Source organism: Pocillopora damicornis, chromosome 1 (genome assembly GCF_964200805.1).
Source record: "Pocillopora damicornis chromosome 1, jaPocDami1.2, whole genome shotgun sequence".
Classification (NCBI taxonomy): domain Eukaryota; kingdom Metazoa; phylum Cnidaria; class Anthozoa; order Scleractinia; family Pocilloporidae; genus Pocillopora; species Pocillopora damicornis.
The window spans coordinates 36,319,708-36,390,719 of record NC_142670.1 but is presented as its reverse complement, the minus strand read 5'-3'; the positions used below and the strand labels follow the sequence as shown (position 1 = coordinate 36,390,719).

Below are 71,012 nucleotides of genomic sequence, written 5' to 3'. Positions count from 1 at the left end.
AGTCTCCTGATCAGGCTTTATGAAGCATAATTTGCATGCGTTAAAGTCACTGATCAGATCTAGTGGTCCGGCGTCCACTACTTAGGGCTCGTCCGGTGTTACAGACAGAGACTGGGCTTTGCTGGTATTGCCACTATGACTTTGCCTAGTTGTGAAAATAATATTTGAGCGTCAATCACCAGAGGTACTTGAGGCTTGTCTGGAGTGCCTGGGATGGATTGCCGTAAGGCGATCATCTTCTGCAGCAAAGAAGCCGTCCATATTGGTGGATACGCTCAATGCCAAGGAACGACGCCAAAAAATTACTTCTCGACCTGTGAATACTTCCCGTCTGCCACCGAGAGCGCCCCACTTCTATATGTCACTGGTTGACCATGCTGCATCAGTAAAAAGCCAAACCCATCCTTGGACGCATCGTCTTGTCCCCCTGTTTGGTCGCTCTTACTAAATTAATTGAGTACTGGTGCTTTAGAGACAGCGTCTTTGAATTCTTTGAAGGCATCTTTCTGGTAATGAGTCCATTTCCACTCAGCATTCTTGCGTAACAGGCGGCCTAGTGGCTCTTACATTCTTGAAAGGTTTTATGGGAATTTAAAAAGGTACCTCACTAGCGCTTATAATCTCTTCACTGCTGATTGTGTTCGTCTTACTTAGCAGTAATTAATCCACATCTCTAAGACTTTATCGATCCTGCCTTTCTCCTCCTTAAAGGGTAAAGGGTAAACCAGGATGGATATGGAGGGCTTCTGACCCGATACATGTGATGAAAGACGTTACTCGATAATCTTCCAGCTTCAAGTGTAAATGGAGGATAAATTTCGTGTTTCCAGTTATTTATTTCAATTTTTTTCTTGATCTCCACGAAGTTCTAGCCTCGGAAGAACTTGAACACTAGAAGTGAAGATTGGCTGCGATGTTTGTGGCTTGGAACTGATGCATTGCTGCCGCTATCTGCTCACGTTTGTCTACATTCTGTCGCTGTGTCTAGGACCAAGGTCAGCTTAAATTCGACTAAAACACAAGTTCAAAGCTGCTACATGTCTTGCTGAGAATTTCCAAAGTCACCATGTAGCAGTAGCGGCCCGAATTAGAAAAAACAAGTTAAACAGGACTTTGAACTGGTTTGATGACCTGCCAGCTCAAAAACACATAAGGTCACTAGGTCACGATATCTCGCACTACAGTCTTACCATTGTAAGACCCTCTTACAATTTTGGAGGGAAAACGACATAACATGCATAGTTTCAAGTAAGTCGAGGTTTTTTACTCTACGTTGGATGTTTTTCCGTGATGGTATATCAAAAACCTTTTTCAGATTTTCTTTAATTGAGGAATTGTAGCTTTCGACCGATATCCTCTCCTGATTATAAACAATTATATTGTAAATGAAGAGAATGTGACTAGTAGGTATACTACTCGACAGCTTGGCATAGTTAGTATTCTAACATAAATAACTTATACCTTGTTTACTATAGATTGTCGTTTACTATATATTGTCGTTTTATCGCACAATTCAACCTTGCAACCCGCATTCAAAAGCGATAATCATCCTCTGGAGTAAATGCACAGTGAATAGGACTCTTAGAGAGCCTTATCTAGAGACTTGAATTAATGATATCGTGCCTTAGTTTTCTTGTTGTCTCTCCAGGCTCATTCGTTGGAAATAAGCACATTTCCTGCGTTTTACGTCGTAGTATTACAGGTTTCACCGGTGAGTACTTTTGACCAAAATCGGTCTGGAGATAAATTTCTCACGCAATAAGTTGTAACTCGGTTGCTAGGATAAATTAATAGCCTGCGTACTTAGAATGTGACCATAATTTATAAGCTTGGCGACAAATTTCAATCATTGTTATACCTTAAATGTTTCAACTGTCCCTCAAATTATCTGTTTATGTCCTCTTTTCTTCCTTTCACAAATTCAGTTGGCCTGGAGTAAAACTACTGAAAATACTCTTTACTTATTTACTTACAGCTCTCGCAGGTTGATATTGTTATTGAATATTTCTTTTGGCAAGTCCTCCAACTGGTTGCTCCTCAATTCCCTTTCAGCAAAATACGACAGTTAGTGTTTGTAACAAGTATTCAGCTGACTTATCAATCTAAACGCATTATCATTATCATCAATATTTTGACCACCTAGAGTTGTTTTGGGTAGGCACCGAACAAATCCATTTCTAAATCTCGCCCTTCGTTTGCTGATGTCTATAACAACATTCATCTATGATCTCTTCAATTACATCCTTCCTAGGAGGAATCCCGATAAACTTAATTGATTCCCTTTTTACCATTTGCGACTAATTAGTGCTAGGACTGCTAAGGAAAAGGCTAATTTTTCATGGTCACGGAAGAATAAAAGAGCCGCAAATAGTATGAAATTTTACAACACTATAACTACAGCCATCTTTGAAAATAGGCTTCTGAGCTCTGAAGCTGATAAAGTTTCACAGAAATATGAATTTGTAATTAAGTGCCGCTCCCGCTAAGAGCGGTCCTCCCGGCTTCCCGTCAAAAAAAAAAAGTTTTCTTTTATTTTTTACCCATGAAAAGGGTTTAGGGCACATGTTTCAAAAATGGTTGTTCTCCAATTCTCTTTTTTTGCGTCGCCACAAGCCAAAAATGATTTTTGGCTAGACCACCCCTGTGGACAGCGATCGAAAGTGTAAATTTCAAAGATTTTGTCCAGCGCGCAGCAACTGCAACAATGCAGCTCACGGGATTCTATCTTGCTAAAAGTTACAAGGTGTATTCATTTAGTTCACAGACAAAATATGGAAACTTCAGCTGAAATATTTTTCATACCAGCGTGATCAGAGGGGACCCTTCTCTTCGAACTTAATTTGCATATCAAAAACTCACTACTTTGTACGAAAGAATTCTCAAAATGCAGGCGTTAATCGGGCTGAAAAAGCATATCAGTGCATAGTTTATACACCAATGAGGTCACAAATTGCCCCAAACCCGCGGGTGTATCTCTAGCTTCCATCCACCAACTTCTTAAAAACAACCCAAATCCATGTGTTTGCTCAATTGCGCTCGTGTCAAAGATCATTTGCATGATTCTTAGAATTGACCAAGATCTCCTTTTGACCGTTCAAACTTCGTTCGTTTATCTTCTACGTTGAGGATTTCAGGTTTTCACAGCAACTGAAAGGAGATTAGATGTCGAGTTGTCCTAAATCGTTGCGTAAACGGGATCGGTCGTAACGCTTGCGTGCTTGCGTGACTTACAAAGTAGACAAAGGTGATCGGAAGGCGTCTTCTCGATAATTTACGTTGAAATATCAGGTCATGAACTACGCACAGTATGGAGAAGATCAAAATTAAAGAGTAAAACTTGGTACTCTGGCCATAAAAGACATATCGCTTTGCTTAAAAGGACACAAAAACAAGTTTAAATAGATTGCAGTGTTTATATTTACAAAACAACTCGCATACACTCCGAAACAATTCTTGGAGTTTCTCCCGAGATTTAGTATACGGAACCCGATGAACTAACCTTCCTTTCTGCAAATTTGTTTCCGTCATTAGTGATGTTACGCATTTATTGACCACAACGGCTTTGAGCGACAAACTCGACATTTTCCTGCGACCATCAAAATCAACTGGACAAACCCAACTTGATGTGTTGCGTGACGTGATTGTGCAAACTTTTCTCTTTGTCATACGACCTGTTTCGCAGGTTCTAAAAGTTGGAACCAAAATTAGTTAATGTAACGAATTAGAATCGAAAGTTATTCAAATGGACTGAAGAATTTTATTTTTTAAGGAAAATTTTATCGTTTAAATGTTTACTTGATTCATGGAAAGCAAAGATTGGAGTGGCTTTGGGTATTTCAGCCCTGATTTCTAAACACCAGAACACCTGAGAGGACACTGGAAATGTAGTAAAAGTATTTTTTAGCATCCAGAGCAAAAAGAAGAATGTGAGGCAGCGAAAGAAGACTGAGTTTTAAACGCCATTTGTCGTAAAAGCTGCCACCAGCTTGTTCTTAAACTCACTAAAATTTACCTGGAAGGTATTAACTTTCTTTTGCCGCGAAACTCGTGGATTTTAAAACTTTGAAACGACGTACGATGAATCATAAAACTGGAGTTTGAGTCCATTGGTAAGCAATGCCAGCTGGTCTCATGAGCAGATCAAGCTCTGACGAAATTTGACAGTTTTGAAGTTTTAAGCGGATGCAAAAATCGAGACAAAAACTCGTCATGACACAATTTGTCCTTTGATTTTGTCAAGAGAATTCTGGTTTTGTCTGCTATTGCAGATAGCCCAGATAGGCACTTACGAACCAATTTTTAGTTAAATAATAGCCTTCACTCTCGAGAAACAGCAAATATATTACCCATGTGATCCGACTATAGCTTTAATTCCGAAAACTTCAAAAATATCTCCAGTCAGTCTGGCTTTCTTTATTGCCTCACATTTTCCCTTGTGCTGTGGCTGTTAACAAGTACTTTCACCGCATTTCCGATGTTTCTTGAAGTGTTCGGATGTTTAGAACATACCAATAATTGTTACATTTTTTCCATATTGTGGTCAAAATAACCGGAACCAAACAAAATTAACTTGTAATCGAGGATTTCGCTGGTTAACCTTCAAAGAACTTGTTACGTCGTCCCGGTGTCACAGCGGATTTGGACCTCCCGTGGATTTGGACCCCCCGGTACAAATCCGCTAGCGGATATGGACCCCCCTTCGCAGATTTGGATCCCCCCTACCGAACTTTCCTTTTAAGCATCGTTTGTGTCATATTTGGTAACTAATTCTATTTGCAAGCTTTTTGTCGGTGTTCTTTTCAATTACAACACAACATTCCTCAATAAAGGTAAAGAAAAACAGCCATTTCGTTCCAATCCTGCCGCATTTATTATAGTGAGTCTTACAGTATACGCAAGAATTAGATGCGAACAAACTACTGCATTTTAACGATTGAAATTGTAACAATAAATCTTTGCTTCTTCTAATGCGAATCAACATTGATACGAAACGTCATAACAATGGTGGTGACTATTGCGTCCAGTCACAAAAATAACTCAGTCTGATTTTCTAATTAAATAACATTAAGCGGATTTGGACCGGTGGGTCCATATCCGCCAGCGGATACTACATTTACTACACTTCTAGTGTCCTCTAAGGTGTTCTGGTGTTTAGAACATACCACTAACTGTTTTATTTTTTCAAAATCAGGGATGAAATACCCAAAGCCACTCCAATCTTTGCTTTCCGTGAATCAAGTAAACATTTAAACGATAAAATTCTCATTAAAATGTAAAATTCTTCAGTCCATTTGAATAACTTTCGATTCTAATTCGTTACATTAACTAATTTTGGTTCCAACTTTTAGAACCGGCGAAACAGGTCGTATGACAAAGAGAAAAGTTTGCACAATCACGTCACGCAATACATCAAGCTGGGTTTGTCCAGTTGATTTTGATGGTCGCAGGAAAATGTCGAGTTTGTCGCTCAAAACCGTTGTGGTCAATAAATGCGTAACATCACTAATGACGGAAACAAATTTGCAGAAAGGAAGGTTAGTTCATCGGGTTCCGTATACTAAATCTCGGGAGAAACTCCAAGAATTGTTTCGGAGTGTATGCGAGTTGTTTTGTAAATATAAACACTGCAATCTATTTAAACTTGTTTTTGTGTCCTTTTAAGCAAAGCGATATGTCTTTTATGGCCAGAGTACCAAGTTTTATTCTTTAATTTTGATCTTCTCCATACTGTGCGTAGTTCATGACCTGATATTTCAACGTAAATTATCGAGAAGACGCCTTCCGATCACCTTTGTCTACTTTGTAAGTCACGCAAGCGCGCAAGCGTTACGACCGATCCCGTTTACGCAACGATTTAGGACAACTCGACATCTAATCTCCTTTCAGTTGCTGTGAAAACCTGAAATCCTCAACGTAGAAGATAAACGAACGAAGTTTGAACGGTCAAAAGGAGATCTTGGTCAATTCTAAGAATCATGCAAATGATCTTTGACACGAGCGCAATTGAGCAAACACATGGATTTGGGTTGTTTTTAAGAAGTTGGTGGATGGAAGCTAGAGATACACCCGCGGGTTTGGGGCAATTTGTGACCTCATTGGTGTATAAACTATGCACTGATATGCTTTTTCAGCCCGATTAACGCCTGCATTTTGAGAATTCTTTCGTACAAAGTAGTGAGTTTTTGATATGCAAATTAAGTTCGAAGAGAAGGGTCCCCTCTGATCACGCTGGTATGAAAAATATTTCAGCTGAAGTTTCCATATTTTGTCTGTGAACTAAATGAATACACCTTGTAACTTTTAGCAAGATAGAATCCCGTGAGCTGCATTGTTGCAGTTGCTGCGCGCTGGACAAAATCTTTGAAATTTACACTTTCGATCGCTGTCCACAGGGGTGGTCTAGCCAAAAATCATTTTTGGCTTGTGGCGACACAAAAAAAGAGAATTGGAGAACAACCATTTTTGAAACATGTGCCCTAAACCCTTTTCATGGGTAAAAAATAAAAGAAAACTTTTTTTTTTTTGACGGGAAGCCGGGAGGACCGCTCTTAGGGAGAGTGGCACTTAAGACCGATAAGGAACAATCGTTACTGCGGTTTAAGTTGTCTCCAGCATTAGTACCATTATCGCAAAGACAGAACTTTGGCTTACAGAGGATCTTACTTGAAGGGTTAATAATCTTTTGGGACGCATGAAACAGCTCTATAAAAATGTAAAGAACATTTCTGGACTCAAACTGAGTACTTCCACTTCGTTCTAAAGCATTTTCGTATTTTGCCTAATGGTCGTATTGAGACTTGGTTCATAATCCACCTACAGCTCGTAAGCGTAAAGCGGTAAACTCCTATAGTTGATTATTTGATAGCAGTACGCAGAGAATGTTCTTTAACTCTTTTTCTTTCCCTGACGTTGCATTTTATCTTTTCTTGCCTTATGAAATCCCATCAAATCGAATATTGATCGCATCTCAATGACAGGAAGCTGGTGAATATTCTGAGCAATAAAGATACCTAGCAACAGTGGTAATGATAACAATGATATTCATAATAGCAGTTATGATAATACTTTCGAGTACAATCATATTTTATTCTTATCGAAGTCACTCATTCTGCCGGTTGTGGTAAATATTGGGGGTGTTAAGGTACCGTGTTCAATGTCGAGAACTCTCAGCTAATTTGTCGTTGTAGGACAAATCCGCCTCGTTTACAAATCATGGTGTTGTCTAACGTACAGACTTGTCCGCATACACTCTTGGAAACGTGGAGGGAATATCATCGACTGGCCAGCCACATTGTAGTTTGACAGCATTACAGAACTCCTGTTTAATCAAATTGGAGCCCATTTCTCGGAGAGGAAGTACTGTCTGCCACACCGATGACCCTTTTTCAGCTGCCAGGTCAAGCACTAGCTTAATCTTTGGTTGTGCCCTTACCCTGATATCTTTGAGTTTTCCTGGTTTTCGGGAACTGATTACGTTGTGTGCCGACTTACTAAGAGACTCGTCGGGTAGCTGGTGTGTTAAAGATGTTTGAGGTGCTTAACGAGGTGCGTTATCACTTTGACTGATGAAGCGTACTCCCGCCTTGGATTTGCAAGGCACAGGCGCCTCTCATGCAAATAGGAGCGCTGGATGTCCGTATCTAGCTGATTACACTTGCGTTTCGTTATCCCAGTAATTAGTCATCATTGGTCAACCGGCACTGCTTTGCTGTGGACGCCACCTGTAGACACGTGATCATAGGCTGGACGTTAAGAATAAAAAGAGCCATAGCGACCAGATCTCCCTGTGTGACCCCTTCTGCTCAGTGACAAGATCGTTTTACCGCCAGTGATAAGTTAATAATTGTCTCCAAGTCTTAGCCAGGAAGGTACCTATAACGTTTACTTTTGTGTTGTTGGTTTTTTTTTTTTGGTTTTTGTAATCAGTCCTTTGAGTATTGCCACACTTTGATTTCGAGTGGCCTTGTCAACCTGTACTCTTCATGTTTTTCGGATCTTGACCCTTGGCTCTTGTTGTCTCTCCTCCTTTCTTGTACATTCATCGAAAATAAGTACTTTTAATGGGCTTTAATTCATACGCTATGTAGTACATGTTTCACCGGTGATTACTTTTGTCCTTTAGAGTCTTAAAAAACCATTCACTATGAGATAACTTTTCGACTTATTTTTGATGCTGGGATAAATTAGTAACCTGCGTACTTAAAATGTGACCGAACGTTGCTTTGATTTGTCTCGCAGTGGCTAAAAACTTTGTGATGTTGTTTCATTGATTGTCTTTTCCAGTCAGTGTTTATCTTTGGCGTAACTAACAAACTCAGCTCAAACTCAAAGGTCTTTCCAAGCTATATATATCCAGCAGGTATGTACTGTGATTTAATACTGATCTTTATTTTAAAAAAATTAATAAAATAAAGCAATATTTGGCTAGAAATTGAATCCATGTTTAAAATAACTACGGTTGAAAAATCGATTAAAAGCTGATGAAATCTAAAATTTCGGAGTCGACTTCCTTCTCTCTGTTGTCTGGACGTCAAAATCAGCTTTCTTTGCATCGCAAGCGACTCTTCTCGTTAATCTTGACCCCTCGAGTAGATGAAGGCGCATCTTATTAGGAAAAAACAGGTTTTTGCCCTACTTTGCATATTGCTTTTCGCTAAAACTATCATTTTCGCGAGACGACTGTGTTATCTGAAGTCAAGCATTCTTTGCCAATTTCGCCGGTTGTGGTAAATATTAGGGGTGTAAATGTTCCATGTTCAGTGTCGAGAACTGTCCTTGATTACTGTCGCTTCCTCTCATTCTCATACTTACCATAGATGTTTTGTGGCTCTAGGCTCTTCCAGGACATGGTATTTTATTGGAAAAACCCTGACGTCAACGAATGCCCATCGTTGGTGCTCGCAGAATCCATGTGCAAGAATGACCAGCCTTGTGCTTTGTTAGCTCCTCTGTTACGTTGTTCTCAGCTGATGTCTTGAAGGACGGGTTCGCCTTTAACATCGTTGCATACCGCACTTAAGAGTCCAGGGTCCAAGTCTCTCAGCTCATTATGTCGTTGTACGAAATCATGGCGTGGTCTAACGTAAAGACTTTCCCGCATACACAAGTGGACATGAGGAGGGAATATCATGGACTGGCCAGTCATATTGTAGTTTGAAAGCATTACGGAACTCCCGTTTAATCTGGCTGATTACAATTGCGTTCCGTTATTGCAACAATAAGTAGTAGAGATATTGCATTCTCCAGTGGCTTTAGTAGATCCTGGTTCTGAGGAGGTAAGTCGACGGATATTTTGAGCCGAAGGTGAAAGCAGCACAGCATGACTGTGCCTTTTTTCTGAGCGAACTTTGCCAATTAAACTACCTCGCTCACCCAATCAGACACCTCACTGATGTAATCCTCCTGATACTCCCGTGAGCTTATCGCCGCGACCAGATGTATCTTCGCTTTCACTCATGTTAATGACCGTTTCCTTAAATACTTCTTTCACACTCTCTTACTTGTTCGGGTTTGCGATAATCCAGCGCTCTTTACCGTTTGAGAAGTAGCCAAAGTCTGGAACCAGGGTACTCAACATGTCTCACTATCTCTTCATCTCTGTAGTAGAGCCTGTCCCACCTGCATCATCGGCGAACGAGCACTGCTTTGCTGTGGACGTTACCTGTAGACTCGTGATAAGAGGTTGGATGCTTAAAGCACAAAAAGCCATAGCTATCCGATCTCCCTGTGTGGTACTTTCTGCTCAATTACAGGATCTCTTTACCGCTAATGATAAGTTAATAACTGTCTCTACGTCTTAGTCACGAAAGTACTTACAATGTTTACCTCTGTTTTTATGATTTTGTAATCGTTCCTTTAAGCATCAACAACGTGCATATAAAAGCTGAGTTAGCATTCTTTTAAAGTGGTTTTCCCATTGATTTCGAGTGGTCTTGTCAACCCTGACCTCTTGAAGTTCTGTAGATGGTTACCGATAAAGGACAAGAGTGGAAAATTTTAAAAAAATGACACAAAACGTCTTAATATTTATATCAAAAATTATAGACAGCGTGTTAAATTGAGCAGGTGCGAACTAGAACGCCATGTCCAGGTTTATAATGCCAGGTATAGTCATGATTTAAAATAAAAACTGCGTTTAAAATAATTTGCTTCGGACTTCAAAAGAGATGATTAAAAGAAAACCGGCATGTTCGTCTCCTGATTAGGCTTCGTGAAGCAAAATTTGCATGCCTTACAGTTACTGATATGTACTCTGTGGCTATGAACTCTTAAGCGGTAGATGGGTGGGGTTGGTGGTCTATAGTCAGCATAGTCCTGCAAGTAACTCGACGGCTTTGACAACCGTCCAGATCTAATGGTCTGGTCTCCATTGCTTGGAGCTTGTCAGGTGTTACAGAAAGTGACTGGCCAGTTCTTGGTTTTGCCGCTGTGGCTTTGTCTAGTTGTTAGGTCATATTGTAGCGTCTGCTAACGGAGGTGCTTGAGGCTCGTCTAGAGCGGCTCGGATGGATGACTGCTGGAAGATCATCTTTTGTATCAGGAAAGCCATCCAAGGTTGTGTTTTTTAGCCTCTGTAGAGTTGGCGCACAAATTTCGCTCTCTGAGTTTCATTGAGTTAGTGATCCGGAACGGAAAGGAAATGGTTGGTATGAATGCGATCGACCACTTGTTCTGCTCGGGTAAGCTCCCAGTCCTTCATGAAAGCTCTCGATAGATAGCCGGCCGGCAGCATCCTTTTCCTACGCTTGTAGCTTATCTCGTCGTCATACTGCTGAAGTGGTAACAAGGCACTCCAGCTTCTTGGGTGCTAATGCTAAGGGCTTCTGCATAATAAAGACCAGGGCTTTTTGATCAGTCCGCAGGATGACTTTCTTAACGAACACATATTGGTGGTTATGCTCCGTGCCAAGGCCGGGAACAAAAATTACTTGTCGATCTTAGAGTACTTCCTCTTTGCCAACGGGAGTGTCACTGGTTCACCATGCCGCATTAGTAAAAAGTCAAGTCTATTCTTGGACGTATCTCCTTGGCCCTCTGTTGGGTCACCCTTTCTGAAGTACTTGAGTTCTGCCGCTTTTTTTAACAGCGTCTTTGATCTCTTCGAAGGCATCTCTCTGGTCATGAGTCCAGATCCACTTACATTCTTACATGTCAGTCCGCTCTACTAAGACTGAAATTTGTTTAGCGCTCGAAAATTGTGTTCGTCCTGCCAAACAGTAATTATTTCACATCTGGAAGACTGTATCGATCCTACCTTTCTCTTCCTTGGAGGTAAAGGTTAAACCAAAGTGTATATATCGAGGGCTTCTGACGCGATGTATGTGGTGGGAGACTCTACTTGATAGATGTCCAGCTTCGAGAGTAAATCGAGGGTAAATTCCATGTTTGACAGGTTTGATGGCCTACTAGCCTAAAAACACATGGTTCTACAAGGTCACGATATCTTGCACCACAGTCCTATCATTACAGATTGTCTTTTTATCGCAGAATTGAAACTTGCAACCCGCATTCAAAAGTGATGGTCACATCCTCTGGACCAAAATCAATGCACAATGAATTAGACTCTTAGAGAGCCTTTATGAGCGACTCGAATAAATGGTATCGTGCCTGAGTTTTCTTTTCATCCATCGAAATCAAGGACGATTGAACGACAGAACGAGACGCACTTCCCTTTGGGTAGTAAAAATAGGCCTCTAAGGGCTATTCCCCCACTTCCCCCTTTTCCCAACTTAACGCTCCAAAGGGAATAAGGCTGAGAAGTGCTTGAATGGATGACTGTATAAATTATTAACGATTAATTTAATTATATTGGGGTGAATAATCACCAAGTAATTAAAAACTACATCCTCCCTGCATGTAAGATGGATTCCGAGCTCAGCTTTTTATAGCGGGGGCTGACGGGTCTATCAAGACTAATGTATCAAGCAATAATACAAATCTGTCACTTTAGCGACACAGTCTAATTATTATAAAGCCTTGAATGCCACTAATTGTCCCTGAAATTATCTGTTTACGTTCTATTGTCTTCCTTTTAAAATGTCAATAGGATTAAAACTAAGAAGAATAGTCCTTGCTTTTTACTTTACATATATTTTAGTTTAATATTGGGGACGTATGAAACAGGTCTATAAAAAGTCAGAAGACAAACTATGTGCCTCCACTTATGAAAGTTAAGTGCAGGAACTGTGTATGCTAGAAATTTCTTATTTTTTAATGTTCTAATCCCCTAACAAAGTCATATTCTACAAGAACCGATGTCTTCTTTTCCGTTTTTTTACATATAGAAACCTAAGGTAGCACTGCGAATTATAATATGGCTCAAAACTAATTGAAACTTGTTGGTTTTTAAATTTTTAAGCACTGAGAACAACTAAGTGCTCTACACATTTTGTTGTAAAGGTGGAAAAGTGAGATAACATCTCTTCGCCACAAGGTTCAACTTGAATGTTAGAATAAATTTGTGACTTGCATACGTTAAATTCGACCTTGCTTCATTGATGGTCTATTGTTTATTTTTCTTTACCAAAGAAACGTATACTTTATAGAAGATTTAAAATCAAGCGCAACAAGAAGAAACTTCCTCCTCTAGAGGCATTCTTTACAAAAAGGAGAAAGAGTCCGAACTTACAGGTAGTACAGCTTGGTATTGTTATTGAATATGCTTGATGGTAATTCCTTCAACTGGTTGTTGCCTATAAGCCTGCCAAAAATTGAAAGAGGGTGGTGTTACGATATATTCGACAATTACGTTGAATTGAAGGGTGTATCCAGTAATGCTGTATTTCCTTGCATGCTTTGATATGATATCTATCTTACCCTGTGCGAGATGGATTTTAGGCATTCTTTACAAAAAGAAGAAATGGTCCTAACTTACAGGGCGGACAGCTTGGTATTGTTACTGAATATGCCTGATGGTAATTCCTTCAACTGGTTGTTTCTAATATCCCTGCCAAGAATTGATAGAGGGTGGTGTTCATTACCATGTATTCGATAATAACATTAAATCAAAGGGTGCATCCGGTAATGCTGTACTTTCGTGTGAGCTTTGATAGAGGGGCTCAAACAAGTCTATGTAATCATTTCTTTTCTATCAGCCATGAATATAGCCTATCTTGTGCTTAACCAGAACTGTAAGTGAGCTCGATCCATTTTCACGTTAAGCATATTTTCTTTATTTTTGGAGACTGTGCCTTAATTCTCAGATTTGGGAGCTCTATGTAAAACCCAGAGCCTGAAGGAGGGGGAGGGGGCATTGGTTAAATACCCATTAACACTAAAAAAGCAGGGATTGGGGGGGGGGGGATTTCGCAATCTCTAGCGGGGAGGCTCCCCAAATTAAGAAGAATTTATCGGGTAATTATTATTGTGCGGGTGAAAGTGGTGCTTCGAAGGATTGTGTTCGGAACCAATTCCAACGTTTCGATAAGTCCAGTGGAGGTTATCCTAAGGGTCGAGTAAAGAAATATTGACAGTCGACAACAATCCTTCGCAGGACTACCCCCATCCGGACGATCAGGCCACAAGATCACACGTCAGTCCGTGTCACTGACACAGTAACTGAAGTAATGAGTTCAGGTACACTTCAGGTGTTCATGTAAAGGTTGGGCGAAGCTAGTCATGATTTTTGGGAGCTAGAAAGACTCAACATTACAACTGTAGATTACTCGGTGAGGAGTCCTTTAGTTCACTGTTACTCAAATTCCTATCAAGAATCATTACAAACATGTCTGACACAAATAATAAATAGTCTTGGCTTACAGCCACCCCAGCTGGGTATAATTACTGAAGATTCCTTGGGGCAAGTCTCTCAGCTTGTTGTTTCTTAAGTGCCTATCAAGATAACGTTACACGTGTAAAGTACATGCTGGGTACAACCGTTACGATAAGAATGACACCTGAACGTCTAATCTCTTTCTTGTCAAAACTATAAGGAAATTTATAAAGAAAACAACTAATAAATGACTAATATCGTATCTTGAATCATAGGTTACTCTCGTCAGCCTAATGATCCATCACCGCCTGACATTTTGCCACTTTCTGAAGAGTAGGGATATTATTCTTAGTTTCACTGTATCTATTTTGATCTCTGGCTAGAGAGAATGTCTTTCCCCAAAACACAATACATTGATCTGGCCAGGGCTTAAATCCGAACCTGTCAATCTGGAGTCAAACACTCTCACCAGTTGGCCACTGAACTTTGCAGTGTTAAGAGTAGCGCTAGCAATTGGCTCATGCGGTGCTTCTTATTATTGGCGTTCTTTTACTTCCTTTGGTTTTATGGTTCAAATTTCATTGATCGAATAGTTTATTCCTTATCTTTAGCCTTAGTATAATAATGTTTTGTATCCCAGGCATCAAGATAGTTACATTGATTTCTGGTCAGCTATTACACCAGTTAAAGTGAAAAAGTAGCGCAAACTAAATGTTGTCACAACGGCAACAGATAAACCAAACTGAACTGATAAGTTTATTGTTTTCACTTTTATTTCAGTGACTTATTATAGAACGTTTTCAGCTCTGTGTGCTGCAACCGTTGTTGAAATCGAGAGTTAAGACTTAAAATGAGTTTAGATTCTTCGTTAGCGTGGCTTGACAGCTAATTACACTCTTTGATCAACCCGATAAAGCAAATCCTTCATTTCCCACTTTGTTATTAAACTACACGCTGTGTTTATAACTGTTTAATTACACTCACAATTTTGACATAGCAGGCGGAAATTTCCATGCAATTGAATTAAAGCTTTTTCCACTGCAATTCACACTAACGATAGTTTGGTGGAAGACGTCACACTCGCAAGAGCCTGGGCACTCTAAAATGAGGCAAGAAATGATTGGCCGTTAAAATTCGTCAACAAAGGCTTCAAATTTGTAAGACTTAAGTCAGTTGTTTGGGCATCGAAGAATATTTCACTTTGATAGAACATTACTGTAAAATCACAATTACCAAGATTAAACGAACACTTCAGAGTTACGATGTAAATTAACTGATCATGAGTCAAAGATGAAAACCGGATTGAAAACACGAACTTCAGGTACACTTTATGCAGGCGCCAAAATCGACAAACTGGTAAAGTAACTTCACTTGGAATAGAAACAATTTTAAGCATACAAATGTGAATTTCCTTTGGTTATCATCATAAAGCCTTTCCCTTCACTAGATAACTATCATACCAATAATTAACATTCAAACCTAAAAACAACATACAAATTAAATTAAAGGGATATAGAAAGATCACTTTTGAAAGGTCAATTAAGATTCAACCGCCAAAGTAGCTTAAACGTTTTAGGGGTGGTTAGAATTTTGAGCAAATGAAAAAGTACAGGTTTAGACAATCCAATTACACAAAGTACTGATATACTTCAACAAAACAATAATACCTCACCTTCAATTCTGAGGCTGATGTTTCTTCTTAATACCTCTCCATCTCTTCTTACCTCGCAGCTGTAATTCACGTTGTCCTCTGAAGTTACTTGAAGCTGAAATGTTATGCTGGTACTATTTTGAACAGTGACACCATCTTTTCTCCATACAATGTATGGAGCTGGCGCACCTTTCACTGGGCACCACAGTTTAAAGGTTCTGTTCAAAAATACATACTGCGTATTTGCAGCTTGATCCAACGTAGGATTGACTATATTAGATTTCAAAGAAAAAAGGGAAGTAATTGTTGGAATTATTATGGTGTATGTATGCAGAAAACCTTAGAAATAGTTTGGGAGGATAATTCGTATACATGCACATCAAAAAATATTCTAACTCTGACACAATTCAGTGTTCAGGCCAAAGTAACATACGGATTCTATTTGTATCCTTCCCCTTCCTTTGTCTCCGCCTGTCTCTCTGTGGATTTAAGGATACGGTAGACATTCGAGTGCCAACTTTTTATTTTTTTATGTTTTAATTTTTTTTTCATGTCAAACTAAGCATTATTGATTTCACTATAATTTCCAAGAACATTTTGGTGAGATATTGAAATGCGGACGAAAATCTGTTATCCGTCTGCGTTTAAAACTAGCATATGAATGGAGAAAGATTAAAAGGAAAAGAGTCCATAGGTGAAAGTAAAAAAGAAGCCTGGCTTTCAGCAAAAGAAGTAAAGAAATTCGTTGCGGAATGGCGAAATAATCTCACAAAGTGGATAAGGCCTTGTAGTTTTGGAAATTTTCGCTGCTCGCAGTCGATCAGCAACCATTCATTTTTGCCGCGGCGTCCTTAGGCGGCTTTTTAAGTTGAAAGAAAAAAAAATTGAAATCAAAATTGCCGTTCAGCAGAATTGAACTTAAGGTCTGTCACGGGTTACTGTTAAGTAGTTACCGCAAATCCTGTTTTTGCTAGGAATCTCCTGAGACTCTGCAGGACGCTTCTATGATTTTATTAGGGGTTGGCATTTTAAGTTTTTCCGAATTTTGACATAACTTGACATGTTTTCACCCAAAGACGTGAATTACCGGGAAAACCTTAGATGCATAAAACAATCTACGTCGTTTGCACGTGAAGGTGCATTTTTTTGAAGAGTCAACAGGGCATGTAAACTTTACTTATTGCCTTGTAATTTCGTCTGAGGACTCCCAATTAGTAATAGATAAATATCTATATGCATATATATAGGTATGTATTGATTTATTGAAAGAAACATCATGCCTGTTTCATTGATGGATCTGGCGGTATAAAATACGTCGAAGTCATTTTGTCGTGTACTTGTTTTGACAGGGCGTCAAATTCACATCTAGAGCATAACTCACAGATACTATGGTTATAAACTGAAAGGAATCGAGTTGATTTTGCAGTGGAAAAATATTTTAGACATATTAGAAACTATATTGTGGTAAAGCACGTAGCATATTCATCAACAGGATCGACATCTGTACTGACTTTGTACATGTAGTTATCTCGCAATAAAAAAGGAAGGCTCGCCACCTTTAGATAAAAAGAGCTCATAATAGAATAACTAGGTTCTTCATTGTTCTAAAACTTACCTTAAATTCTAAAACCGTTACTATTCGTTCTTTTTGGTAAGAGAACGGCTATTGCCCTTTAAACAACAGATGTTTCAATATCTATATATATATATATATGTACTAGTTATATTTTGCATAATTTATGGTGCGAATGTCGCGAGAAACTATTCAAAAGTGTTTTTTAATCTTTAGATGAAGAAAAGCCACAGAAATGTTTGCGATTTTGTGGTTTAACCGGTCTCGTTCTTATCAAAGTAAATCTGTTCAATATCATCATATATTGAAGATAGAAGGAGAAATTGCGCTTTTATCACTCTACTGCAAAAATTGCAGTACATCATCAAAGAACTGACAGGAAAAAAGATCTGTATGCGTTGCACGCTTTCTATATCACGTAAAAGAATAATTAATTCAGCCATTTTTTCAATCTCTCATCAGGACAGATTTTTGAAAAAGTCTTCTGGAAAGACTCCACAAAATCGAAGAGTTGTAAATTTTTTTTTTAAAGATTATGCCCGATACTCTGTGAATATAACTGTTCATCGTTCACAAACTGACATCTTCGTGTCTTTTTCCTCAAGTGCCATTTGACTTTCAAATTAACGTTTGAATAACTTACAAGGAATATGTTTCCCTTTCAGTAAAATTCGAATCTCCATTGTAAAATACCATTACAAAACATACACTCTTGTTTATTATTTCGAGGATAATACTACTATTTGTGTTTGTCGAAGAATTTAGACTCTTTTCTATGTCGATCAACTAGTCGATTAATTTGTTTAACTTTTTTCGTGTCCTTTGTTTCTCAAAAAAGGCACCTAACGATAACATAAAAATCGCAAAAATAGAGAAAACAAACTAAAATGATCGAATTATAGAACTTCAGAAGCTAGAATGGTTTAGGATAAATATTGTGGTAACAAACATAACAAAAATGATGTCATCGAAAGGATCGCCATCTGTCAACATCTAGGAAGCTTATGTCCTATCAACCAAAAAATTCTCTCTACTTTCAAATCTAACTTTTGTACTGTATAGCAAGCGAGAGAGATGAATTAAACTATTATGAAATAAGAACAGAAAGAAACGAAACTCTTATGTTTAGTACCTGAATGTTGATTGTCCCTTTACTCTGAAAGAATCTGATCGCATTTATCCGCATAAGCAGAAGACAATTAATTCACACAGAGGTAAAGGGTTTTACAGCTGTTTTAACTGTTGCTATTTAATAAATTGAGAGTTTTAAATAGACAAAAAATTTCCATCACGTAATTTCTTAAGTCCACGTCTACCTCAAAAGAGGAACTGAAATAAGGTTTATTTGTTTTTGTTTTTGTTTTTTTTCTTCTTCTCCCTTTTCTCTTTGAGCAGTTTTAAAAACTAATTTATATAATGTTGTGATGAACTGAATAAACTGACTAAATTATATGACTAACGTGACTATTCATCGGCAACCAACGCTTTTATTATTTCATAACAGTATTTGACTTTCAAATCCAAATTATGCCAAATTTTTTACCCTAAATACATTTGTTTTTATTTTCATGAACACTGACTTACTTTTTTGAACCGAGAATCCAAAACTACGGATCTCATCTCAAAAGCATTTTCATTTTCTTCTTTTATCAACTTCTCGAAAACGAAACTTATTTCCACGATATAATGTCCCTGGATTGAAAATGACCCGTCAGTGGAAAGATAAATATGTTATTTACCGACTCATATCAAACTCATGGGGTACAAATAGTCTTAACATGAATGTAGTGACCACGCCCACTTCAACACCCCACTCAAATCGAGTGTAATTTTCGAATGTTTTACCATCGTGCGGATTCTCTACGGACAAAGCACTCAATGTACCTCTGAAATATTAAACTATAATATTGTGGCTTTCTATTTCGCTAATTTTCTAACTTGAAGGTAAAGTTTTTCCCTCGTCATTTTTACCTTTTCTCCGAGCGGTTGCGTGAAATTAACAAGGCGTTTTTGATCAAAACACGAGCGAAGGGTCTCGGGCGATATCTCTTTTACGCAGGCGCAAATTAAAAATGTACCGCCAGAATCAAAATGAGGAACAAATTTCCTTTGTTTTGATATGTAAAGTGTCGAACAAAAAGCAGATTTACCTTCGTCAAATGGCGTTTCAAAACAGCTGTATCTTCCTCCTTTTGATTTTTCCTGTTTTGTAAGCGTGAAAGCAGTAGGAGAGGGATCGGGAAACTCAGAAAGCGCTTCGGGAATTAATCTGCCATCGTTTACTTACAAGATAAACAAGTAAGATTTGTGAAGTTCATTGAAGTATGAAGTCTAAATAAATGCCTTTTTAAAGCTTGTTTGCTGGATTTTTCGTAAACTTCCCTGATTAATTTTTCGTTTCAGCTTACTAGTCTATACTATTTCAAAGCAATGTCAAGACGAAGACGGAGAACCATGAGTCGGTCCTTTCAACAATCGTAAACAAAGTGTTTGAGCAATCAGGTATACGAGGTGTAATAATCAATAGCCGCATATCAGAAGTGTTCAGAAAGAAAGTATTCTGCCTTCAGAAAGCTGTCAACAAAGCTAATAATCGTGGCGGAAAGCAATTAAACGGGCCCTCGGTATCGATTTAATATCATATCGATCTCAATATCATACAGTTTTGTATCTTTCTTCCGTGGATTCGCCTTTCTAAGGAGGGTGTATGTTGAGAATTCATTGCAAAATCGCTTTGTGTTTTTTAATTTCCCTCTTTGACCTGTCCGCCATTTTGAAAATTCGTAACGGAGAGCATGCGCATTACGTGGGGTTAGTGGTTGCGTACACCTGGAACCGAGAAAAACAAATGTTCGTCGCTTTGGGGAAAGAGTTTGATAATAATAATAACTTTATTCATGTGTCAATTATAAAAAATAGCAGTAATGAAACCACTAAGTAAGGACACAACAAAATAGTTTAAATAAAATAGTAAATAGCTAAAATATTGATATTCGAATAATTTACATGTAAGATATGTACAGATTCTATCTCTAAACTAGCTCACTCTCTCTACTACTCTCCAATAAATAGCTAAATATTAATGTAAGAATAATTTACATGTAAAATAAGTAAATCTCTCTCTAAAACCCGCTCACTCTCTCTACCCACACACTCACGATTGTAATTCATCCATTCGCAATATAAATAATTAATTAAATTATGTTTATAATTAAATGAGACTGAAAATTTGCGGTCAGCAGAATTAGGCCAGGGCACCTTGATTCCCCGACGATAAAAGACGGGGGGGGGGGGGAGAAAATCCGATTCTAACAAAAAAAAAAAAAAAAAACATATCTAAGAATCATGCGCTGCAAACCAAGCAGTCCACACAGCCACCATCACCCATAAGCATTTCCAAATCCAATCCTCTGACTGCCCTCTTAAAACCCGCTAGTGAATGCAAAGTCCTAATACGGGAAGGTAGCTTAGCCCATAGCACAGGTCCTAAATACCTAAGGGAATGCTTGCCATAATGAATAGAGTTAAATCTTGGAATAGCAAATTCTTTAACTCTTAAGTTATACACTATATGATTTGTTGAAAATAAATCTTGTATATAACTTGGTGCTAGCTTAAATTTTAGTTTATACATGATGGTCGCAATATCTTGCAATCTACGGTTCATTAAGGTGGGCAATTTAGCCCATTCTAGCAACTGCTTATAGTTAGTATTCCAGTCACAGAAAACTGCCCTAAGACCCCTCTCCTGGACACGCTCCACTTTTTTTGCATCACTTCCCCTACAAAAATGCCATATTGTACTGCAGTATGTCAAATAGGGCAAGACTGCAGCCTTATACAGTTGCAGCTTAGCAGTGGTTGGAATCAAGTTGCGTAACCTTGTCATTACTCCCACTCTCTGACTAACTTTTTTACAAAGCTCACTTATATGGTCATTAAAAGTCAATTGAGAATCGATGTTTACACCTAATAATTTAATGTTCCGATAGTGGGCGACTTTATTACCGTCTATGTCAATATTGATATTGGCATCTTTTTGCCCGCTAATGAGCATGCTACCGTATTTGGCAAAGTTTCCCTGTAAACAGTTCTCTTTGTACCAACTTGTTGCTGCAACTGCACTCTCCTGTAATCTTGTTTGGGTTAACTCGACATCTTTACTTGCTTCGAAAAACTGGTGATCATCTGCATACATGGAGATATTCGACTTCATTACATAAGTCAGATCATTCTGATAAAGATTCCACATCAAAGGCCCAAAGGAAGAGCCTTTAGGGCACCCTCTTTCCACCTTCCTCCATCCACTCGTTGTATTCCCTAGCTTCACTCTTGCTTGGCGATTTTCAAAATATGATGCCATGAGTTTGAGGCTGACATCATCAAAACTGTATGCTCTCAGTTTAGCTAGCATGAGTGGTGGGTACAGACAATCAAAGGCCTTACTCATGTCAGTTGACAACACACCAACACACTCCCCATTGTCCAATGAATGCCTCCAGCTCTCAGTCAGGTATAACAGGACAGTCTCGCAACTGTGCCTCTTTCTATATGCAGTCAGATGGTCACACAGGCGATCATTATAATGACCAGTGATTTGGAAAGAAAGGAGTTGCTCAAAGATTTTATTGATAACAATTTGCACAGTTACAGGACGATAGTTTTCTTTTTGCAGTTGATCATCTTTCTTGTGAACTGGGGCCCATTCTCCTTTCTTCCAGTCAGTTGGCCAATACCCCTGCTTAATGCAGATGTTAAACAGATTGGCAAGTGGTACAGCCAATTCACTAGCCCCAGATTTTAGTGCTTTTGGGGGGATTAGGTCCCAGCCCATAGCCTTGTCTAGCTTCAGCTTTTTAAGCCTGTCCTTCACTTCACAGGGTTTCACGCTTCGGAAAGAGAAGAGCTGACTATTATCGTGGTTAGCCGCCCTTATAGCCATCACACTGCTGTGATTGTCAAAATCACCCAGAGAGCACTTATTTGTATCCAGTTGGCCAATACCATCAGCAATTGTTGCAAAATACTCCCCAAAAGCCTCAGAGATGTCAACCTTATTGCTACTAGCTTAGCCATTAATATTAAGTTTAATGTCTAAGACTTGCCTACATTTTGACTTTGATGACAGGAAGGGCATGAATGTTTTATAAAAGTCTTGTGGTTTGTTCTTGAGATCCTCGGCTTTTGTTTTCCAATAGCTCTTTATTGCTTTCCTACGCAGTCTAGTCGCCTCATTTCGAAACTTTTTAAGATTAATCAAATCCTCTGGAGCATTTGTCCTCCTGTATCGCCTAGCGGCCCTGCGTCTTGCCCGTATTGCCTCCTTCCACTCTGAGTTCATATATGGCACATCCTGATCTCTAACACGCATTTGTTTTAATGGCATATGGTCATTGACAATCTCCGTCAGTAGTGTACTTATAAAACCAACCCGATCCTCCACACTATCAAAAACTTCCCCAACATGCCAAGGTGCCGAATTAAGATGTTCTTGAAATTTCTCCTCATCAAAGTTCTTAACTGAACGGAATTTGATAATTCTGGGCTTGACTTTAGCTGCTTTGTCTTGCATGAGAACATACACCAGTGGGTGGTCACTAAGACCCGGTTCATAAATCCCACTCTGGACAAATAACTGTGCTTCATTAGTCAAGATAACATCAATGAGGGTCTTGGTAGTCCTACCAGCCCTTGTTTGAATCCTTGTTGGCTCTGTAATCATACACTCAAGTCCATGGGTCTCCTCTATATCAATCAACAACTTGCCTTTAGGCCTATCAGGGCGGAGTCTATCAAGGTTTAAATCCCCTAATAACACGAATGCATGTCCCTGCAGTGAAGCCCAGTTACAAAAGTGATTAATCTCCTCTTCCAGTTGAAATTGATACGTGTTTACAAGAGATTTGGGAGGGCGATACAAGCCAGCCACAATAACACGTCTCCCTTTGAGTTCAACGTCCAAAACCAATGATTCGACAGTTTTGTAGCTAGCAGGAACTTTTAACCGTTTGCAGATCACGTTAGATGACGCATAAGCCAAGAGACCACCTCCTCCTTTCTTCCTGTCACTTCTGTAAAGCTGGTACCCTGATATAGTAAATTGTACATCGGGATAAGAAGAGTCAATTTTGGTTTCACCAATGAACATCACTTGAATTCTTAACTTTTGTATAATTTCCCTCATCTCTTCAAATTTATTCTGATAGCTGTTGATATTCAAATGTGCTATCAAGAAATTAGAGCTATACTTCGCTCGAGCAGCCATAAAACTTGCAAAATCACGGTCCTGAGAGTCAATCAGATCTGTATAATCCATGAAAGCTGGTTCATTCACGAATAAATCTTCAAGAGTGGTGTTACCAATTCCATGAAATGGTAAAAGGTTATGCGTGGAGATAGTTATGCACGCTGAGCAGACCCAAGTCTTGATTGGCAAATTCTGAATTCGTTTGTACTCGCTGGGTGTCACCTTCGCACACTTTATGTGACTTAGCCCTTTACAACAATCACAGAGTACAGCCCGATGATTTCTTGCCAGCGTTCTTGAACACACACTACACTTAGACTTTTCCGAGGGCCCGGGGTTCGGAGACACATCCCCGCTTATTGCCACACGAGTTATCTGAAATGTGGAGGTTGAATTTGGATACTGCTTGATCCTTCCCACGAGATACCTCGCGCCATGTGACTCGAACCGACCAACACGACGAAGGCAGATAACCGAGTTTAATTCCGCTCGAAAATTCGTACTGTTCGTCAGTTGTGTCATTGGAGCTTTTCCAACCCTTTCCGCCGTCATTTGTGATGAATAAGAAGTTCTTTGCATGATTAATATGGCATATAAGGCCAAAATTGTCGGAGGACGAAAAAGGGCCGCCATCTTGACTGACCAACCGCTGACCCAAAAATGGGGGGGATATGGGGAGGTTCTTAGAGTTTAAATCTCCGTTAGAGGGCAGGGTTTTCAAGTTTACCCCACAAGGACCTTCCTCAGCCGGTTGATAGTTTACCATCACTTTCTCTTTTTTTCTCAGTTCGTGAAGGGGGGGTATTTTACAATTTTCTGATCTGATCGGTTCTAGGAGCGGGCAGTCCTGCTTCTTCCCTTACCGCCCAATCTCCCACCCTCCTCTCACACACCCACACACCCACACAAGCTCACAGCGGGTGATATCCGTCAGGTGATGAGTTGTGTTATATGTAGATATCCATTTTTTGTCCGCGGGGGACAGCGTGTTTAAAGCCTTTCTCATAGATCACTACTACTAAGGTTGACCTTACAAATGACTTATGTAAATTTTTACTCCTCAAATCATTTTCGTTGTTTGCGTAAAATTGGTTTCCAAACAAATTTGTTATCACAAATATATCATTGATTGGGTTATAACTCTTGACACGCGGTCTAAACACCATGGGTATTTTTCACTCCTTTGCAAAATGACTTGGAAAGGTATTTATTGGCATTTTAATTAATAATCCTCATGTTCAGTCATTTAATGCCTGGATTCTCCTAATTTTTTCGGTGAACAAAATTTAAGCATAGTTATGAGTTCTTGTAAAGTAAACTTTTGGTAAGTTCTTTCAATTGGGGCTTCCACATTAGAAACCGAAAGAATTCAGGGAGCGAAAGCTGAATTAAATCCCCTCGTTTCTTGTAAAGTTATCTCTTCAGTTAACCATGGGAAGAGAGATAAGATGTAGAAGCACCATTACGAGCAAACGAACAAATTCTACCGACTAACCGTGACTTTCCATGTCATTTCGTGAATAGCATTACCTTTGAATAATCGTAAATAGAGGCGGACAATACTTTTCGATAGATCATTTGACTGGTTCTTAAGAAAATGTAGAGCAATCTTCGCTGTCTAAAGTAAGTGTGAAGTGTCAAAAGCAAGCCAAGTTCTCTTTGGGTTTGCATTACTGCGCTCTGTGATTGGTCCAGAAAACTTGCACCATCCTCTCAACCAATCAAATCTAAATTAAAAGCTAGTCGCGAATTGGTCAGTCGCGTTTGCCCGCGCTTCAGGCAATGTACTTTAACCCTTTAACTCCCTGAAGTGATTACCAAGTAACTTCCTCCTCTAGTATCCATATATTATACAGCAAACAGGTAATGAGAACACTCAGACTCATCAGGTACAATTTATTTCCTTGATTGAACACCTAACTCTCGTAATCAATTAACAAGGTAATGTGTAGTAGCTAGAGGGGAGAATTGACAATCAGATCTTGGGAGTTAAAGGGTTAATTGTCACCTTTATCAATCACTAACCGAGTTCTGGTTTCTACGCTGATTGCTCCAGAGTGGTCAACGAATTTTTAAGCGTTGCGCATGGAAAGTTTCCAAATACAAAATCGTGTCATAATCAACTGATGCCGAGAAAGAGGCATACTGTGATATCATTTACGAATAACCTCATAAATTAAACGGTTTACAGTTTTGTTACTTCTTTTTACTTTTCTTGCTCGACTTTGTTTCAGGCTTGCCAGATTTCTTAGATGCCTTTCTATACAGATAGTACAAAATCACTCGAGCCAGGAGCGGCCAAAATCCTATTTGCAGCAGTAACTTTGGATCGAACAGCGACTTCCTCTTAATGGACATGAGCTCGGTGGTAAAAATTAGTACAGAGTCAGCTATGTGTGAATAGAGCAAAAATAAGAAAATGTTAGGATTTGCTGTTAATTCAGTAACGTAGAATGATATTAATATCATGTTTGGCAGAAAGATTTCTTTATAACCCCATACTATTCTAAAACAAATCAAAGTTGTAGTCCTAAAGGCAAAATGTTGTTTCTGCCATTATTTTCTTTATACATAAACTATCTGCATAATGAAGAATGGGGCTGCACAGAAATCTTGCAAAGAGAACGAAAAGGAAAGGCTTCTTAACCATTCCCATTCTGTGTTATAACAAGAAATTTAAAAGAAATTTTTTCCCTATTTGGCTATTACCACATATCCAACAAATATTTCGCTCGTGCTTGGTCAATGACTTATGCCCAATAAAATAAGTTATAGCTTGCAACACAGGATTTACATATTGCATGTGCTCAGAATTAAAGACAAACAAAAAATGCTAAGTTCTAAATATTTCAAAAAACTTTAAACTTGGTTGAAATGTCATCATTATTTTATCAAATTGCCATTACAAAGAAAATATGAGCATTTTCCAACTTGTTGGAAATTTCTTATTCTAAGTAAAGAAAAATGTCAATTTGGGGATAATTAGTTGATCCAATGCTAAATTCTCTGAACTAACATCATAAGAATTGTATGGTTGACAGTAAGGAGAATTACAAATTTGATCTGGGAGTTAAAGGGTTAAGAAAACTTCCCAAATATTGCTTGTGTCATAAATTAAAACTTGCACTTGCACTCAGGCCATCTTCTGTATTTATAGGCCCCCTTAGTTCCTCCATGGTCATTGTTACAATCCACATTTACTTACCAGGAATAACATTCTGAATTCCATGAGCTCCGTACCCTAGGTGAGGAGGGATGATCAATTTTCTTTTTTCACTGCAAAAAAGAAAAAGCAGAATCATAGACTATTAAAAAATATCAGCCTAAGCACCGCTTCTGTAAACTCATTTGAGGGAGCGATCAACCAAAAGGGTTTTTGAACTTATTTGTGGAGAATGAACAATGCGAAAAGGATGACGAGAAAGGCAGTTAAGACAGTAAGGGGCTATGAAGTCAAAAGGGAGTTTTACTTTAAAAATTGCCATGCCAATTTTGTTGTCAGTTATGCCTGCAAATAGCTTGTTTCAAATGAATAGAACTTGGAAAATAGTATCCATCCATGGGCACAATTTTTTGCACCCCAGCTTGTCGCTTAGAAGTAAAATTTTAAGCAGGTATTTTTTTTTCACTTGAGGAAATCCTGCAAAGCCCCCCTTTAGAACGATTCCCTCTCTCAATGGTACTAATTTCTAATAACGAATGTCTGCTCATAACGAAAATCTCTGACCTCAGCCATTTTTTATTACATAGAAATTCTAAAACTTACCCTATGCACATTCCTTTTATACCCATCTCCCAACCTGTAAACAAATGAATTAATAAATAAAGAAATAAGTAAAAAAGTTATAAGGAGGAGACTACTTTTAAATTGGTGAACATTCTGTCACTGCACTTTACATGAAATGAAAAATTGGGAAATCTTAACATCTCTAAAAGGGCTTTAACTGGGAGCTTTTAAAAATGTATAACTAAACAGACAATAGAAAAACTAAAAAGTCCTTTCTTCCTGCAGTTTGAACACAGTAATTAGTCACTGTCCTTTTTAATTTCAATGAAGCTCACTTCATTAGATATCACAAAAGGTTTTTTATGTAATCAAATCCTCAAGCATAATTGACTGACAGAGGATAAAGAGGTGCCTTATTGAAAGGTGATTATTTTCTAGTTTTATTAGCTTTCAGTCTTTTCTTCTTTATAATTTTTATATCTTATTATGCACATGTGCATGACTAATTAAATGTCATATAGTTGTAAGTCATACTCTGGTAGCTAAATAATTCACAAATTGTAAGTCAAGAGAATATTTTATATACATGACATGAAGAATTGGGAAATCTTAACATCTCTAAAATGGTTTTAATTGGGAGATTTCAATAAAATTATTAGAAACCAGATAGTAAAAGAAGTTAACATGTTGCATTTTGAACAATTTTTCATTTGAATAAATTGAAGTATTGACAATAACCTAATTTAAAGTTGTGGTTTCTGGACTTCGTGTTCTTTTGTGATTGGTCAAGAACACTTGCTCCATCTTCTCAACCAATCAGATTAAAAAATCAAAAACCGATGGCCACAAAGCTCATTTGAGTGTTTTCATGCTTTATTCAATTTACTTGTTGTTAAACTGAGTTCTCATCAGCTTATTATGATATTTTTTTTTGCTCTAGGGAGCAATTGACTGATAACTTTGGCTTAATGGCTTTATGAATCTGAAATTAAATCACCCTAATAGTATGGCAAAATAATCAAAGAGGTCCTGGAGCGAGTTACCTTTGATAACCTTTCTTTTGCCCAACTGGAACTCAAGTGGCTCCCTTCCTTTTGCCAGGGATGAGTTGGACATTTGTCCATTCTCCAGTGTACCCTAAAAGAGTTCATTGACAAATTAAGGAAATTCAAACATTTGTGATAGCTACATCTTTAATAAGAATTGAGAACAGGTTTTTACTTTGTTGTTGTTGTTTACTTTGTGTTGTTGTTGTTTACTTTGTGTTGTTGTTTTTTTTATTTTGGCAGTTTATTTTTGTCTGTTTGTTTAGGCAGTCTAATTTCAAATGATAATAGAAAGCTAAAGGGAGAGGATGCCAAAATCTATTTATTAATAACAGCTTGGCACGCAGGTGACTAAAACAATTTTTGCTTCAAATTCTGGTTAGAAAAATGTAAGCTTGTGAGAACATCCTTCCCTTAGGAATTCCCTGTAATGCTTTCAAGTAAGAAGCAGACAAAATGAAGTCATACATGTGCATACTGTAAAGTGAACAGAAACAATGTTGCCATTGATCTGCTTTGTCCTCACAGGTAGCAGGCTTTTACTGAAATGGAAAGGTTACATATATATAGAATACTTCATGGAAAGTCTGTCCATGTGGCAATTATGCACAAGTCAGCAGTATAAAATATTCAAGGAGTGAGACTTCTGATATAAAACCAATAAGTGCAGACAGATAATGATCACATATTTACTAGCTCTACTGGAAGCTTCTTAACTAAAAAAGAATTAAAAAACTCAAAATTTCATCTAGATTAATTAGTCTTCATTTTTGCATTCTTTCCTGATTAGTGTGAAAGTTTCTTTAATTTAAGAAATTAAATAACTGCATTCTGTGCAAACCCTAGAGGGAATTTAAGTAATGTCTTTAATCCCTTGGATTTGATTTTGCCCCCTCACTTAATTATATTTACAATACTCATCTAATTTAACACAATCTACTTGATTATGTCCATTGCCCACCAGTTTCCAAATTTGGCAATAAAATAGTTCATTGAAAAGAACACCAAAAGCCATCACAGATCAGACAACATTCAGATTACTGTGCAGACCATGTTTTCTTGCTAAAATTATAGTGGCCTGTACTTTTTTTTGTATAAATATTTTGAGAATATTCTTAACATGTTGTGTCACTCATATTCTACTGAGTTTCAACACCATACTTTGAATGAAAAATCTAGTGAATGTTTTAATGAGACTGTAGGAATTTCCCCTCTCAACTCCATTTTGTTTCCCTTGCGAACTGAATTCGCAGTTTTCTGGGAATTCCTAGGAATTCCTAGGAATTCTCAAAAATTCCCAATTATGCAAATGACCCTTGCATACTGAATTCCCAGTTTTCTGGGAATTTCTGGGAATTCCTAGGAATTCTCAAAGATTCCCAACCATGCAAATTAGCTCTGATTTAAAAAGCTTGGAATTACTGGGAATTTCTGGGAAAGGAAGACTCCAGTTTTGTGAGGACTTGGAATCCCTAGGAATTCCTAGAAATTCTCAGCTTTACAAACTACCTATAATTTAAGAAGTGTGGAACTCTTGGGAATTTCTGGGAATTGAATTTGAGGCAATTTTAATACCCTGAGGTCCACATAAATTCTAAGAAATTCTCAATACCTTGAATGTGAAGGTTTTAAGAAAAAGAGTAATTTCAGAGGCTTAAAACTTTGGCTCAATAAAAGGTATGCTATACAAAACTTACCAAGAGATATACATACATGTACATGTACATGTTTATAACTTAAAGATCATGAAATTTATTACTCAAACTAAGTTTTAGTAAATCTTTACATTAATATGGATTTTCTCATGAACCAGCTGTCAGTTATGTTAAATGGAAATTGCTAACTTCCACAATAATTAACAATAATTACATTGTTATCTTACTTCCCTAACCTACATTACTGGTTGCCTTTGTTAGAAAACCTTGGAACAGTCAAGTTCAGTTGCCTCCAGAGACTTTTTGTTGACAATACTTTTAGTAGAAATTTCATGCCTTAGACAAACAAATTCAACACCAAATTAATCTTTCTTTTTTCATGATTGTTGTTGCTGCTTTTTTTTTTCAGTTTTTTGCTCTATTTTCATGACTAATTGCTGTAATTTGCTTTGCTGTTTTTATTCTTACAAAACATTTTTGTAAGAGTTCCAATACTTGTGGATCATCCACACACTTTGCAAACATTTGGCATGCAGACAAGACAGAGGTATCAATGTTCCCTTTGAGGAAAAACACCTTTTATATGACGTCTTCAATTTACTTTATTTGAAACTCTGATCTGAAAATATTTGTCAACAAGACTTGTTAGTAGTGAGAAATACCAACTAAGTTTCCTTTCATAACTTAATTTCTTAAATGTCCCAATCACTGGATCTCCCAAAAAACATTACATCTTTTTATTTTTGGTGCAAATTACAAGTCCTTCTTTATATAAAAATGAAAAGCGCTAGTCACACTTCAATAATAACAGCTCTTAAGTTTACTTGTTGTTCTTCTCTGTCTGTCAGCTATCAACAAAATTGTTTTATACTTCGGGCAGTGCATAACTATTTGTGGACCAGAGTTCCAACGCACCTCTGTAATCGCATATAGCTACTTCTGTCTCTTGTACAAATGTTTCTCCTTTGTAAGACGCACTCTACTCTGTTGTCAATACTGCTTTAAGTTCAGTGGAAACGACTGACTGAGGAATCGAGATGGCGGTGTTGGAACGTGTTGCTGAACGCTTTCTACGGTCAAGCTTTGTAGATTTAGGTACTGGTACACTGGGATCATCTATGTATCTCTTACACTTCCGAATGTGGTATCCTTCTTTTATAAATATGAGGGTAAAAGACGATTTGTAGTCGCATTTAAAACAGTGATTGGCTTGTGTCATTTCTCACCTTTGCCATTAACACAACTCAAGTGAGTTTCGAGTCTTTGTTTCCTCGACAACTTTCGGCCACAAAACGAGCATTTGTAATACGATCGATTCTTGTCGATTATTTCTACATAGAGTGAGCTCACATCTTTATTTATATCACCAAGCTATCCATCTTCTAAAAGCAGAGAACCGGTCGGAGAAGTCAGAATAAAGTTGGGCACTTCTCCTAACACTGCAATCGGCAAGCCAGCGGATTCTCTCTGCTAGCCAATGACAAGTCCTAAAAGATCCACGTGATCATGCCCGTGATCAGAAACAAAGAAGACTCCATTTGGCGCTCATCTTTGAATGTACTTTTCATCGGTTGATCGCTTTTCTCAACTGTTTTGCTTAATATAACATTTCTAAAGATAGCTTTTATTGTGGTTCAATGGGAAAACGAGAATAGCGTGAGTGTTGTAAAAGAAAAGAAAGTCGTTGGCGCCGTGGAGTTAAAAGAAGGGACGACAGTTGACATATTGACTGGTACAAACAAGGGTCGAATGGCCGTCTGTAAAGCTACGATTTTGAAAGTTTGTGGTGAGTAAAAATTGCGATATTCGTTACGTGATCAAAATCTTATAAAAGAATAGATGTAGCGGGTTGAATTAAGCTTACATAACGCTCGGCGCAACTGAAACTAGAATAATTCTGAGAATCGAATCGGTCACTTGCATGCCGCAGTTTCTTAAGCTTATTATGCTTTACAATGAAATAAACCTATCAGTAAGGTTTCAAGATTCCTCTAGTCACGTTTGGGAACATTCAAGATTCAAAATAGGAACTGTTATTAAACAAACCTTAGTACATAAAGAAGCCCTCCTTGGTAAAAACAAAATAATGTATTCAGCCCTTTTTTAGTAAAATCCATGAGGGAGATGTACTAACTCCAATATGAAAGTCACTCAATATAACAGAGATTTCTCAATTTGAGAATCCAATGAATGCCCTTTTCCTCATAGCCATCTTAAAAGCCTGGTCTGAGCTTTAAAGATACATATTTTAATATATTATTTTTTTTCAAATTCAGATGTCAAGGAATCCAGATACAAAATGGTCAAGGTTCTTGTTGACATCCTCATTCAAGGCCAACTCATTGTGAGCCCAGGAAAAAAAATACAAACAGTACAAACAGCAGCTAAGTTTGCAGTTTAGGATAACTTCATTCTAATTTATTGTTACGGTTACAACAAGATTTTAATCAAAAAATCAATTTTATTTGTCTGTAATTAGCCCCTTCGCTCCCAAGAGTGCTTGGTTTTCAAATATAACTTAAGATATTGTATTTTATGGAAAAGAATCAACAGATTTTATTCACAATTTGTGTCAAACCAAATTTAATGATTGATTAGAACTATTTTATATGAATAGCTGTAATTGAGGATTAATCCGTATGAAGTTTTCAAGAAAAGAAATATAAATCAAATTCCATCCTAATATTACCACACATTGATGTTAATAATTAATCAAAAATATTTTACATGTAAGCCTTAAATTAAGCTTCTAAATAAATTTCATTGAATACTTGAATTTTAGCTGGGTTTTTTTAATTTAAAGTATTTATTTTATATCATTAGCCTCAAATTTTTGCTTAAAATTCCCAGTAATTCTGAAACATTCCTAAAAATTCCCAAAAATTCCCAGAAATTCCCAGAAATTCCTAGGAATTTTTTAGATTTACAGCTTTTCAGGGAAAGTCATTGGTTCTCTGAGTTGGAATTCCTAGGAATTCCAAGTCCTGTTGGCTATAAACTTGGAATTTCTGGGAATTTCTGGGAATTTCTGGGAATTTCTAGGAATTTCTAGGTTTTTAGAACCAGAGTTGTTATGGTTGGGAATTCCTAGGAATTCCTAGGAATTCCCAGTCCGAATTTACCGTGAAAATTCACACCTTTATTCCTAGGGATTCCTAGGAATTCCAAAAGCCATTTCGCAAGGGTTGTGTTAATTCAACAATATATACACAGTCAGGTATTTAAACTACTCTTCAGAAATGCACAAATCATACTTTTTCTCTAATACATATTACAATTAAAGTCTTGTGTTTATTGAATTGGTACATGTATGAATATAATTCATTGTTACATTGTATGAGTTACATTGTATGAGTTACGTTGTATGAATCACATATGAACCAGTTGCACCCATCTATTGAAGAACAGTCTACAGATTTCTAATAAGATCTATGCTTTTAAGTCCTTACAAATTATATTTCATGTAAACTAGAAAATCAAAGCCATGATATTAACCTAATCACTGCTGCCAGGAGACGAGATTTGTAATAAATTACTAATTTCTAGCATCACTTTAGACCACCTGTCGTGACTCTCCTTCTCAAATAGCCCAGACTATTATGTAGTGTGCATATATTTGAACAAAAAAAGCAAAAATGTTCTTAGTTATTTAATTTTCCACTTTTCCTCCATGAGGAGCGCTTGAAAAAATATTATTTTGAATATCGATGAATTGAAATACCGCGATAAAAGGACAAAAATAAAATCGCGTGATATTTTAGTATCTTTCGCCCGCGAAGGACCAATCTTCTCGTTCACATCTACCACAGAAGTGTTATCATCTGGCATACACAATACATATCAACAGTTTAATCGATATTTCAACAACAACCTCTAGCTTAGCCACTTTTGGCTAACAATCGAATATGGATTTTTTTTCAGTATAACATATTTTGCCATAAAGTTCACCCAAAGTCCACCCGTACGTACCGTACGACTATGCAAAGTTTCTAATTTTCTCGACTGCATAACAAAATCCGCGCGGGTATGTTATCGCGACAAATTTCGTGAATTTTCCCTCAAATAATACCAATTTCACAGACTTTATAAATGCTCGCTTTTTTTTTCGAAGAAAGATAAAATCCAAATTCAAAATTGCAGAAATTAGCACTCGATCGATCACAAAGAAATACTACCGGTAATTTAAGCGCAAGAAGCTTGTCTGAGATTTCAATCTCTTCACATACCTCAACAATAGTTTATAGATCCTTCTTCTTTTTGGCTCCAGCAGCATACCCACATGAAAAACAAAAGTACCACAGAACAACAATCTTAAGTTGTTCTTCATTGGAGATCATTATCCAATTTACGCGATCTTTGAGTGTACTGAAATGTCGGCTGTAATCTAATCGTGGCAAGCGGAGGCAGGCGCACTCTTCTTGCACTTCGAGAAAGCCTGGGAATGAACCTCAACTCAATATGGCGGACGAAGAGAGCCCAGAAGAATCGGAGAAAAAAGATTGACTCTCTATCGCATCCAGAAGTGATGGCTCTCTTTGGTGAAAAAATTTGGGGAACATAGTGGAAGATCCACTCTTTATATATATATATATATGTATAATTTTATATGCCTTTTAATAAACTTCCAGCTGTAGTTGTCATCCAAAATGCGACAGTGCATCACTTAAAGAAGGCAATACAAAGACACATCTCACTTAAACTCTCCAGGGAAGGAGGTCTGCATATTGTCTCTTGGTAAGTGGATAAGGAATCAAATGATGTCAAGTTTACATAGTATGGTTTTACATAGTTTTATATTTCTGATTGATGTAATCTGTAATAGCCCCTATACATTGTACTTGCAAAATCAACATATCAGTCCACTGCATTGTGTGATTGATACATATTTATGTTTTCCGCCATGAAAATTTGATACTGAATCAAACAATATAACCTAATATTCATTTATTTGACCATAAGCCAACCATTAAGGAACTGTCTTCTCATTAGCTTTCTGCTTGAAAACTTGTCAATATTCATAGTACAACACTCAAGGTGGTAGAGGGTTAGATATTAACTTTAACTGTTCAACTTATACACAAATCTAATACCTCAATAGAGATGATGGAATTGAAATGTTTACTATCAAATAGCATAACAGCTGATCAGTAACAAAGTAGACCTTTAAGGGAATAATTAATGTGTATCGGAATACTCCAATGACGGCAAGCTATAACCCACCAATAACTACAAACCAAGGTGCTATTAATAGTGACATATCAACTTTCGACCTTAACACCTGATGAAGGTGTTGATGGATTAAATGGATGTTGATCTATCAATTAGCCTGACTCTGACATCATGAGACAAACAGTTTAACGTTTGTTTACCAATACACAAATCATAATGTAATATAATTTTGTAATTAAAAACTAATAGGAAGTACATTTGGAAAACCTATTGGTTGTCATTTGAAGGACAGAAGCTAACAGAGAATCATCAACCTCTCACATAGTAAGTCAACAGTAGATGTAGTTATGTAGTATTAAACAGTATAATAGTTTGACCCTTTTACCCCTTAGACTGACCAACATCTAATTTCTCCTTACAGTTTACTGAATCAAACATTAAGGTCATGAGAATTAAATAATGATCAACAAATACCAGAGCTCTTGATTGTTAAGCAAAATCTCCATGTCAGCACCGTAGGAAATGTATAGAAAACAGCACGGAGAATATGCGCACTGATCTTTGGGTGTAAAGGGTTAATTATCTGGGTGAGGGGCTCCTCTGCCTTTTTACCTTCCACTTTTCTTATTTTTAAGTTATAGCCATTGAATATATGGTGGTAAGGTGGTGACAACTTTGCTTTCCATAGTTTCATGTCTTTGCACCCATTTTCCTATTAACTTCCTTTGATAACTGCAAGGTGATTTTTAATGATAAATAATAGATCTTATATTCATCTGAAGGTGTTAGACTCCTTATAAAAATTAATGTACTTCTTTTCTTTGCAGAAGTCTGTAAGGAAAATGAAACTCACAAGATTCTACCTGAGGCAAAACATAGAACCCTTGAGCAGTTTATGCATATGCATTGGTATTCTCCCAGTTGGCCTTGACACAAGCAAATACAAAATTTTGATTGGCAACATTCTAGGAGAAAGTAAGTTCTGTTTTGTTTGTTTTTTAGATGCTTCTAAACAAGTATCTTTGTTTTACGAGGGGCTAATGTACGTTTCCTGAGTCCTCGTTCCCCTGACCATCTGCCATGTCCATTCAGCTATTTAAGAGTGACATTGACCCTGGTAACAAGATTGACGACACCTTTGTGACCTAATATTTTTTTACGCATTAAAATACTCAAAGGGAGGCTTTTGGCTGTTCTCATATTTTTTCTTGTAATTGTTTTGTAGCCATGGAATTTTGTGAGGTGAAAAGTGTGTTTTCAAGTTGTGGTGAGTTACTAGTAATCCTAGAGCTCAGTTCATGTATCTAATAATTAAGACACATTATTATATCACTGGCAGTGCCCATGGGAAGTATAAAGCGAATTCTGTGTTCTTTCTGTAGAGCATTTCCTAGAAGTACTTTAAAAAACAGATGAACTGAAAAAGACTGACTGGAATCAAGATTTCTGTTTCTTGCATATCGGTATTCTCTTCCTACAGTTAAGGAGTTATGCCTATTTTGATTTTTTTGTTATTCCCTATAGCCTGGACTGTTCCCCCCTGGAAGTCAACCCCTTCTAGTACTGGTAAACTTCAAAAGTGGTGACGGTCAGGGGGCAGACATGTTCACAGCTTTCCAGAGACTGCTCAACCCTAATCAAGTGTACAGCCTCTTAGAGGGAGGCCCATTATCAGGGTATGTTAAACTCGCTCCCCCTCTATATCGAGACGAATTCCCACCCGAATTTGTTGAGGTTACACAGAAGTTGTTTACTTAGTAAGAACTATCTCCTTAGACTCTTGTGTCCACGAGAATTGACCGAGGCAAGGTAATGAGTGGGAAATTGAATGAGATTCCCAGCTTACATGTATTCATCTCTCTCGTGATTTCTATAGCAGCTAGAAAATGAGTGGGAAATTGAACGAGATTCTCAACTTACAGGTAATGATCTCTCTCGTGTTCTCCACTGGGGAGGTGGTTACTCTGGTGGCGAGAGTCCTGTATCGCTTCTCATGGCCGTTGATCAGGCACACGAAGTGTTTCTTGATAGATGGTGTGTCATGTTTGATTTAGCGGACACTAATGTTCCTGATACAATGTCAAACGACAGTGCGCTTGGCTCGATGGGAGGAAGAGAAGACGATCCTAGTATTTTTACCATGAATAATTACTTTGGCATCGGAATTGGAGCTGAGCTTTGTTTAGATTTTCATCTTCAGAGGGAGGAAGAAATGATAAATTCCATAGCAGGTGAGGATACAAGGGAGTAAATTTACAGGTTACAAAATTAGTCGTAGTGCATTCGATTGAAGAAAAAGAGTGTTGATTGCGAAAGCCATTGGATGGTAACAAAGGTTCCATAGTCTTCTGAGATGTATTGTTGTTTCATCTTTACTGCGTTTAATGTACTCAAACTCCGGATAAATTTTAACCTCCGTTGAAAGCTCTTTTGAAAAGGGATAGGTTGAAAAACCCCCGACTTTGTGTTTTGCAATTTATTGTTAGTGCGACTGTGTTTAATCTCTAGTTCCCCCTTTTTTTTTTGGTTTCTTTTTGTTTCAGGCTTCATAACAAAGGAGTTTACTTTAGAGCAGGTATAAAGAAAATGGTCAAAGGCTACTCGCGGACATTTACTCAAGAGGTCGAAATAGAGGTGATTAATCTGTAGAACGATGGTATTGAATGGCTGATCACAATAAAAGGGGTGTACCACTGACTATAAGACCTCTTATTGCCTTTTGTTTACCCTGCCAGCGGGCTCATGTTTGGTTTTCACCATACTGCCCCTTTTCGGGCACAGCCGCATATTTTACCATCGACAGCTGCCCATAGAAAAAGGTTATTGAAACCCCTGTATCAGAATTAACTTTCTTAGCATCGAGTGTTGGTCCAAATCATCATCGTCTGTCAGTTGTATTCAACTCTTAATGATTGCATGTATATCAGTTGCACAATTTTTTATTTCGTGCCCCAATCACACCTGAGCGTTTTGTTTTGGCGTTTTGCGGTGCTTATTTGCCTTTCGTCCTCTTTTACTTTCTAGAGACCAGTATCTTATTTACTTCCTTTTCGCTGCAGATTGATGGCAAAAAACTTGACTTACCAACACTAGAAGGAATTGTAATTCTGAACATAGGCAGGTAAGTAAAAGCTGGAAATTGAGGTCAATCAAATTAATTCGAATTAATTTTGCAGTGGTTAGATTTTCAATTTAGTTGCAAGAAAATCGCTGAACATCGGCTTCAACAAGTAATTTTAAGCTGCACAGTTTTTATGCCCGGTGGAAGTATGATTCGTGTAGTTCAACATTATTTGTTTCATCATGATCTGATTCCTTTACGGGAACGAACAACCTTTTAAAATTTGTCTCACTCACATCACGTGGCTTCGCAGCAGTCCCCAACTATTATCTGGGAGGCCCGGGTTCGATTCTAGTCGAAGTCTGAATTTTTAAGGCTTCTTTTCTGAGATTGCTTTGATAGCAGCTGACCTGCGACTATCACTTCGTTACTTGTAAAGTCTTTTATTCTTTTGTATAAATTTTGCGCTTTAACTTTTTTTTTTTAAATTTGTTTTCCGGCCAGTTGGGGAGCAGGCACAGATGCATGGGGACCAGACAAAGAAGATGTATGTAGTACTTCATGAATTTAGTGGTGATATCTGCTCATATTCTTAGCACCAAACAACTGATAAAATAACCATGACATGTTGTCCCTAGAAGATGAGGTCTGGAAAAGACTCAAAGATTCAGCGCATTAGCTATAAAGAAGTCAATAAGTACGAAGAGTAGAATTGTCCAAACCGCCAATAGCGCGGGAAGTAGCAAATGACCAAACCACTGTTGGTTTTAGTTTTGCCCGTGATTGGTTCAGATAGTGGCTTGAATTATCTGGACCAATCGCAAAGCGAAGTTAAACGAAATAAATGCAATCCCGGATTCCTTTTCCACACACAATTGAAATTGCTTGAATCTTTTTTGCAGGGTCATTCCCCAGCTTGTCACTTTGACGGTCTTGTCGAGGTGGTTGGACTTCAGGGAGTAATGTACCTAGTGAGTCAGAATCACCACCATCTTTACCCTTCACACCCTAACATCAGCAGGCATATGCACCATACTGTTCTCTCCAATCTGCTCCGCCTATTTTTTTTCTACTAACTGCCACAATTTTTGTATCCTGCCTTTTCCTTTCTTCTTAAGTATTTACATAGGAAACGTTTTTATTTAGCGATAAAAATGGTGCATTAGTTCTTAATTGAGACGAATTCTTTATTGAAAGGGTCAGATTCAAAGTGGAATCAGGACTGGTATTCGGCTAGCACAGGGAGCCCAGGTATAGATGTCTGGTTCTAATCCAGTAAATAACATATTGAAGCCATAAGTTGATTATCCTCGTACTATTCTCTTGTTATTTCTGTTTTTCACGTTACTATGTTCCCACCAGTGGCGTAGCGTCATTTTTCCCGGCATATTTACTTTATAAAATCAGTTGATAAAAGGAACTATCTTGTAATACCACCCCTTCCCTCTCCTCCCCCCCCCCCCCCACACCGACGCAGAACCACAGTTTCTTTAGAAATTTACCTATTCATTCATCCGCTTCAATGCTTTTTTTTTAATTGATGACAATTATTATTACTTCATTACAGACCAACATCAAATTAAAATCAGAGATGCCCGTACAAATAGATGGTGAACCTTGGATGCAGCCTCCTGGAAATGTGATTGTACGGCCCATACTAACACAGGTATTTACAGAAAACTGTGTAACGACGCTGTAAAAGATTACTGTTTGGGGGAAATGAAAGGCTTGTGATTGGACTTTCATATCTCAGTGTTAAAAATGCACCTAGAACATCCCGAAAAATCAATTTAGTTTTATCTTTTTACCTGAGAAACTTTTTTATTATTTTTTTTGTCAACATTTACATCTAAGAATTCAAAACGTTTATAACCGGACGACTTTGGTTCAAAATTCTTTGGAGAGTTAAGAAAATATTGCTAGAACCCAAACGGCCATCGAACACTTCTCGAAATTTCATCGTAAGTTCACTTACTTTTTTCTTTAGGCGCTGATGCTATCGAAGAGGAAGGTTAAAGTAAAAAACAAAAGGAGACCCACAAGTTCGTCTCGCCCTCCTGCAAGCCCCAGCGCAACAGGAACTATTTTTTATGATGATTAAACACTTACCCCGGGCTTATGGCAGCTTAATTAGAAACCATACTGGATATTTTTTCCAGCTCTGATTTATACTTAACTTGGTAATCTTGTAAAGTTTGATCCAGTTAAGTATTGCTTTAGCCGAGAAAATGTAATTCGAAATTGTAAAGGAAATTACTGTCATTTGCATCGCTTTGGGTTTACGCTGTATTGTAAACAGTGCAGACTAAAATTCCATCTTTATAGTGCATTAAATTGAACCAATTGTGAAACTCTACCAGCACGAAATGCATGCTGGTTGAGAAATCACACGAACATCACGTGCTCGTCATATAGGCTGAAACAAGGAGAGCGGCTCAGTCCTCACCATTCGAACCTCTTCAGTGTACATTACCATTCGTGCTATTGGAGTCAATTTCTATCACCGGCCATGATTTGTTTATCGAAGTGGTATATAATGATTCTGAACTAGTCTCGGCCACATTCTGTCTTTCCCCGTTCCGCCCGTAAATGCGCAAAGGCGTTGTAGTAGACGCTACGTGCTAACGAATCAAACTCGTAACCTGGTATTCCATAGTCGTATGTAGGAAAAAAAGGGTGGCGCGAGATTTCTAGACGAATCACAGTTTATTAAAGATTTCATGCTTAAGAAAAAAGTGAGAAGAATACAATTAACTAACGCAATTTCAGATAGGAATGAAAACACTTGAGAGTCGACGATACGCGTACCCTGGTGTTCCACAATCGTATATCAAAGGCGCGAACTAAAATGTTGAAATCTCTGTCTCGAGGTGGAGTTGAAAGCTTAGCTTGTCCGGTAAATGGAGTTTTTACAGAAGACACCGGTGAATTTGAAGATAATATAAGTTCGAGTATATTTCAAAAGAATGTTGTATTTGTAATTATATGTAAAAAGTGGTTTAACTGCAGAAGTATTCATTAACAAGCTAATATGCATGAATGCCTTCTATTGATTTACCTTTTCTCCATATGTTTCATTTTATAAAATGATCAGTTCATGTAGATGTGTTGTGAGTGAATTGAGTTTGTGAGAAAACGTTTTTTTTTGTTTGTTTGTTTTTTTGTCGTTAAAGGCATAGCTGGTGATTGGCTCACGGTAAGAGGAGAGAAGAGTAAACTGAGAGAGCGAGCAAAAATCGGCGAGGTTCTGGGAAGGCATGTCACCTTCCTTCATTCTAATTAGATTTTTCTCTCACTTACCCCACGTTTATGCTCGTCCTCACTGTGTCAGGCTTCCAGAGGCAAGGTTAGCTGTGAAGCATGAGGAAGAGCGTAGAATGGAAGGGAAGATTTTCCGGTTTTCTTCTAGTGAGTTGTACAGACGTTAAGTTCGTTTAGTTAAGTTAGTTTCACTCAGGTTTCTGGCTCGATTTACTCAGGTTTAGCTGAAGGTCTCTTTCAAATTTGGTCATAATTAGCTGTGTAGCTCTACATGTTACAGCTAAGGACTAAAATTCATGGCGAGTCGACACCCTAAAAGGCAGAACAAAGGGTGGTGCGAGATTTCTAAACCAATCACAGTGCAGTAAAGATTTGATATCTGAGGGTTTTTGAAATACTAACCTGTCACTCGCACCCACCCTTGGGGGAAGTCTTTGGACAGAAAATGTAAAAATTAAAAATGTTTCCTAACCAACCGGAAATATATATCGGTTACCCCTTATTTTACATGGGGGGGGGGGGGGTAACCAAAAACCTCAAGAGAGTCGCGTCAAGGAGATACATTATGGTGTCAAAAGAAAACGGTTCAGCTTTTTGGAAAAATTCAAACTGAATAATTCATTAAAGCAAAAAGTTCAACATTATGAGAGATACAGAAAGCAATTTTGTATCAGTTTACTTGTCACAAGTCATTGTGGCACATAATCCACACTGTGGATGAACCTGAAGCGTGACTTAGAAACCTTTAATATAGAGTAAATTGAGAACGGACTCATGTGTAAGGTCTTAAAAGTGTTTTATTGAAGTCTTCGTTAACGTTTTACAGTAAATCTTGAACCCCTGTTCGTAACTCTGTGTTAATTCCCTCAAAAAGCCACTTACACATTCAAGTTATTCTTACTTTAGAAGCCATGTTGAAGATCGCGTTTGAACAAAGATATAAAAAAATACCACATACTACAATGAACTAGAATTCTCGTTGTGAGTTAAAAAAATCTAGAAATGGGCTACAAAATTAGACTTAAAAACACTACTAAATATCTAAGTTAGTGGTATTTAAGACCCTTTTCCTTTTTTACTTTTTTTGATTTTCAGGCTAATGTGAATAATAATGACGAATTATGTAAAGAAGCAGGCTTCAGCCATGACAGAGGTCGCTAATGACTATAATTCTCGCAAACGAGCTATAAAAGCCCTAAGACATGACCTATTTAAATCATTTTCATTCTACAAAATCTCTAATAAACGAATTCTGACCTAGTCTATTTTCCTCTAACAATTCTAAACTTAGTCTGCATGCAAAGCACTTGCAAGCTTGTTGTGGAAGTGAACTATTCAGATTGTTGTCGTACCACTTAATATCCTATATCTGACTTGTTACTCGTTACCACAACATCCTTCTAATTTCTTTTTTAAGGAATTTGCGTTCATAAAGAAGGCAGTAACATAGCGAAAATAGACTTCACTCTACCTCTTAGCTATCATTATGCTCTCATACGAGTTATAAAAATTCTAGAAATGAGCTACTCAGGTCATACAATATATTGTTAAATCTCTAATGCGTGACGTCTTATCCAGTAACTGTTTCTCTTTTTTTGTGTCATATTTTTACCTTTTTTTTTCAACTAGAGATACTAAGGAAATTAAGCAACTCGACACGTACTCTGAATACTCGCTGGACGAGTTGTGGTAATGTTCGAACTATTCAGATTATTGTTGTACCGCCTAATGTCTACTAACTGTGGAAATCTTAACCGCAAGTCTAAGTTCTTTAATTTAATATACAACCCAAAATTACCGTCACTTTAACTCCTTATGACTTTAATGCTCGCGGATGAGTTCTAACATGTTAAGAAATGAACTATTTAGTTTACCAGCGTATCATCAAATATCTATTAAGTGGACGTGTTCGACCCATGCATTTGTCTAAGTTTTTCTTGTCAAATTTCAGATGATTTTTCGTGTTTAAACAAAACCTAGAAATGAGCTATCTAAATAGTTGTTATACAGATAAATCTCTGATAATTCTTATTCAAGCCCCTTAGTGTTCTATTATAATCACATTATTTGCTCTTTTCTATATTATGAACTCTAAAAGAAAGTTCTTCAGGGACATCAAATCCCCTCTAAACTAAGAGTAAACTCCGAATAAACCCAACAATTTCCATGGAAATTAACTTACACACTTACTTTTAAAACCAGAGGCATTCCTAATCAAAACATTTACTTAGCTATATTGTAATTAATGATGGAAAGATCAGCATGCAGAATAGAATATCTTATCACACTACGAGCATAGCCAGCTTTTCGAATTGTCGTGGGCCTATACCCTAAGAAAGTTCAATTTTTGTTTCAAAATTTGCACGAGTGATGTGATAAAAGTTAAGAGGTACAGGACTCTAGGCTGGCTACACCCCTGATATTGTTGTGTTCCGTCTTGAGCCATCCGACTTAACTGCGGTGTAGCAATCATGGTCTTTAGAAATACGCTAAAACTAACAGGCTAAAAGTGTCAGGTAGATGTACATGTTACAAAAAGAAAAAAACAAGCAAACCAAAAACGGTCAAAACAAAACAAAAGGAAGATGGACTGATAGATAGAGTGTAAGGTATACAATGATTAGCTCGGACAACAAAGTTGCCAAGTATTGTTAACATTAGATCTAAGAAAAAGAAATTACGCGCCCACTCAGATATAGCTCAATATGTTCTACTTCAACTATACCTTGTTACCATACAATGATAAGTTCAGACAACAAAGCTACTGAGTATTGTTAACATTAAATCTAAGAAAAAGAAATTACACGCCCACTCAGATATAGCGCAATATGTTCCACTCCAACTATATCTTGTTACCATACAATGATAAGTTCAGAAAGCAAAGTTACTGAGTATTGATAACATTAAATCTAAGAAAAAGAAATTAAAGACTAAGATGTTACCATAGACAGTATGTATTGATTACTAGAATTATTTTTCTCCTTTTTCCTTGAAATTTTTTAGTTTTTCTCTAGCCCTCGCGGTCTCCATACTAATGGCAATGTTTTTGGCTCTCAGAAACTGTCAGAGGCAAAGGAAAGAAGTCCACTTATCAATGAATGCAAAATTAACTTATCGATTAGTTGTTTGTTTGATCTACGGACCCGAAAGTCAGTCAGTCAAGCGTTGCATGTTTGCATGTCTGTATTGAAGTGTTTTGCAGCCATAATCTAATTCAGTTAGTTGTAACCATGCCCACTGTCCAGGTGGAGAATCCAGCAGACAGTCGGACAGACAATCAGCGAATCTTTCAGTCAACCAGTAGTCATAGCTCAGCTAGTCAATTCAATTTGACTGCTTACCGGCCAGTTGGTCAGAAAGTCAGGTGACCAGACTGACAATCAGTAAGCTGGTCAGTGCATTAAGGACAGAAGGCACAAATGAATATACTAGCATATACGAAGAGAGCACTCATCAGCGCAGCGTATTAACCACTCAGAAGTTTTTTTTAATTATTATTTTTCAAATCATACATCAACAAAAGCTGAGAAAAAATTGATAAGTTTGAAAATGTTTTGGTAGCCTTACTGCCAACAATGATTGGGCTGCCTGAAAAAAATTTGCAAGTGACTCTTGAAAAAAGACAAGCAGCATATCAAAGCTGTAACAAATCAGACTTCCTTCTTCATCTCCAATAACTTCAATCATTGCAGTTGCAGTGAAATCTCAAAATTTTAAATTGTTTTGAGTTAGCCAAGAAGTTAAAAAAATTTAGGATAGAGTTACGCTTTGTTAATGGCATCAAAAAAGTCACTTTTGATTCAGAATGTAGATCGGGTTCAACAAATTGATAGTTGAAGTAATCACGAGTCAACTATACATTCATATACACGGTAATGTATCAAAGATTTTCATCCTACATCTCAAATATTACACTTATTTTATAAGATTAGAAAGATGCATGTAACAAAAAAAAACCATTTTCTTTTGAGGGATTTGTTTTCCACAACCCTTTAGTCAGCGGTATTCGGTATTAAAGCAGACGTAATAAGCATTTACCTTGGTTCGAAAACAAAGAACTAAAGTCTGGTATCAAACACCTCTTCTTCCCCTGGATGGAATACGAAAAGAGATTGAAATACAATGCACTCATTTTCTTTTAAGCGATAGAATAATAATTTTCACAAACACAGAAAAGAGTGCTGCCACTTATCAAAGCTCATTAAATTTTTGCATGTCTGTGTTAAGGTGTTTTGAAAACTGAGGTACACAACATCAAAGTAACCATGTCCTTTCAATGAGTTGGGGTAAGAGGCGGCTATGTTTTCTGTATCTGGGAAAATTATTTCTGTATCCATAAAAAACCCAAACAAACAAACTAGTGAAACGGCTTCATAAATTCATAAATGTTTGATTTTAGCATTGTATAAAAAGTAATGGCTCTTCGTTACGAGGAGGTATAATAATGCCCAGGTGGTGTCGTTTTTTTGTTTTTTCTCAATGAAGTCACCTCCCGATATGAATTACGACCTTCCCACTAAGCACTTCAAGTGATCTTCAGCCAATTAAGTGGACTGATTATGCATCACCTTATAAAGCATGTGTGGACCAATTTGAATTTATCTCTTCTGATTTATAAAAAATGTTACCTTCCTCTGGGACAACCATGTCAGGCTCAGGCGCCTTCTCTTCTTCTTCAGCTTTTTTAGCTCCTTTAAAAAATTATTTATTTCATACGAAAAAAGTGAGTATACAGTCATTAAATTTTGTGTTTGTACTTAGAAGTTAAAAATCATTAATGGTTGGTGACCAATCAGAACCCATTATCTCCTTTACCTTTGTTACTGGGCACCGAAATCTCTTCAACCTCCACCTGCTCCTCAGATTTACCAGCTGTGTGAAATCAGATTTATTATTAAAAGATACGTTGGTTACATTTACAACGCAACTAAGTCTTAAGTCTTTGACGACAACAAACTTTCCAATAAGACTTTTTTAAATTCATCTACCCATTAGGTTTAGTAACTGAGAAAGGGTTTTGTACCTTACCTGAAATAGAGACCGACAAGCTACTCTCGTAAATTTTTTCATGTGACAGACTTAGAATCGTGATTTGATTGGTGATTAAGCGTTAACATGATAACCCCAATCTTATTGGTGTGACATACAAAACCATGCAATCAAGTATACCAAGTGCGCCAGCTTTATAGCACCAGCCACCATTCGCTGTTTTTTTTTAGAGTTACGAAATTTCCGAAAAAAAAATGAAATGAAAATGGAAAAGCTAAAGGTGTTTACCTTCCACAGTCTTTGTAGTGGGTGGTCTGATGTCAAAATCCTCCTGATAATCTGTTTTAAGGAACAAGTAGAGTAAAATGTTTCATGATACTTATGGTTCATGCGTTATTCTGCAATAAATATCTCTACAAATTTTATTTTAGGTACGTCAGAATTTCAGATGTATTCAATTATTTATTGATTTATGAAATAACACCGAGTTACAAAGCTCACATTTAAATCTGAAAGTTGATTTGGGCGCATGAAAATAGTTGCTGAAATAATATCTCTGCCAAATACAGTTGTTAAGACGCATTACCTTTTTTCATTTTGGCGATTCCTATGACCGTTTGTAAAAAGCAATTTGCAGTTGAAGTCACATTGGGCAACTGTGACTTTTGCAGTACTAGTACTTCTCTTAAATCAAGCGGTTGTATACGCCTTCTTTTTATAGTTCTTTCATAAATAAATTTTTACCTGAGGAAGATGGATTCGCATCCCCTCCACAGGCTTGTTCAATTGCTGTCAACAGAGCAAAGAATTATCATTAACTTATTCTTCATACAGTGTAAGTGAAAACTGGAAACAGTGAAAGATCATTGTCAAAATATATGTATCATTCATTAACTACAACTGTGTCATATGGGAGACGATGGTATCTTCCATCCATAATACACTGTACAGGTTACCAATGTAAAGGAATGGGGATCTCATGAGTGGAGGTCTTAAAAAGTGCATATGGCAATTTAACACCAGAATGTCTGGAGGTAACTTATCAACCAAAAGTAATATAACCTAATTTCGTCACATTATTGTCATATGGGAAACCATTCCTTAATCTATCCTTTCTCAAAATGCACCTACAGAAATTATCAGAGCAGAAAAGGAATGCTATGGTTTCTATAGGTATTTCAATTTGAGAGGACTAATATTTGCTAGGTTAATTGATTAAACTATACATACCTGCCAAGAGAGTTGGATTGCAAAGTCAATTACAGCTTTATCGTTAGCATCAAAACTCATATATTTATTAACTGACCTGGTTGCGGTGCAGGCAATACCTGCATTTCAATTTGCTCTCCTACGGGAAAGAACATGAAAAAAAAGGAATTAATATCTATCCTTTCTTAAAATGCACCTACAGATATTATCAGAGCAGAAAAGGAATGCTATGGTTTCTATAGGTATTTCAGTTTGAGAGAACTAATATTTGCTAGGTTAATTGATTAAACTATAGATACCTGCCAAGAGTTTTGGATTGCAAAGTCAATTACAGCTTTATCGTTAGTATCAAAACTCTTATATTTATTAACTGACCTGGTTGCGGTGCAGGCAATTCAGGGGCTTCCACTTCTGGAGTTTCGTTGTATTCCAATACCTGCATTTCAATTTGCTCTCCTACGGGAAAGAACATGAAAAACAGGAATTAAGTATCTATTCTTTCTTAAAATGCACCTACAGAAATTATCAGAGCAGAAAAGGAATGCTTTGGTTTCTATAGGTATTTCAGTTTGAGAGAACTAATATTTGCTAGGTTAATTGATTAAACTATAGATACCTACCAAGAGTTTTGGATTGCAAAGTCAATTACAGCTTTATCGTTCGCATCAAAACTCTTGTATTTCTTAACTGACCTGGTTGCGGTGCAGGCAATTCAGGGGCTTCCACTTCTGGAGTTTCGTTGTATTCCAATACCTGCATTTCAATTTGCTCTCCTACGGGAAAGAAAATGAAAAAAAGGAATCAAGTATAGAAAAGCGAAAGGAAAGAAAAGTATCATACAGAGAACCCTACAAAGGCGTGGAGAAGATATTTCGTATGTGACTACACTAAGAAGCACTCTATTTTTTACCCTCTTCGACGTTAGCACGATCATCTCCATTTCCAATCTGTCCCTGCTGATCATTATCTGCTTCTTTTAGATAAAAAGGTAACACCAGTAAAAAATTAATGACCATTGTCAGGTTTATATATATATATATATATATATATATATATATATATATATATATATTATGAGAGGGAAAAAAGGACGTAACTACATTTCCCAAATGTAGTTACGTAGAAATGTAGTTATGTAGAAATGTAGTTACGTCCTTTTTTCCCTCTCATAATATTTATTCTGCTCTGCTTCAACGTATTGAGCACTGTTCCACGCGAAAATCGACTCGCAAACTTCCTATATATATATATATATATATATATATATATATATATATATATATATAACTAACTGCAGACAGTACTGTTTCGGCCTTCTGGGCCTCATCAGTGCAGTGCTGATGCTAGGATGGGGGTAAGACCATATAGCCGCCCCAAGTGATCTCACATATGTGGGATCATCTAAGCCATGCCAGAGTGCTCAAACTAGAAAAACTAGTGAGCATGCATAATGCTAGCAGCAATGACTCATCCTAGTAGAGTGCTCAATTTGGACATGAAAGCAAAGCTTTGTATGCCAAAGAGCTATATCTATAAAAGCATTCTACAATTCAGAATCTCAACCTTATGATTTAGGACAGAAGTATAGCAATTCATACTTTGAGAATTGTTCGCAGAATGAGTTTTGACTAGCACGTTATTTTAAAAATTTGTCGCAAATGGCATCCATTTGTCTAAATGTTCCCTAATACATAGTTTTAGAGAGACTAACCCTCAAAAATCGAACTGAAAGCATGATTTCAATCATTAAAATTGATGATTTAATACATTGATCCCCTCTCTATTTAGAATCACTCCTGTTTCCTTTTTTACGTCTGCTACAACTTTACATATTATCAGTTGTACCTTTGTGGTTTCAATAATTTGCTCAGTTTCTTATTCGAAAAAATTGAAAAATATGTGTGTTTTCCACAATTTCATACCAGTTTTACTCTCTTCCCCCCCTTGGCGATTCTTATGATCGGTTGTAAGGTGCAATATGCAGTTGAAGTCACCTTGTATAACTGTGATTTTTGCAGTACTTCTTTTGTAAATAGAGCGGTTGTCTATGCCTTCTTTTGATATTTCTTTCATAAATAATTTTTACCTGACGAAGATGGATTCGCATCCCCCTCACAGGCTTGTTCAATCTCTGCCAACAGAGCAAAGAGTTATCTTTAAGTTATTTTTCATATAATATAACTGAAAACTGGAAACAACGAATAATCAATTGTCAATATATACGTATCATTCATTTACTACAACCACATCATACGGGAGACGATGGTATCTTCCTTCCATACTGGAATACTACATACTTTGGCACATTACAGTTTACTAATGTAAAGGAATGGTGATATCATGAGTGGAGGTGTTAAAAGTGCATAAGGCAATTTATCACCAGAATATCTGGAGGTAACTTATCAATCAAAAGTAATCCAACCTAATTTCATTACATTTGTGTCATACGAGAAACCCTTCCTTGATCTCTCCTTTCTCGAAGTGCACCTACAGCAACTATCAGAGCAGAAAAAGAATACTGTGGTTTCTGGGCATCTTATTTGAAAGAGCTCATATTTGATAGATTAATTAATTAGACTATACACACTTGGCAAGAGAGTTGAATTACAAAGTCAATTATAACATTGTCTTTGGCTTAAACAATTCTACACTTATTTACTGACCTGGTTGGGGAGCAGGCAATTCAGGGGCTTCCACCTCTGGGATTTCGATCTGTGCTATTAATTGCATTTCAATCTGTTCTCCTAGGGGGGAGAAAAATGAAAAAAATGAATTAATTACAGAAAAGAGAAAGGAAAGAAAAGTATCGCACATAGAACCCTACAGAGGTGTAGAGAAGATATGTGATTAGATTGAGAAGCACTATATTTTTTACCCTCCTCGACGTTAGCATGTTCATCCCCATTTCCAATCTGTCCCTGCTGATCATTTTCTGCTTCTTTGATATAAAAAGGAACACCAATAAAAAATTAATGGTCATTGTCAGGTTTATCCAAAGGAAAAAAGAAAACGTTCAGACAAACAGTTCAGAATGGATCTTCATCTAATAATTTCAGTCAGGAGAATAGCCATTCATATTTTGAGAATTGTTTGTAGAATGAGGTTTTGCTGGCACCTTATTTTAAAAATTTGTCGCAAACGGCACCTATTAGTCTCAATGTTCCTGATGGTTAGTATCTCTAAAGCTGTGTATCAAAGAAAATCGAACTGAAATCATGATTTCTAAACGTGTCGTTGCCTTCATTAAACTTGATGATTTATTACATTCATCCCCTCTCTACTTAGAATCATTCTGGTTTTCTCCTCTACGTCTGCTACAACTTTACTTATTGCCAGTTGCACCTTTGTGGTTTCAATAATTTGCTCAGTTTCTTATTCGAAAAAATTAAAAAATACATGAGTTTTCTACGATTTCATACCAGTTCCATCCTCTCCCCCTTGAAAGCCTTATGAGTAAAAATGACATATGTTACTTAAAGAAAACTGGGTTGCTAATACTCAATTTGGTGAAACTTAAAGTTTGTTTATTTCAAGGTTTGGAATACAATTATTGTTATCATGGTATTTTTCAATGGAGCTTAAAACTGTACCTTCTTGATTTTGTCCTCTGCTGAAAATAGATCGAACATTGGACCACAGCTTCCTCAGTTTTGCTTTCAACACAGGCTGAACCTAGACATTCAAAACATATTGAATAGTTTACGTAAAGACTTTCAAGTAACGTATTTAGAAGTCACGTTGGTCTCTATGGTTAAAGTTAATGGTGGAGAAGCTAAAAAAGTCTGTCCGATCATTTATTTTTTCATGCTTGTTTTGTATGTCAATCGTTACAATTACAAAATTAAGTTGCCAGCCTGCTCTGACACGAAACCAAATTTGAACATAACGGTAGGTGCTATTCCAAAGTAACCAAAAAAGAAACGTTACCTGTGGAGTAGAAAGCGTATACAGCAATGGGTTGATAGCTGAATTGATCGGCAGAGCGAACACTGCAATCCACACTGCCAGATCACCAGGTGGATCAAATGTTTTCTCGACGTGGGACCGGATGCCGATAGCAATGATTGGCATCCAACACAAGAAATCGGTCAGAATAATGAAGAAGACTCTTTTGGCAAGTGCTCTTTCTCTTTTAGCTTGTGCACTTTGTGCTCTTGCTCGTATTTCACGAACAGTTCCATGTGCACCAAGCCGTCTGCTTGACGACCATGATTTCCACAAGATGGCAACGTAAGCAACCGTGATGAAGATGAATAGGGAAAAATGCAAAACGATAAAAATGGAAGTGGAGTATTCCCAGCCTTCTTGTAATTCAGGGGAAAGCTGCAGGGGCAGGCACACTACATTATTGCCATAGTACCACTCGCTGAAATAGTGCATTCCAGACAAGGGAAGGAATGCCATAACGCCTCCCACCAGCCAGATAACATCGCACATTAGACAGGTCTGCCTTGGGGTAATTTTTGCAAAGGTGTAAGGAAACACGATGTTCTTGAGTCTGTCCAATGCGATCAGAGAAATCATCATCACTGACACTTCACTTGAAAAGACAGACATGGCACCATTGAAATGGCAAAACCAACCGGTGCGCCACTCATAGTCATGCAGGTAGTATTCCCCTGACCATTGCAGGTCTTTTATGCCAATAATGATAAGGTATATCCCCATGATGCCGTCAGATACACCCAGATTCACCAACATGGTAGACTGGACCACATTGTTATCAGGGTAGAAATACTGCCACCCAACTACGAATAAAGACCCTAGCAACGAGAGAAGACCGACAATCCAAAGAGTTCTCCTTGGAGCATGGTGGCGGAACATGGAGTGGCAGCTTGCGAAATTGTCATTGAAGGAGTATTCGCAATCAGCATCCTGCCTGAAAAGATCGAGATGGCAGCACATCAGGTTGGTGTCCAAAGTTCTAGAATTCGAAAAAAGAAGAAAAAAAAAGAAGAAATAACACTATCATTGCATCATTGAAATCCCTTAATAATCACTAATTGATTAATAACATAGACTATTATTAAAATAATTATTTGAAGGGATGAGTGAAGGAAAGGATCGTCATGGAATCTTACACTCTGATGATGTGCGTCAAATGCTTGAAAAAGCCTTTGGGGAGCTCGGCCATCAGGTTGTAATGCATGAACCTGTGATTTAAAATAATCATGATGTGAATTTTAAGTTGGTTTATATCATAAATAACCTAAAAAAGTGAATTTCAATAATAAGATTCGTTAAGTTAATGTTAATGTTCAAATTGACTGTCCAAAAAGACAAAATCAGGAACCTAGCTGAGGATCTTCAGTACGGACCCTAGCTTGATGTTTTCTCAAAGATTCTTTCAAAAGTAGTCATTTAGCCTAAGATAAGTCTCGTCTTGCTTTCTTGGAAATTTCTGATGGCTACTGATTTTATGGACGTGGCAGCCCATTCGGTTGAGGTCGTTCGCTGTACATTTTTCCGGACTCTTCCAGGGAAAAAATTCCTTTAGTACATTTATGTTATTTTCCAAAATTACTTTGCACGAGTCTTTTCTTTGACAAAACGAAATCAAAAGAATGTTATCTGATTTCAATATATGCAACTAAGTTTAGTTGCCTAGATAAACATCTGTCATTTGCAGTAAACTTACAACATTCGCAATTCGAGGGCATAGTTGAAAGTCGTGCTGGTAACGTTTTGTATCCTATTGCCGAAGATATTCCTGAAACGAAGAACGTAACTATTTACAACTAACACCAAAACGGGGACTTGCAGCAGTCACATTCCTCATTCTAATAAATTCTCATGGAATTTCAGTTAAGACTACATAGATCTCCATTATGTTTGTTTCCGCTTTTTCATAATATCCACATAGGTGCACCAAAAGTATGTTATATAAAGGCACATTTTTAGTGCAATATAAATTAAAAAAACATTGCTTTGTTGAGGAAGATAACTGGCACCACCCCCTGTTCTACATCGTGGTAAATTTGTGGACAAAAATCTCAGATTTTGAACGCTGATATCATATTCATTCTATCACTTCAAATATTCTGGAATGTTTTGTATGTGATTAACTGTACTTACAGAGATCTGAGCTTTTTAACGCCCTTGAAAATTTTATCAGGCAGAGCCTCGATTTTGTTCTCCGAGAGATATCTTAAACAAAGGAAACGGATAAGGAAATAAATATTAAAGTACAGTAACATAATATGATTGGGTAAAGCAAATTTTATTTGAGCAATGACGGAGTTAACAGTAAAAAAATATTACTGTATACGGTTTGAGATTCAGATCATTATGGAAAATGGTTTAAACTCTAAATGCACTTACAAATCTAATAGCTCCACCAAGCCCTGGAACTGATCTTCATGAAGCTTCTTAATTTTGTTGTACTCCATTTTCCTGAAGAAAGCATTATGTGCAGTTTAGAATGAAATGTGTAGTGATATCTTTAGCTCTACTTTTTTTTGTAAGATTTGCGGTTAAGGCAGGGAATGGCAACGTTTTCCAGTAAAATAGCTCCCAGTCTTTATTTCTTAATCTTCAAAGAACACATGAGACAAATCTATGATGATCTCAAGATTAAGCGCGAAAACTCTCAAGTTCACTCTCTGTTACAAATTACAAAATTAGTGCCAGGGTAGTTTGATGTGGCAATACAACAAATTCTTAGATATTGTCAACTCGGATAAAAAGGAAAGAAAACAACCTTTGCCTTCCAGAAGTAGTTTACAATGTAAGTTGTCGTTCACTGAGAAGCTTTTATAGTCACCAAGTGCTGTTATTTTCAAGAAAATATTTTAAAACAATTCTTAATATTTTGGGACGATATCAATGTTACTTACAGAAATTTTACCGCTCTTATGTTTTTGAAAGCATACGCTGGCAGATTTTCAAGTTCATTGTTTGATAAATCCCTGAAAACAATTATTACACAGTTACTAAAATTTCGCTTATGTTAGAGCTACCAACTGAAATCTGGGAATTGTTAAGGTTGCTATTTAATCAGAAGCTATTAAATTCTTACACCACAAAGTGACTTAACATTACTAACCGAAGCACAAGAAATACATAAGATAGCATCGTCTACTTCAATTAAGATTTGCAGATACGAGCTGGAAAACGTCATGATGTTTCAACTATGATGGCTGCGCTTTTAAAAAAATATTTTAATAATGATCATTTGTTTCTGTCCAATTATCTCTTTGGTTGAATAACTAACTCACTTACAAATATGTCAGCTTGGAAAGGCTGTTAAAAAGTCCGTCTGGTAGACTCTTCAACTTGTTATTTGACAGATAGCTGATAGGAATGACGAAACAAGAAAATGCATTTTCATTAAGTCTGCAAACTGAAATTTACAGGTAAAAATACATAAAGATTCTGGTCATCAGAAACAACCAAAGAACGAAGAGAAGTACGTAGTGATACACATGTTTTGTCTTACAGTACAGAGAATATTCAAGAGTCACTTCATTCATTTAGTTTGGTCAATATTTATGAAAAAAAGCAATTGAAGGCCGCTGAAAACTTGAAATTTGCGTGCACACTGAACTCTTTTCCCCAACACTGGCAATAGCTTCCTCTTGAATCAATAATGAAATCATTAAGCTCGTGATCTAAGAAAATATGCCAACATGGTTCAAAACAGAGAAAGATAACCCATAAAAACAACTCTGATATTCATAACATGCGTGAATTTCATTGTTGTATGTATGATCGTTGTCACTGAAATGTTAGTTCAGCAACAAACACAAAATTCTAGATGGTTCAATTTTAAAACGTGTTATAAGTGCAGATGGAAAGATTTTATAATCTGCAACTGGAAAAGATTTTCTTTCTATATGCTCTAATTAGAGAAAGGGAAGAAAAGTATAATACTACCAGAATCTGTGTTAAAGACACTAGCAGTGATTTAACAAAAGAAAGGAAAATTTTACTAAGTGTTGGAACACCTTATGTAGTCATTGGGTTAAAACAAGGGAACGCTTGGAATGAAATAACTTACAGTTCTTTCAAGCTTTTTAGATCTTGGAATAAATTAGGAGGCAATTCAGTGAAGTTGTTGTCTTGCAACCATCTGTGTTGAAATTAAAAAATATATATATGTGACCTGTATGTAAAATATGTTTAGTTTCATTAAAACAGTTATTTACCGAATCGTCTTTTGACCACTGAGTGGAAGGGAAGAAAAGAGAAAGGAAAAAAGTTAATTTGAAAAACAAGCATAGACAAGGCGGTAAGAGAGGGGAATGCTGCTGCGTTACAAAAACAGTTTTCCTTCCACAGCAGTATTGATATATTAACTTACAGTTCCTCTAGCATTGTCAAGTTTTTGAAGGCACTTCCATTCAACCCTTTCATGTCGTTGTCATTCAGGCGTCTGCGTTATTTACCATATAAAACTGACGATTAGTTTAAAGATCCACCAGAAGTTTATCTGCTTAGATAGGGGTACTACTGAAACCTTTCAGGGCTGTTGTCGAAGACAGTTACGGTTGTTTTGACTTGTGAGCAATAATCGGCATCACTGTCATTGAGCAAAGAGTTGTCTGTGCTAACTTCACCGTTTACTTATTTTACAACATAAGATTATAATTAAATTTGACATAGATATGGAAATTTGTTAATGATGGAAATTGGAATGATCTTTTTATATAATGAAAGCACTTCTTGATGCCTTTTATACAGAGGACGGAATCTCATAAACGGTCAGTCCTGGACAAAGATCCAGAATGCAACAGACGATGTATGATCTTCACGATGTTTGATATTAATTCTTAATTTGCGAAGTAAAACGAATGATCTGATAAATTTAATAAAACAACGACAACAACAAAAAGCAGTTGGAGGCCTTTCGAACTGTTGTGCAGCTGGTCTGAGATCAGAGTTTTCAGTCCGCAGGTGCGAAAGTTGACCAGAAGAATTAGCTGTAGGTGTATTTCTTTTGTACTTAAATAGCTACATATTATGAATAAAAAAAGATTTGCAAATTTGTTTAATCTTATTAACGCTTGCATTGCATCACTCAGACTCGTCCCGATCTTGTATTGTCTTTTCACAAAGAACGAAAAAAAAATAGGAGACTCAGATCGCATTGGATCGCAAAGTGTTACTTACAGTTGGGTTAGCCGTGCGTTCTTGTCAAAGATTCCTGGAGGTAGGTGGTGCAGTTTTATTTCAGACAGGTACCTATAAATTTGACCAAAATTTGGTATAGCATAGTACAGAGCTTGGACGCTTATAAAGTAATAAAGCAGATGACTAGCCGAATAAACTCAATTTTGAAATACAGGATTGCGTAGATAACTCAAACGGGTAATTATTGATACATTTTTTTTTACCTTGAAACAATTTCGCTCAAAATCAAAATGGCGCAGCTATGTACATCTGTTTTAATGTTCTCACTTGTCAATACGAGCAAGATATTTCCTGTCATGCTTATCCTAACATAATTGTGCTCTTTGACAGAGGAAAAAGGTACTCGTGAGGCCTCCAAGACAATTCGCTAGCTACACCGGTCTCGCTACTATCTCTCGGACCCTATCGCATGATAGATGTACTAAAGTAGGCTTCATTTTTTTCGGTGGTTCTTCTTACGATATTCGTAGTTTCCCCATTTCCTTTGGAAATTTTTGCTCCGAATACATATTTTCTAATTCTCGAATACGTCATCGAAGTTTCCTCCTCACATTCTAAGCGTTCTTGCGATATCTTGTCCACATTATTGTGAATTTTGATCCTATTTTCTTAAGAAATAAGTTTCATTTTGACCTGCAGATGAAACTCAAGTACAAAACTGATCTTCGCAGGCGCGGTTGTGCAATTGCACCTTACCTGCAAGGATCATTGCTTTGCTTGATTTTCATCCGCAAAATTTATTTCATCAAAAAATATGATAATATTCCTCTACGGGATAGAAGAACCCTCCAAAATGTGCCCTGATCTCAACGAGTGGCGTCTTAGCTCAGTTGGTTGAGGCACCCCACTAGGTTTGGGGAGGCGCGGGTTTGAATCTTGTTGAAGACTGACTTTTTGTTCGGGCTTCTCAGTTTTTGCAATTGTATGAAATACAGGTCAACTTCGAGGATCATTGTCCAATTTATTTTATTTTATACTCTTTCCTTAAAGCCTTTCTGATGTCGTCATATGATCTGTTAGTCTCAGCATATAATCATAATATCAAATGAAATTTTTCTTGTTTTTCAAACTAAAAGTGGTACCCAAGCATTTATAAACACGTAATAGTGGGTTAATGTGTTTTAAAATACAAAGACAAATATTGTTTGATGTCCCTTAATAGAGGAAAAATTAACTTACAGCCAAATCAATTTAGTATTTGTAGAGAAAATGTCAGATGGCAAACTCTTCAACGGGTTATCAGACAAGACTCTGAAAGATAAGAAACAAAAAAAAATTAGAAATGCAATTTGAAATTGTTAATAGTGGCCTTCTTTAAGCTGTCAGTTTGGCATTGTCAAGTAAAACATCGATATGCATAATTTGCCATACTGATATAAAGAATAAAGAAAATAACACATTTCGTGTTCGTTAGATAAACCCAGGTTGTTTTACATCTTTTCCAGTCTGAATAATAAGCTAAGCAATGTTGTTTTGATTAAGAGTGGTTCTCTCTATCACAAGTTCAGTGTACACAGTTATTTCTGGTAACCCCAGATCCTCCTTTACATGTCTGAATGTGTCACTTAATTTACGTGAAAGACCTTTACGTTTACTCACGGTCAATCCTCGTGGAATTACAAGATTATGATTATAAATATAGACACTGACACGGAGTCTACCAAGTAAGAACGTCGTACTTCTACTTTCTGTACTTCTAAAAGATTAAAATATAGCAAGTCATAATACAGATTTGCATGGATGCCGTGCTACAGATATAATGAAAGGAGAACTGACTAAAAAATTGGGACGGTTTATTAAAGTTTAAATTCTGTCAGCGATGACGCTTGACGCAAGTGGCGACCTAAGCTATTGCACAACACTGCATTGCCGTAACTAGAGCTTCACTTCAAAAATTCTGAGAGAAGAAGTGCAATTATGATCCCAGTATTTCTCAGATTATAAGAAGTCGTTCCTTGCAATGAAATTGGACTTTAAATATTCTAAAGGCTTGCTTTTTCCTTTTTTCAATTGTTTTTAAGTGGCTTTGTAATATGTCAATTTGCTTTCCATCTCCGCCAGTTTGAGTCCGAGAACCCCTCGATTATGTCCATCTAAATGAATTGGTTGGTTCATGATCAGTTGATTCTCGATGAGATTGATTTCCGACCGGACATTTTGGACCTCAGAAATAATTCCACTTTTCGACGAAGCTTTCGGTTACGCGGTTGCCCGGTGCCACGCACAAATTTCTCGTGGTCCTTGTTCACACTTTTAGATCCCATCTGAGCGTTTTCAACTGTCGTCGTATTTCTTGAAGTCCAGTAGACTTACTGCCTACAGAATCTTGGGCGATTTCTTGAAAATTGTCAGGTGTTACAGAGAGAGACTGGGCCTTTCTTGGTATTGCCACATGTGGGTTTGTCTAGCTGTTTAGTCTAACTTTTGCAACAAGGAAGCCTTCCGAGATTGTGTTTTTCAAGCTCTGAAGCGCTGAGGGACAAGTCGTCTTTCTCTCTGTCTGGATGTCCTTGAATTAGTTGTCTGGAAGGTAGTGATAGGTATGTGGGCGTTCGACCTCTACTTCTGGGGGGGGGAACGCTCACAGTCCTTTATGTAACCTCTTGATAAAGTGTTGGCTGTCAGCATACCTTTCCTAGGCTTGTAGCGTATCTTGTAGTCATGCTGCTGAAGTAGCGACAAAAGCAGTCCGCAGGATGACTTTCTTACCGAACACATATAGGTGGTTACGCTGTATACCAAGGACCGGGGCAAAAAAATTCCTTCTCGATCTTTGAGCACTTCCTCACTGCCAACGGGAGTGCCCCACTTCTAGATGTCACTGGTTGACCATGCTCCATCAGTAAAAAGCTAAGCTTATCCTTGGACGCATCTCCTTAGTACTCTTTTGGGTCACTCTCGCTGAAGTACTTGACTATTGGTGCTTTGAATCTCTTGAGTTCAGATCCACTCGCATTCTTGTGTGTCAGGCGGCGTAATGGTCTCACATTTCTGAAAGGTTTTGAGGGAATTTAGGAAGGTGCCTCACTAGCCCTATAAATCTCTGCACTGCTGATACATGTGCTGTTCGCTCCATCTTGACTGTTGCATCCGATTTCCTATGCTCTACCTTCCAATTCAATCCATTCTTTGTCATCACATGTCCAATGAATGGCACTTTGCTTCATTTGAATTCGAACTTATCCTTTTCCAGCTTGCTGAATTTTGCTCAGCAATGGTCTTACCCTATTATGACTGAAATTTGTTTAGCGCTCGTAAATTGTGTTCGTCTTGCCTACGCGGTAATTAGTCCACGACTCTAAGACTTTATCGATCCTACCTTTCTCTTCCTTGGAGGCAAATGGTGAACCAGAGTTAATATTGACGGCTTCTGACCTGATACATGTGATGAAAGACGCTACTCGGTACTGCGAGTGTAAATTGAGTGTAAATTCCATGTTTGAAGCCAATTTTTCCAATTATTTTCCAGATCCACAAAAAGATCTAGCCTCAGAAGAACTGGTAAACAGAAGTGAAGATTTGCTGCGGTGTTTGAGACTTAGAACTAATGCGCCGCAGCTGCTATCTGCTTGGGACGTCATATTTGTCTAGGTTCTGTCACCGTGTCTCGGTTTAAAGTCAGCTTAAATTCGACTAAAACACAAGTTAAAAGTTGCTATATGTCTTGCTGAGAATTTGCCACGCCACCATTAGCATTAGCAGCCCGACATATCGGAAAAGACAGGGTAAACAGAACTTTAAAAAAGAGTTGATGGCCTACCATCTCAAAACACATAGTTCTACCAGGTCACGATAGGACTCTTAGAGAGCCTTACTGAGAGACTCAAATAAATGTTATGAGTTTTCTTGTTGTTCTCCAGGCCTTGTACATTAATAGAAAATAGGCACCTTTCATGTGCTTTACTTTTTACGCGAACTAATACAGGTTTAACTGGTAAGTAGTTTTGACCTCTAGAGGCTTCAGTTAAAAACCGGTCACATCGAGAACATTTTTTACGGAACGAGGAGTAACTCGGATGCTATTATCAATTAGTAACCTGTGTACTTAAAATGTGACCAGACTTTGCTTTGATTTGTCACATAGCAGCCTTGAGACTTTGTCATGTTACTGCATTGATGTTTTTTTGTTTATCTTCCGGCCTAAGTAACCAACTTTTCCTTACACATTCAAAATCAAGCTCGATTCAACGAGACAACGAGGCGCCCTTTCCTTAAAATAGCAAAAATTGGCCTCTGGTGGCCATTCACTACCCCCTTTTCCCAACTCGACGGTCTAAAGGGAATCAGGCTGAGAAGTGCTTGAATTAATTACTATATATTAATAATTAATGATTGATCAGATTTTATCAGGGTAAATATTCACCAAGTAATTAAAAATTATATTACTCCTTCATATAAGATAGATTCCAAGCTTAGCTTTTTTTATTCGGAGCTGAAGAGTCATCAAGACTGATGTATCATACATTAATATAAATCTGTGACTGTGGCGACAAAGTCTATATATTTTAATGCCTTAAGTGTCACTAACTGTCCCTGAAATTATGTGTTTATGTACTCTTGCTTCCTTTCGACTTATTGATATTTTAGTTTGTTATTTGGGACATATGAAACAGCTATATAACAAGTTAGTAAAAAAATTATACGCGTCCACTTATTGAAGTTAAGCAACACATGTTCAACTTGGAAACTCATCGCGATGGCTTTAACCTGAAAAACTTCGAACTTCGAATTCCTAGAGAAACTGCATGCCAAATATAAAGAAATGACTACATGATAATAAACAAATTAGATACTTCATAATATTTTGACGCTCCTTCCTGTGCAAGTTAAACACCATAAGTGTCACTAACAAGTACCTATAACCTTCATGCCACAAAGATAAAGAAATAGGTAAATTAAGAAGTGCCCCACTGATTATTGACCTTACCCTGTATCAATTTGTCGCATGGAGTTTAGAGATCGACGCTCTGTTGTGTTCCTTCATTGTATAGATTTCTTTATCTGATTTTCTGGATTTTCTTTAAATGAGCTTTGGCATTCTGTGACTAAGGAAGCTCATCACGGGAAAACTTGTAAAAAGGCGAAACTTAGAAGTGAAGTATTTGACAAGGAAATTGTGTAAAAACAAAAACAAAAAAAACTACGGATAGAGAGGAAATTCTCGTTTAAAGCACTAAATTCAGAGCATACTAACTTTGAAATAGACGTCAGAAGTTTTCTTTGATAATTTATAGAAGGAGAAAATTTTTTAAAGATTTATAAATAGGAATGGCGTGATGTGCTCAGCAAAAGTGAGGAAAGGGATGTAGCACAAGGGTAGGAGGGAAGTGTAGGGGTGTATTTGACTCACACCCCAACCCCATTTTACTTGTCGAGGAAATAAATTCCATGTTCATGAAAATAGAAAATTCATACTTCGTAGCAGATTTCATTTGGAGCCAAGAGAACGCTGCTCGTATCTACTGTTATTTTTTACCAATGCGCGATGGATTTGAGGCGTTCCTTACACACAAATGAAACAGAATCCAAACTTACATCCATCGAAGCTGGGTGTTGCTACTAAAAATGCTTGATGGTAATTTCTTCAACTGGTTGCTGTCCAATAACCTAACAAAAGTAACAGAAAGGGGCTGGTGGGTGTTGAAAATGTCGTATTTTTCTTAATTTTCTGATCTTCTAACAAAGTCACATGTCCAAGAACCGATATCTTTTTTTCAGTTATAGATAAAGAGACCTGAGGTAGCATTACAAATCATAATCTAGCTCAAAACTAATTGACTTGGTTTCTTTTTGTTAGGCACTGAAACAACTGAATGCCTTACATATGCCTTTTCTCCCTTCTTTCATTACCCAGCGATGTAATACACAAGGCTTGTCATTTAGAATAGTCTTCATCATGAGCCAGGCGACATCCATGGCAGGGAGGGGAGGGTAAGATACCGCGAAACAAATTATCTGGATAGTTTTATTTAAGTTTACATACACAGTGTCTTCAACACTAGTGACAACGCCATATTCAAACTTATTGCAAAATGTTAAGGGGTTTTCCACTAACTGAAGCAAGACTCTTACTGAGACTCTTACAAACTTTTCTTATATAGTTATAGTTTACAATCTTTATCCACGTGATGCCACGTGTGGAACCCATGAAGAGTGTGGTGTTAAAGGTTAGAAACCAACATTTTCAGCATATTAATGGAAGCTCAAAAATTATGTCTCAGAAAAAGATTGAATAATGTATGTTACGAGTGACGAAGGACTGTTGTCGGTCGTGGCGGACTGTTGTAGAAAAGAGAGATGGAGAAGTCTTTGTCAGTCACCCAAAGCCAAATGTTTGTCATCTCACCTATTTATCGACCGAACGCCGACAGATCGCAGCACCGTTATTTGTATCGAAATGTCTGTTTCAGTAAAAATTGTTTTGTTTTAGGTGTTGATAAAACTTTCTTCAGTGCTGTCCGGTCATATCTGTTTTGATGTAATCCTACGTGTAGGAAAAACATTTGAACAGCATCACATAAGAGGCCTCATGAGTTTTGAAGATACGCTCGTTTTGTTCCCCAAAATTAAGTCATTTCCTTATATTAGGGCACTGGGAAGCAAAAGTGCGAATAAGCATTAGAAATATTGCATTCTCCAGTGGCTCTAGTAGATCCTGGATGTCGGTTAGTGTCCTTAGAAAGTAAGTCCAGCGATGTTTTAAGCCGAAGGTGGAAGCGGCGTAGCATGTCTTTGGTTGTATCGGAGGGAACTCTGCGAATTGAACTATTTCACTGACCAAATCACACCTTCTCATTGACGAATTCCTCTCATGAGCCGATCGCCGCTCTTTAATGGTGCACGCACGCGCATATAAAAGCTGAGTTAGCATCCCTCTAAAGTAGTTTTCTTTTTGATTTGGAATAACGTTTTTTGACTCTTAACCCTTGGCTCACCTTTGTTATTTTGTTTAGGTTTCGTTCGATAGTTATGGGAAAAAAATACGAGAACATATATTTTTTCATGTTCTACCTGAGGTCCTGAAAAATACCCGCTAACAAACTCTTTGTGCTAAGGTTACGTTTTAAAGTTACGGGCATAGAATAAAAATGAACATATCTATTTCATGTTCTGCATGATACCCTAAAACATACTTGCAAACAGACTCTTTTTGTTTAAGATGCAATGTTTTCTCCTCAGTGCTCCATATTTAATGCCAAGAATAAGTTAATGAGCTTCCCAATAATACATGCAACGAGTAAAATTATCTTCAGTTATGTGGTGTATTCCTTATAATGGCCAGACGACATTGATTGCAGCGGAGGCTAAGGGTTCGTTACCAATAAAAGATAAGAGTGGGATAATTTAAAATAATAACACAAAATATCTCAACAGTTTTATTTGAAATAATGCCCGTAAGACACAGCGACAAAATGACTGCGCATGCTCCATTACTCGTGCCTTTTGAGCGTTTAGGGCTACCATTCTTATTCCTTTGCAAACAAAGCTGACGCTGGTTTTCCACTAAGACAACACACTTTTTCGCCAGGCGTTTGGCCACCGAGGAGGCGATGACGTAAAGAAGCGCTAAAGCCGGTGGCGCACCTAGCGATTTTATTCGCCGATCACGGCGATCGGCGAAAATCGCCAGGTGTGTCAGGTGCGGCAATTGCGATTTTCGCCAATCCCCGCGTATAAAATCGCCGATATCTGGCATGTCAGATGTCGGCGATAAAAGTCGCCGGCATTCGCTAATTCTGCCTGTTCCCGCGATTTTCTCGCCTTTCCTCTGCGAGTCGGCAGTAAAACTAACCAGTTAAGTTGAGCGATATTATCACGTGATTTTTCAAAATGGAGGAAGGCATCGAAAATCGAAGCGAAGAAAAAGAAGTCAATTTGATCACACTGTGGTCAAAAAGCCATGCTCATTTGGTGTAACGTCGAGCGACTACGGTAATCGTCTCAAGAAAGACTCTGCATTTCAATAAATTAATGTCTTTGACCAAATTTTTCCATTGTCTCACTTTTCAGAACGCTTCGTGGAGCGCTTTGGTAGCAGAATTATGGTAGCAGCCAACAATTTTTTTCGCTTCGCTGTCGCCATTTTGTTTGTTACATTGGTTCGCGCAATTTTTTAACGTCACCCGACGGAACCTGGGATGAAGGCTGAAGTACCACATTGTCGCGATCGGCAAAAAAAATCTTCAGGTGTGCCCGCAGCGATCTGTGGCGATGAAATTCGCTGGGATCGGCATATAAAATCGCTAGGTGTGTCGCCGGCCCAAGGTAATAGGTGTTACGAACTTTTAGCCATATTAAGAATGCTCTACTGTGACGAAGACGGAAACTTTCCTGAAAACGGTAGCCTTGTATGTTTTGGTTTGGGTTTATCCCCGCAAAATGAAAACAAACAATGGGAATTTAAAAAATGCCGCCGTTTTGCCTAGATAGTTATACTATGTAAATACTGCCGTTCCCATTCCTTTACGCGCGTAAAATTTCTCGTGTGTTACAAGTATGTACATTCATTTATCCGCTTTGTCTACACCGTATGTTCATTTGAGCATGCGTAAATGAAAAGGCTATGCTTAGGTTTAACAGGTAATTTGGTGTATGCTAGTCAGTATATATACTCTGTGGTTTTAAACTCACGAATGATGGATAGGTGAGGACTTGGCACATTATTTCCTCTTGGTGACGAGTAACGTCAAAGGGAGTGGTCCACACTGGAATGAAGAGACCATGTTGAATATGGCTGGTTTTATATTATCTTTCAAAATATTTGAAATGAAAATACCCGAGGTTGTTTAACCACAAAATCTCCACAAACAATTCTCTTGGGATCAATTTTTTACACCTTTTTAATCCTGTTAATAGCCAGTCAACCCTCACTTATACATAAAGAAAAAACCCTTGAAAGTCTTTACGTGCACTGTCGTGATGAGTGTATATAGGCATTATTACAATTTAAGCCCCAAGCCCTCGGAAAAAAAGACGCTTTAACCCTTTAACTCCCATGAATGACCAAGACAGAATTTCTCTTCAAAATATCCTTACAATATCAAGTACACATGTGATGAGAATAGAGAAAAAGATGATTTAGTAGATTATTAGTCGATCCAATGCCAAATTCTCCGCACTAACATCTTAAGGATTTATGGCAGACAGTAGAGAGAGTTAATGATGAGATCTTGCGAGCGAAAGGAATAAAAACACTTGTAAGCTAGGGATTGTTGATAAGATCTTTCTTACTTCATAAAAAAAATATCTTATGATTGATTATGGGCCGCTTACAAAATCTATCATTGACGGAAAAAGAGCTTTCTCATATTTCAAGGAGACGTCAAATGCGAGAACTTAAACATGGTTTGAATTCTGTTAAACGGTAAATAATATCAGGGTCATTATGTCATTAGTTAAAGTATGATGGTCGTTTCAATTTAATTTTCATCTCCGGAAACTAGCGAACAAAAACGTTTCGCGCCTCAGCCAGCACAAGAGGCTCGCAGAATCTCTGTGTGCTGATAGTATGTGCTGTTAGAGCTCTTCTAGTGCCCCTTGTTGTAACGTCACGGAATCTTCGACTCGGTGTCAAAATTTCGTAGGGTAAATAACGAAATATATTAGCAATGTTAGCAGTCCAAAATATCAGAGGGGACATGGTAAACACAGCTTTGATCAGGTTTCCTGGCCTGCCAGTTTAAACCAAAAGGGTCGACTAGGCCACGTGACCTCACACCACAGGCTTACTATTACATCCATCTTCTCACAGAAAATGGTAAAAAGACACAATTTTAACACTTTTGAAGTAGCTTAAATTAAAAAACTTACTGTGAACCTTTCGTACGAGTAAAGTCAGGCTCCATGTGTTCAATGTTTCCTTTTTTTTAGATTTTGGGTGATCTACAGTCAGCCATTCGATTATACTTATGCATAGTCCTGCAAGTAACTTGATGGCTTTTACAACCGTCGAGATCTAGCGTCTCATGCTTCCACTACTTGGGCCTTACCAGGTGTTGCAGCTTAGGAAAAGCCTAATTTCCCACGGTCACAGCAGAATAAAAGAGCTGCAAGTAGTGTGTCATTTTATTATATTGGAACCGCAATTAAATATCATTGTATCACTAATACCGATGAAGAACAACTGTAACTGCAGTTTAAGCTGTCTCCAGCATAAGTACCGTTATCACAAACACACAACTTTAGCTTACAGAGGATCTTACTTGAAGGCTTAATAATCTTTCGGGACATATAAAACAGCTCTATAAAAATATAAATAACATTCTTTGCAGTGGCCCTCTCATTTCTAAAAAGTTTTAAAGAAATATAGAAAGATACCTCCTAGACCTATAAATCTCTGCGCTGCTGACGCATCTGCTGGTCGCTCCATTTTGACTGTTGCTTCCAATCCATTGTTCGTCATCACATGTCCAATAAATGGCACTTCGTTTCATTTGAATTCGAACCTCTCCTTTTTCAGCTAGATGAATTTTGCTCCACAACACTCCTGTTCTATTATGACTGAAATTTGTGTAGCGGTAGAAAATTGTGCTCTTCTTGCCTACGCAGTAATTGTTCTACATCTCTACGACTTTCCATGGCGGAAAAGGGTAAAGCAGAGTGGATGTCGATGGCTTCTGTCCCGAGACATGTTATCTCCTGGAAGACCTGGCCTAGAAATGGAACAGTTTACGGTTAGATCGCTCCATGGTTAGATCGCTCCAAGTCAGATCGCTCCATACCGAAGTCAGATCGCTCCACTCGAAAGTTAGTTCGCTCCATCAAATAAGTTACTTCGCTCCATACATAAGTTACTTCGCTCCATGAAGAAAACTAACGTGGAAGGTTGATAAAAGACAGAAGGATAAGGGAAAAGAAAAGAAAGAGTATTGTAACGCGACTAAAGACTCGCCATTTTTAACCGGAGTCGAACCCAGTCTCACTCACGGCTGGATTTGACAACTTTTAAAAATGGCGATTCTTTGAAAGCAATATTTATAAATCATATTCATTGTTGGTCATTTCTTTTACTTTATTTGGTGGCTCCTAAAGGAGCCTTTTGTTTGTGATGGTTGTGGTGTCTGCTGCTCTTTAAACAGGACCGTTCAGGAAAGAACAGGCTTTCAGTAGCTGTCTGGCAGACCTCTCGTTGTTGTCATATTGCTCCCAGAGATCGAAGATTTTTGCCTGCAGGTCTCTGTATTTGCGGCGCTGGATCCTTCGTAGTTTTTTCTCTGATATCAAACGGATCTGGATAGCTGTCAGCTGGGCCTCCTGGTGTAGCAGCTTGATCAGGACGTAAAGTGGGAGTTGTGACTTGCCAGCCGCTCGACAGTTGATCCCGTGGTGCCAGCCTTCGAGGTCGTTGTTCGTTCGTACTGCTTGTTTGAAGACTGTCCAGTCGGCAGGGCTCCATGTCGCGTTGCTGATCCAGGTACTGTTGACATACTCGGCGAACTCTGCTAAGGTCGAGGACTCTGCCTGGCGTTGAAGACGCTGAAACTCGGTCAGGATCTCTCCCTCGGGCAGGAACGGAAGTGCCATCATCTTACGGATGTAAGTGTAGGTGCCTCTGTCGTTGTAATAACTGTTTGTCAGCCCAAGCGCCTGAACCTAGCAAAGAAAAATTAAACAGAATATAAGCAAGTGTGCGTTACAGTGTGTTGTGTTGTGTGTTATTAAAACATCATGACATTCCAAAACATTTTAAGTTTTAACTTATTTTAATCCCATAAAAGTTGTATCAGTTAAAGGGCATATATGATTTTAGCAAATTAATGTTCTTATCCGAATTTAATGTTTTGAATTGGAAATCGCAAAATACGGAATTTTTAAAATCGCTAAACTAGTAACATGTCGCTTAAATGTGTTTTCCAAAATTTACGAAAAATCTCTAAATTAAAGTTAGTTATCATCTTACCTTTCTCCACAGAGCTTGCGTCCAGTGGAATGCGCATCCCTGCAGCTTGACATCAGAAAACAGGTTTCTCAGCACGGCCCAAACTGCTTTCTCGAAGTCGAGGGTTATCCGCTTCACTGCAGGCGCTGTTGGAAGTATCTCGAGCAGCTGTTTGAAGACCTTTCGGTAGTCCTTCTTGTTCCTCCCCGACATTACGACGAACAGGAGGGTCACCTGCTTGGCGTGATCATCCTGTTTTACGAAGGCATTCACGGTGAGGAGCTGGGTGAAGGGAGGTCTGCAGAGTTTGAAGGTGCCGTCCACGTACCAGTTCTTTGCTCGGGCGAGGTACTGTAGTTGCTGTTCTGTGGCAAACATCAAGTGGCGACGGCCATGTACTTGAACATCGGCGCGGAAGAAGCCAGCCAGGAGGTGGTCGTGCTTTAACTCGAAGGCTAAGTCTGTTGGGTCTTTTGGCCTCAGGCGTTGGCGGAACCGGTTGGCAGTCCTAGCGATGTATTCAGGTTTGGGTAGACTCGGGCAGGGAGCATCAGTCAGCTCTTGTAGAAGTATCTCCTCGACGATACTCGACGCTGGTCGGAAGATGTTCTCGGCGGCGATCGCTTTGACTTTGGCTGAGATAATGGCTGAGACTGCTGCGCCGACGTCTGCGGGATGGTTGTGTGCGTGTGCTCCGATCTGGAATGAGCCATCGTCGCGCTCTATAAGAGCCGCTCTACATGGGTTCACCTTCAAGAAAACAGAATGAAAAATTATCAGATGACGAAATGATTAAAACTTTGGCTATGTTTTTTTTTTGCTTTTATCTACTAACAATATTTACCTTTCGTCTAATAGTACACTGCCAGTCAACAGCATTTGGTCGCCTTCGCCTGATGTTGTAGCTGTAGCCCCTGCTGTCGACAAGTTTTGGTCTGCCTTTTGACGTGGCGTCAGGAATTAACTTGAAGGTCACGGCGGTGGGAGCGTCATGCTCTTCTACGAGGGCTGGCGGATCGATGATGGAAGACTCGTCGAGCACGGCTGGATCTCGAACTGACTCAGAATCGGAAGAATCAGCGGCCACGGAATCCGGAACTGGCTCGTCAGCAGTAGGCTCGTCGATGTCTGACTCGAGGACGGAGTTGGCGACGAAGTCCACAGGAGTGCTTTCCGCCACGGGGAGGAGGGACTCTGACATACACTCTGCGCAGCGCCAGTCGATAGGTGAATCAGTCTGGACGGCTTCACGATAATCAGCTAAGCTGATTCCAGTTCCACAGACGCGATGTTGCCACCTGTTGCAGCCGTCGCATTGAAGTCCTTGTTGACGCGCTCGGATAAGTTTCTTACAAGAGATACACTTGGAAGACATCGTGGATTAAACTCGTTCTCGAATGGTGATCGTAATCGTAGCTAAATGCTGAATGAATGCTATCAATAAAGTATCCCTTTTATACACAACCGTGGATCAGTGTACCGCGAAATTCTATCACCTCATTGGTTAATGCTAATGATGTTTGTTAACATATTTAGCACTTACAAGCAAGAACAATGAGTAAAAAAAATCACACCTTCCTTGCGCGTAGCACCAATAAACTTTTATTGTTCAGAAAAAGTCACAAGTATAACAAAAGAAAAAAAATCACACCTACCTCGCGCTGTGCGCTAATTAGCTGTTATTGATAAGAATGTCACAAGTTTAAAAACAAGTATGTTTGTGGCGAAGGCGATACTGTTAACTTATGATTAACATGGGACAAGAAAATATCTAAATCGATGACGTGTTTTTCTTACTTAACAATCGATTAAGAACGCACGCGCGCTTAACCTAAGAGCGAAGAAATAAACCTCATGTAAGGAACTCGTAAAGTGTAACCTACTTTATTAAAGATGGCGGATACACACGGGCCAGTATTTTATTCGAATGATCTTTTTAACACATTTAGACCATAACTTTATCATTTATTACACACTGAAACACTTATTTCATCATTTATTACACACTGAAACACTTATTTCATCATTGGTAATTCGCTTTGGTGGGTTCAAGTGAACGAATCGTCGATCACTTTATATTTCAGCAACTTGATCGCAAGCAACATCATCAACTATAAACTACAAAGATCAGAAGTAAGTTAGTTTAGTAGTTTTCTACGTTCATTACACACTGAAACACTTGTTCCAACATCGGTAATTCGACCGATCGCAAGACGCAATAAACAACATCAACTATAAACTATAAAGATCAGAAGTAAGTTAGTGTATTAGGTTTCTACATGGAGCGAAGTAACTTATGTATGGAGCGAAGTAACTTATTTGATGGAGCGAACTAACTTTTGAGTGGAGCGATCTGACTTCGGTATGGAGCGATCTGACTTGGAGCGATCTAACCATGGAGCGATCTAACCGGATACCAATGGAACAGTAGAAGTGAAGATTTGCTGCGGTGTTTGAGGCTTAGAACTGATGCACTACTGCCACTATCTGGATGGAACGTCATATTTTAACTGTCACATTTGTCACCATTTCTCTGTCCAAAGTCAGCTTAAATTCGGCTCAAACACAGTTTTAAGGTGCTTTATGTCTTGCTGAGAACTTCCCATGCCCTCAAATGATGTCACGCCTAACTTTTCTTGTTGTCCCCCCAGGTCTCATGCATCCATCGAAAATAGGCACCTTTCATGGGCTTCGCCTCGTACG

General features: G+C 37.8%; 5 protein-coding genes and 2 long non-coding RNA genes across 7 annotated transcripts; 4 read left to right on the top strand and 3 right to left on the bottom strand.

Moving 5' to 3' along the window:
• The first annotated feature begins 18,978 nt into the window (after nt 1–18,978).
• LOC149053584 (uncharacterized) lies at nt 18,979–25,884 on the top strand. The gene is made up of 3 exons (XR_016185707.1): nt 18,979–19,233; nt 19,339–19,437; nt 25,417–25,884. It is a non-coding gene; the product is annotated as an uncharacterized LOC149053584 (long non-coding RNA).
• LOC149053582 (uncharacterized) lies at nt 24,374–34,033 on the bottom strand. The gene is made up of 5 exons (XM_089203117.1): nt 33,837–34,033; nt 27,953–28,046; nt 26,949–26,982; nt 26,388–26,458; nt 24,374–25,572 (listed from the first exon to the last, which is right to left on the bottom strand). The coding sequence occupies exons 2-5, from the start codon at nt 28,023–28,025 to the stop codon at nt 25,379–25,381; spliced, it is 372 nt and encodes a 123-aa protein (XP_089059243.1). The 5' UTR covers nt 28,026–28,046; nt 33,837–34,033; the 3' UTR covers nt 24,374–25,378.
• On the top strand, nt 30,837–32,742 carry LOC149053583 (uncharacterized). The gene is made up of 2 exons (XR_016185710.1): nt 30,837–31,396; nt 31,887–32,742. It is a non-coding gene; the product is annotated as an uncharacterized LOC149053583 (long non-coding RNA).
• Nucleotides 34,034–34,052: 19 nt separating the features above from the next.
• Nucleotides 34,053–36,578, top strand: LOC149053581 (uncharacterized). The gene is made up of 5 exons (XM_089203083.1): nt 34,053–34,344; nt 35,067–35,103; nt 35,607–35,754; nt 36,005–36,046; nt 36,304–36,578. The coding sequence occupies exons 1-5, from the start codon at nt 34,217–34,219 to the stop codon at nt 36,363–36,365; spliced, it is 417 nt and encodes a 138-aa protein (XP_089059209.1). The 5' UTR covers nt 34,053–34,216; the 3' UTR covers nt 36,366–36,578.
• Nucleotides 36,382–40,976, top strand: LOC149053580 (diacylglycerol kinase theta-like). The gene is made up of 4 exons (XM_089183342.1): nt 36,382–36,513; nt 36,656–37,010; nt 37,323–37,413; nt 39,828–40,976. Exons 1-3 carry the CDS (start codon nt 36,382–36,384, stop codon nt 37,358–37,360), a joined length of 525 nt encoding a protein of 174 aa, XP_089039468.1. The 3' UTR covers nt 37,361–37,413; nt 39,828–40,976.
• A 13,540-nt stretch (nt 40,977–54,516) lies between these two features.
• On the bottom strand, nt 54,517–56,729 carry LOC149053579 (uncharacterized). The gene is made up of 5 exons (XM_089183332.1): nt 56,635–56,729; nt 56,411–56,482; nt 55,602–55,673; nt 55,299–55,370; nt 54,517–54,592 (listed from the first exon to the last, which is right to left on the bottom strand). The coding sequence occupies exons 1-5, from the start codon at nt 56,727–56,729 to the stop codon at nt 54,517–54,519; spliced, it is 387 nt and encodes a 128-aa protein (XP_089039458.1).
• Nucleotides 56,730–67,457: 10,728 nt separating this feature from the next.
• On the bottom strand, nt 67,458–70,356 carry LOC113679779 (uncharacterized). The gene is made up of 3 exons (XM_089211777.1): nt 69,154–70,356; nt 68,331–69,059; nt 67,458–68,023 (listed from the first exon to the last, which is right to left on the bottom strand). The coding sequence occupies exons 1-3, from the start codon at nt 69,682–69,684 to the stop codon at nt 67,502–67,504; spliced, it is 1,782 nt and encodes a 593-aa protein (XP_089067903.1). The 5' UTR covers nt 69,685–70,356; the 3' UTR covers nt 67,458–67,501.
• Nucleotides 70,357–71,012: the final 656 nt, after the last annotated feature.

Excerpts from the sequence above, each read along its gene's own strand:
- LOC149053579 (XM_089183332.1), bottom strand. The coding sequence starts at position 56,729 with ATGACAGGAAATATCTTGCTCGTATTGACAAGTGAGAACATTAAAACA. Across the intron at positions 55,674-56,410 it reads AACGCACGGCTAACCCAACT|ACGCCTGAATGACAACGACA; the intron begins GTAAGTAACACT and ends TAAATAACGCAG. Across the intron at positions 55,371-55,601 it reads TTGACAATGCTAGAGGAACT|ATGGTTGCAAGACAACAACT; the intron begins GTAAGTTAATAT and ends ATTTCAACACAG.
- LOC149053580 (XM_089183342.1), top strand. The coding sequence starts at position 36,382 with ATGTTCACAGCTTTCCAGAGACTGCTCAACCCTAATCAAGTGTACAGC. Across the intron at positions 36,514-36,655 it reads TCCCACCCGAATTTGTTGAG|CAGCTAGAAAATGAGTGGGA; the intron begins GTTACACAGAAG and ends TGATTTCTATAG. Across the intron at positions 37,011-37,322 it reads AATGATAAATTCCATAGCAG|GCTTCATAACAAAGGAGTTT; the intron begins GTGAGGATACAA and ends TTTTTGTTTCAG.
- LOC149053581 (XM_089203083.1), top strand. The coding sequence starts at position 34,217 with ATGCCTTTTAATAAACTTCCAGCTGTAGTTGTCATCCAAAATGCGACA. Across the intron at positions 35,104-35,606 it reads AATCATCAACCTCTCACATA|AAGTCTGTAAGGAAAATGAA; the intron begins GTAAGTCAACAG and ends TTTTCTTTGCAG. Across the intron at positions 36,047-36,303 it reads AAGTGTGTTTTCAAGTTGTG|CCTGGACTGTTCCCCCCTGG; the intron begins GTGAGTTACTAG and ends TATTCCCTATAG.
- LOC113679779 (XM_089211777.1), bottom strand. The coding sequence starts at position 69,684 with ATGTCTTCCAAGTGTATCTCTTGTAAGAAACTTATCCGAGCGCGTCAA. Across the intron at positions 69,060-69,153 it reads AGTGTACTATTAGACGAAAG|GTGAACCCATGTAGAGCGGC; the intron begins GTAAATATTGTT and ends GTTTTCTTGAAG. Across the intron at positions 68,024-68,330 it reads CGCAAGCTCTGTGGAGAAAG|GTTCAGGCGCTTGGGCTGAC; the intron begins GTAAGATGATAA and ends TTTCTTTGCTAG.
- LOC149053582 (XM_089203117.1), bottom strand. The coding sequence starts at position 28,025 with ATGTCCAACTCATCCCTGGCAAAAGGAAGGGAGCCACTTGAGTTCCAG. Across the intron at positions 26,983-27,952 it reads CAAAAGAAAGGTTATCAAAG|GTTGGGAGATGGGTATAAAA; the intron begins GTAACTCGCTCC and ends ATTTGTTTACAG. Across the intron at positions 26,459-26,948 it reads ATAAAAGGAATGTGCATAGG|TGAAAAAAGAAAATTGATCA; the intron begins GTAAGTTTTAGA and ends TCTTTTTTGCAG.